Genomic DNA, 72089 nt, shown 5'->3' on the forward strand with positions numbered 1-72089 from the left:
ATCCCACTCCAACGGATATATTTGATTATCTATAAAAGGCCATGAAGACTTGAAAAAGAAAGAGAACAGATAGAAGCGAAGTGCGGAAAAGATCTATACGAGCAAAATTCTCTTTAAGTCCAAATATTCATTGAAATATCTAGAAAAGAGACTTAGTTTGAATAGTCTCAAAATTAGTTGGAGAGAGATACAATTACTCTTGTATTTGTAATTGTAAAAAGAGTATAGCTGTGTGAAAAATACTCTATTGAGTGTAGCTGTGTGCAAAACACTCGTAATTGCTAAGTGTAGCTGTGTGCAAAACACTTAGTTGGCGTTGAGTATAGCTGTGTGTGAAATACTCATAGTTGACTGTAGCTGTGTGCGAGACACACGGAGTTGGGTGTAGCTGTGTGCAAGACATCCGAAAGAAGTGCTTGTGTGGCTCTTATTCAGTATTGTAACTGTGTGTGGAAAATAGTGAATTACTCCTAGAAGTGAATGGAGTAAAGTGGACTAGGAAGATTACGCCACTTCCGAACCACTATAAATTGCCTCTCTCATTTACACACCGCACTTACATAATTCGATCTATTTATTATTTGACTAATTCGTTTACTATTCGCTGTGAATCTTAATCTTTCGGGTCTAGCGTGTTTTCACGTATGGGTTCACAACTATTCACGGCAAAATCTGCATGGTTCACAACTATCCCAAATCTCACAACTCTACAACTAGAACGGCACACAGGCCATAAAACAAAGGGAAGGAGCTATGCTATCGGGTACTAAACAACGCACTCGTCTAGACATCACCTGAAAGAACACAAATAAACATGGGACGACGCCTGGTCAGCAAATAATGCTGGTAACCCACCAATACCTGTTAAGTATCATACATAGATAGGATATATATACAAAATCATTTCGAAACGGAATACATATATATAAGTGTAAAACCAGGAATAAAACCCAACATAAGACTCAACACTCTCAACAAACAACACTGGAACACATCCCAAGACCACAAAGAACAACATGACTCACAAGAGGAGTCAAGGCATGATCTATGATCACACAATAGATCAAAACCCGACAAACACAACGCAAAGGAATAAGACTCACACAACGGCAACACTTGCCAAGGCAACACATGCGTTTGTGACTACACACGTCACAAGAGAAGAATTCACAACAACGGCTACGCAAGCCCTCGTGACATCACCCATCACGAGTTGATATGCCTTCCTTATGCCCGGTTCCAACCTTATGGCTACCCCTAACCTTGTTTCTTCTTTCCAACCATTACCTCCAGGACCCCTGTACTTCTTAGTCCAACCTTTTCCCTCCTGGGACCGTCGTCCCCCACCAACGACCACCAACGAGACCACCAATTTCATAGTACACAAGGTACCGTACACACACACGGCGACACACGCCTTCCCAAGAAATACGTGAACCTGACACACAGGTCACAACTCCAAAATCACGTCACGGCCACCACGAGGACCGCTGCAATACCTTGGTGACTAGTGTCCCATACCACTAATCGTGCAATCCAGGTAAAGCCACACACGCATCACACCACAACAAGAATCAATCAATGAATCACAACGAAGGTATGAAACATACTCAATCAAGGAATGAGTCACAGTCCAACAAAAACAACGATAAATAACACAAGTTATCATCAACCAATCGGAAGGTACAAACAACACACACACGCTAGCATTAAAACACCGAACTAGCATGCTTCTCAAACGGATAAACCAAAGGTAGTTCCGAGGAACACACAAGACTCATCACGGTTCAACGAAACACAATGTTGAACACTTAGCACGATTCAAGACACCAAAGTCCTACAAGGATACCTACTATATAGTTCTAGACATACGAAACATCAAGAAGACACTCAAATAGTTCCACAAAAGAACATCGAGAAGTCAAAAGACCAAATACCGAGTCAAAAGAATCACGGGGAACAAATCCCCACCATCACCACATCATGTACCCGCGGGTAGGCCCACGAGTAGGCCTCTACCCGCGGTTCTGCCCGCGGGTACAGGCTCCCCACCTTGTGTACCCCGCGGGTGGGCGACGGGTGGGCCTCCTACCCGCCGTTCCGCCCGCGGGTACAACTTGTACCACAATAACACACTTCACGAATTTTATCTCCAAACTCAAATTCAAGTCCAAAACATGTTAAATCTCACCCAATACAACAAAATGACTTGAATCATAGGAAATGTCAAGCAATGGCACAAAAGAACCCTAAACATAAGCTCTAGATATGCATTTTCACAAGACAAATGCATAAACACTCACATTTCATAGCAAAACACATGTAGAATCCAAGAAATCACTTATAGGTAAGCAAAATAGATTTTGTAGAACATGGGTTACCTCTTGCAGACTAAAGGACTTCACTTTACACCTTAACAAGCTCTCCTCAAGGCTCACCTTCCAAACTCACTTCAAGAACAAACCAAAAGATCATAAAGATCCTACCTTTAAGAAAATACACCTAAGATGAAACAAAAAACATAAGATGGACTTAGATCTTACCCTCCTTGATGCCCAAATAGGTGAAAGGTTGAATCTTGGAAGCAACTCTTGAAGTCTTGGCAAGGTGCCAACTTGGCTTGGAAGAAAAGCTACTCACCTTTTTAGAGAGAAGGTAGAGCTAGGTTTTTAGAAAGTGTAAGGGATAGAATGAAGACGGTCTACTAGGTTGGGTTACAATACTAACACCATGTGGAAGGTCAAGAATGCCCTTACTAACATTATGAAGTGTAAGGAACAAGGGAACTCCATTCACAGCTCAGTACAACTTTGACTTTGGTTGACTAGTCAATTACTAGTCCCCAAGTATTGAATTTTCAGGATTTTAAGAATTAATTCACCAGTTGAAATAGGATTAATTGCTCAATTAATCCGTTAATTGAATTTGGATTTTAGGGTGTCACATCCTCTTCCCCTTCAAAGAAGTTTCGTCCCCGAAGCTTGGGTACGACGAATTAGAAAACAAACGGTGAAAGAAACAACGTTGTGACAAGAGATTCAAGGACGAATTCTTTTGGTCAATCTGGTCCAACCTCTGGTTAACTGCGGCGAACGGCGTCTTCAAAAAGCGAAGCAACTAAACCGATTACCCAAACTACAAGCTAACAACCACGGCAAACAAAAGAGAACGACTAAACGCACAACCGAACAAACAACTGCCAAAGAAACTACTAACAAAACAAGCAAGGGATGCAACAAGGTTCCTCAACGAAAACGGTCGGCTTGCGAAACGGATGACAAAGCATAAGAGATGGGTTGCAAACGAGGTTTTAAACAACAAAGGTGTTCGCCACTAACCAAAGTTAGAGGAAACAAGGGTTCAAATTAAAGTGGTGAGATAGATAGGTTTGGTCACAACAAGGTTCAACACCAAAACTGTCAGTTAACAAAACGAGAGACAAAACTCAGAGATAGGTTAAGGGTTCACAAAGGTAAGACAAGGGAGAAAGATAAGGTGATAGATAAAAGATTAACCAGAAAGGAAACTAACTTCACACCGAGCCTAACTCTAGCTAAAAACTAGCCAACGATCAACTCAAAACGAGACGACGCAGCTAAGGAACAAGCCACAAACAGAAACTGACACCACAAGAGCCCTAAGCTAGATCACTCGGGATCACAGAACCAGGGTTGCATCTTCAACTGACCTCTGCTGACTTCTCCAACCAAAGGAAACACGGTACTCACCCTACACAACTTGAACTCGGCATCTGCTTGAACTCGATCCGTCACTACCGACAAAGGTTACAACTGCTAGATCCAAAACACGAGTTGGATGTCCTTCTCTCCAGCTTTTGGGCTAACTTCATGAAGGCTACCGACTTAACACTTGCATTAGCACACCACTCCCAACTCTCTACAAAGCAACGCTTGAAAACTTCAAAACTTCGGTCCGGATGGAAGGTTCAAACAAGAACGATAACAAAGGAGGAGGGTAACTCAGAGAACGAAGGCTCACAAGAAAAGATTCGGTTCAAAGGAAAAGATTAGCGTCAAGGGTTTAGGTTCAACAATTCGAGGACTAAGTTAGTTAAGAAGATGAAAATTGTAAACAAGGCTACAACTAAAGGAGTAAGGAATCAAAACAAGGTTTAAGGGAGTTGAGAAGGAGGAAGGGTTTAGATATTAAACTCAAGAACACGAAGGTTGGAAAGGAAAAGAGGATGAGAGTTTAGGTTCCAAACTTGAGGACGACGTTAATTAGGATTAAGATCAAAGTCATCAAAGTTGCAACTTAGGAAATAAGGTTGCCACCTTACACAGATTTGTTAGAAACGAGAAATACAAGAACGAGGTTTAAAAAGGATAGATAAGGATTTCGTAACAGAAGAATTCTAGGTTTAGGTTCAAGGATAGCATTGATTAGAAAGGAAATCAAGATTTTTCAAAGTCACAACTTAGGAAAGATGAGGTTGTAACCTTGAACAGAATCAAATCAAGAAGAGAACAAGATCGAGGTTCAAAGAGATAGGAAGGATTTTCCAATAAAAAGGCTTTTGGGTCCATCAAGGTAAAGAGACGAAAATGGCTCGAAGAGGGTTAGGGATTAGACAAGGGTAAGAGAAGAGGATCGGTTCCAAGAGGTGAAAGGGTTCACGACTTCCGGCGAAACTTCGGCTCAGACGCGGCTTAACTCTTAGACTTTGCCAGATTCCTTCATAAGCTGAAGTCACTGCCGCCTTGCACAAGATGGTTGGAGGGAGCACAAGAACAAGGTTCGAAAGAAAGGAATACTTGGCAAAAAGGGTAATAGGGTTTGTCTATGGGAAAGAAAAGATTAACAAGGGTCAAAGGTGACTCTCGAACATGCTAACGCCCGAAACTAACATGCAAAGAAGGGCACAAAGACCAAGGAAGGTGCAACGAAAGGTACAAGAACTTATTTCAACGGTTCCCACTTGCATCCGCCTCACTACTGACGATCTTGCCTTGCTGAGGTCCCGACTTCGTACATAGGTCCTGGTTGATGCTTCCACTAAGCTCATCGTTGCTTCCACTTCAACGCTTACTTCCCGACCGGGGCCCCCCACAAACAACTGGTTTTGAGTCCGCTGAAGTCTTCCTCTTACGGTTCTCCCGAATTCCTTTCTGAACTTGTTGTACTCAGTAAAGGTTAGCGACACAACAGTATGATTCCTTGGCTTGAGCAGGATAGAACCGCTCGCGTAACTTAACCTTCAGGTCTTCCCAACTGAACTCCGGATCTTGTCTACAAGCTGGCCCTTCAAACACCCACCACGAGTCCGCTTCTTGCCGAAGGTAGAACGTAGCCAACTTCACCTTGCGATCCTCCGGGCAAGCCACTACTTCGAAGATCTTGTCGAACATCCAGATCCACTCGTCCAGCACTGCGGGATATTCTTCACCGGCTAAGATTGGGGGACGGAGACTTGCGACTAGATGTACTATGTCACGATTCCCATTCTGAAGAGTGCGGTTGTTGAGGAGGGCCTTGCTCAGCGTCTGGGTGACCTGTGTCAGTTGATGAAGGCTTAGAGCTAACTCCTCGTTGGTGACTGCTTCTGAAGACCTTGCACGACGTCTCGATGGTGTCATTCTCGACTTCTACAGCAACAGCACGATAACGGGAGGAAACTTAGGACCCGCACCCTTACCTGGTGCCTTAACTAAAGAGAACCAAAGCTCAAAAGGAAACAAAGCACAAATAACACAACAGAAAACGACACAAGAACTCACAACCTCACCGCGCATCCTAAAGTTCTAAGCCTAATAGTGAGATTCTTAAGGTCACTTAAAGGTCTCAAACCACACTTAGCCACTTAGAAAGTCTAGACTTAACCCTTCCTAGGCTCAAACCTAGGCTCTGATACCAACTGTAACACCCCCTAAAACGCAAGCTATAAAAAGCCTTAACACATGCAGATAACACAACTAAACAACTAGCACAGCGGAAGATTAAAAGATAACTGGATAAACATAAATCCAAGTCTTGGGGTGTTACGCCACGTTCACCAACAAAGATGAACGCTACGGAAAAATTGGATGAACGCTACAGCAAAATTGGAGGTAAAGTTTTATACTTATTGAGATATTTAGAAGTGGTGCTTTATATTTTGGTAGAATATAATCATTTGGAAGTATTCTATATTTTGGTGGGAGTATATTTATATGGAAGTGGTGAGACTATGTAATCTTGGTGTCCTATATATGAGGAAATTGTTTGGCTTAGTAATTTTGTTAAGAACTTAATTTCTTATTGATTATGAGAAAAACATTTGGAGTTGGTGATCTAATTAGAGCTTAATTGTTTATTCTGGAGTTTTGTGTCTAGAGGAATATATTGAGTTTAATGATTGTACGGAAGGATTTGATTTCCTATTAATTATGAGGAAGATATTTAAAGTTGATGATATTAATATATTATTTGGTTATTATTATTATGAGATGAGATTCTATATTTGAAGAAAATATTTGGGTTTATCGGCTTATTTTGGATTTGATCATTTATTTATTGAAAATGAGAAGATTGTACATGGTGGTGTTATTAAAAATAGATCACTTATTATTTATTTGTTTTGAGAATTTAGGTTTTGAGAAAATAATTGGAATTTAGGGTTTGATTTTTTCTCAATTGGGGGAACTATATTTTGATAAAGTATTTGGAATTGGTTATGGAATTTTGGATATAAGAGCCTAAGTTATGGAATTTGGGAATATAGCTCATGGGGTTGACTAAGGAATTAAAATTCTGAAAATCAAGGTAATGATATTTGTTGTTGAATATTTGATAAGTTTCAATTGATAATATATGTTTTGAGGGGAATACTTGAACTTGGTATTTTATTTGGAATATTGAAAATTCTTAATGGTAAAAGTTGGATTATTGGAAAATTAATTTCCTTGATGATTTTATGGTTGAATTACTCAAGTATTGATGATTAAAATAGATGATTTTTGAAATTCTTCCTAAATAGCCTAAGCAAGGAACTTGCATGAATATAGTTAAGAGTCGTGCTTATTGTAGAATTTGGGACTTGATACGTTTTAACTATTGGGTTGGAAGTTTGACTCAAGTAACTGTCAAAAGGATAATCGTGTTTAAATTTCAGAGATTGAATGTGATGGATGATAACTTTCAGAAAGATAAATTATTAGTATCATAGTATTTAATTTGCTAAATGGTTTTAGTCAAATTTTGTGGGACCAATTAAATCTTTAAAATTTAACTATGGATGTTTGACTATTGTTGGGTAAACCTAATCCCTTTTAGAAGTTTTTAATATAAAGATTGGAATTGTGTGGATTCTGGTTAAGCTCCAAAGATTGATGAGTATCTATAATTGTAAATTAAGGAAATAGCTTTGAGTAAGTTATTTACAAAATGGTATTCAAGCATAAGGCCAAAGCCTTAGGATTTTAAGATTTCCCCAAGTGACAGGATAAACCAAATGATGAGACTTATGAAATTGTGGTGAGATATGGGTTCCATTATATCTGTTGTAATTTGTTGTAGTTACTTTGAGTAATATTGGCGTGTGGAAGCAAGTCATTCTTCTAGAATATGTTTCCTTGATGGGATAGTGTGTGAAAGTGCAAGTTTTAAACAAGTATGTTGCTTTGAAGATTTCTTGAGTATTTTTAAATGTGGCTATTGCACCTTGAGGGTGTACATCTTTCAAGTATGTGGTTGCATATTTCAATTGATTATTTCTTAAAAGTGATAAAATGTGAAGAACGCACTTTTTTTTCCTATTTGTGCTTTTTGATGTTCATAAGTTGTAGGGTAGGAGTACCCTTAAGATGTGTTGGTTACATGTTGGTTTTAAGTTACGAGGACGTAACATTCCTTTAAGGAGGGTAGGTTTTAACACCTTACCCTTAGGCGACGTAGCCTAAATTTGTTAAACTTAAGTCCAAGTTGGCTTTAATTCTTAAGTTTGGGAGTGCTTCGGGGACGAAGCATTCTTTAAGGAGGGTAGATTGTGATACCCCAAAAATTTTAAATTATTTAAGTAGAAAAAAAAAAGATTTAATCTTCATATTTAAGAAAAATAAAATTTGTTATAATGAATTTTAAACCCTACACCTTTCTTTTTCAATAGCAAGATTCTTACCATCAAACCATTACAACTTTCATGTTATTGTCCACATTTGATGATATGTTAGTGAAACTATTTTATGGTATGTTCCGTAGATTATGTATGTAACATATATATGTAATTTGGATGAAGTATATGCTAAACATTAAATAAGATTTTGTTATACATATAAGATTAGGAATGTGGTCGTGATTTGTGTCCAAGTTCATTTAGCATGTGGATAAATCGTGGTCAACTAATTAGCACTCATCACTCCCTAACCTACCTTAATTCTTGTTAATAATTTCTCCATCACCTTTATTTTTCATTATTAAAAATTATCGTTTCCTTTTTATTCATGTTGACCAAGACAAAGATATTTCTCCTTCATTTTTTTTCTTTTTATTGGCCGTAACTTTCCCCTGGGTTTTCCTCTCATTATTGGCCGAGAAATTTCATCTCACTTTTGTCTCTCCTTGGCCAAAATTTTCATCTGTAAACATAATATTGTTCCTTCTTCTTCAACCATCAAGAGTTGATCAAGTCTTCTTCCATTTCTTTTTCTTTCCAAGAGATCAAGAGTAGGCTTTGAAGCTTTGTTTTGAGGAATTGACTACCCGGTAAGTGGTTTTCTTCATTTTACTTTGCCCATCTTTGTTTTAAAAATGGATTTTTGATTGGTTGAAAGTTATGAAAGAAATGAATTATTTTATGAAATGATCAAGTGTGATTTGGAAATGTTGGTATGATATTGGCATGATGTTGATATGATGTATTAGTCGAAAATGTACTAGTATGAGATTTTGGTTGTTGATTTTGTGATATGAATTATATCTAAATATATTACCGTAAATGTTTTCTACAGGAAAAGTTATTATTTTATTTTTATGTTACACCGTATGATTCTACAAAAAAAAGGTATAATACACATAATAATAATAATCTTAATATAGTTATTTTTGCAATGAATATATATATATATATATATATATATATATATATATATATACACACACATACTTTAATGTAATGTATAAATAAAGTATAATAATAAAAATCTAATTTATATACATATGTAATCGTATATGTATGTATAGTAATATAATAAGGAAAAAAAAAAAAAAAGAATTGCCGTATGTATACATATACCCATTTATTTTGGCTATGGGATTTGATGCCCATTTATATTGACTATGGGATTTGATACCCATTTATATTGGCTATGGGATTAGATACCCATTTATATTGGCTATGGGATTTGATACCCATTTATTTTGGCTATGAGATTTGATGCCCATTTATTTTGGCTATGGGATTTGATACCCATTTATTTTGGCTATGGGATTTGATGCTCATTTATATTGGCTATGGGATTTGATGCCTATTTATTTTGGCTATGGGATTTGATGCCCATTTATTTTGGCTATGGGATTTGATACCCATTTATTTTGGCTATGGGATTTGATGTCCATTTATATTGACTATGGGATTTGATACCCATTTATATTTGCTATGGGATTTGATGCCCATTTATATTGGCTATGGGATTTGATGCCCATTTATATTGGCTATGGGATTTGATGCCCATTTATATTGGCTATGGGATCTCATGCCCATTTATATTGGCTATGGGATCTTGTGCCCATTTATATTGGTTATGGGATCTTATGCCTATTTATGTTACCGGGTATGCGATTTCGTGCACATTTATGTGATTGGTGATTTTTCGTAAAAACTTTTATTTACTTGAATAGAGAAATCAAATAATTTAAAAGCACATATCGATTTTTAAGTAAGCCTTGTGGCTAATTATTATTGTGGTGATGTTCTTCCAAACTGATTATTTGTATGTTGAAAATGAATTAAATATTTAAGGGTACATTTTGATGTGGCTATTGGTTGTTGATGAAATGAAGAAGAATTTGTAAGTGATTTTGAAAGAAATTTTATTTTTGAAAGTAATGTACCTTATTTTATTTAAAATTTTGTTTCCGGGCAAAGTAACCCTTACTTAGCATGTTTTCCTAATCTCCACTGTTTATTATGTGTTTGTTGAAAACAAAATGCGAACAGGGATTTTTGAAGCTTGAAGTGAAAGAGCGCGTTAGAAGAAGAAGAAAATAAATGTAATAGATGTAATTGAAGTATTTGCCGGTTTTGTGTTTAGCCTTGCATCTAGTCTTGATAGGTTAGATGTGGCGGTAGCACCCTATAAGTGTTAGAATTTGAATTACGAATTATTTGAGACTTGAATTGAAGTACAATTTATAAGAAAATTTAGTTTTAGTAATTCTATTTATACTGTGTTTTGAATTGTAATGTCATTTAATGAAAGTTTTTAAGTCAAATTTTGGAGTGTTACAAATCTCACAAGTCTACAACTAGATCGGCACACAGGCCATAAAACAAAGGGAAGGAGCTATGCTATCGGGCACTAGACAGCGCACTCATCTAGACATCACCTGAAAGAACACAAATAAACATGGGACGACGCCGGTCAGCGAATAATGCTGGTAACCCACCAATACATGTTAAGTATCATACATAGATAGGATATATATACAAAATCATTTCGAAACGGAATACATATATATAAGTGTAAAACCAGGAGTAAAAGCCAACATAAGACTCAACACTCTCAACAAACAACACGGGAACACATCCCAAGACCACAAAGAACAACATGACTCACAAAAGGAGTCAAGGCATGATCTATCATCACACAATAGATAAAAACCTGACAAGCACAACGCAAAGGAATAAGACTCACACAACGGCAACACTTGCCAAGGCAACACATGCCTTTGTGACTACACACGTCACAAGAGAAGAATTCACAACAACGGCTACACAAGCCCTCGTGACATCACCCATCACGAGTTGATATGCCTTCCTTATGCCCGGTTCCAACCTTATGGCTACCCCTAACCTTGTTTCTTCTTTCCAACCATTACCTCCAGGACCCCTGTACTTCTTAGTCCAACCTTTTCCCTCCTGGAACCGTCGTCCCCCACCAACGACCACCAACGAGACCACCAATTTCATAGTACACAAGGTACCGTACACACATACGGGGACACACGCCTTCCCAAGAAATACGTGAACCTAACACACAGGTCACAACTCCATAATCACGTCACGGCCACCACGAGGACCGCTGCAATACCTTGGTGACTAGTGTCCCATACCACTAATCGTGCAATCCAGGTAAAGCCACACACGCATCACACCTCAACAAGAATCAATCAATGGATCACAACGAATGTATGAAACATAATCAAGGAATGGGTCACAGCCCAACAACAACAACGATGAATAACACAAGTTATCATCAACCAATCGGAAGGTACAAACAACACATACGCTAGCATTAAAACACCGAACTAGCATGCTTCTCAAACGGATAAACCAAAGGTAGTTCTAAGGAACACACAAGACTCATCACGGTTCAGCGAAACACAATGTTGAACACTTAGCACGATTCAAGACACCAAATTCCTACATGGATACCTACCATATAGTTCTAGACATACGAAACATCAAGAAGACACTCAAATAGTTCCAGAACATTGGGAAATCAAAAGACCAAATACCGAGTCAAAAGAATCACGAGGAACAAATCCCCACCATCACCACATCATGTACCCGCGGGTAGGCCCACGGGTAGGCTTCTACCCGCGGTTCCGCCCGCGGGTATAGTCTCCCCACCTTGTGTACCCTGCGGGTGGGCGGCGGGTGGGCCTCCTTCCCGCGGGTTCAACCTGTACCACAACAACACACTTCGCGAATTTTATCTCCAAACTCAAATTCAAGTCCAAAACATGTCACATCTCACCCAATACAACAAAATGACTTGAATCAAAGGAAATGCCAAGCAATGACACAAAAGAACCCTAAACATAAACTCTAGATATGCATTTTCACAAGACAAATGCATAAACACTCACATTTCATAGAAAAACACATGTAGAATCCAAGAAATCACATATTGGTAAGAAAAATAGATTTTGTAGAGCATGAGTTACCTCTTGTAGACTAAAGGACTTCACTTTACACCTTAACAAGCTCTCCTCAAAGCTCACCTTCCAAACCCACTTCAAGAACAAACCAAAAGATCATAAAGATCCTACCTTTAAGAAAAGACACCTAAGATGAAACCAAAAACACAAGATGGACTTAGATCTTAAACTCCTAGATGCCCAAATAGGTGAATGGTTGAATCTTGGAAGCAACTCTTGAAGTCTTGGCAAGGTCCCAACTTGGCTTGGAAGAAAAGCTACTCACCTTTTTAGAGAGAAGGTAGAGCTAGGTTTTTAGAAAGTGTAAGGGATAGAATGAAGATGATCTACTAGGTTAGGTTACAATACTAACACCATGTGAAAGGTCAAGAATGCCCTTACTAACATTATGAAGTGTAAGGAACAAGGGAACTTCATTCAAAGCTCAAGGTACAACTTTGACTTTGGGGTTGACAGTCAAATACTAGTCCCCAAGTACTGAATTTTTAGGATTTTAAGAATTAATTCAGCAATTGAAATAGGATTAATTACTCAATTAATCCATTAATGGAATTTGGATTTTAGGGTATCACAGCCAATCCGCAAAAGAAATTTGGGAAACGCTCATTCAAATCGGTGAAGGAGACGAGCAAGAAAAGGATAATAAACTCACCATAGTATTAAAGAAATTTGAGGATTTCAAAATGCTAAGTGGCGAGAATATTATCGACATGGAAACAAGATTTGCCAAAATCTTAGGAGAAATTAATGATCTTGGAAAAGACATTAATCAAAAGGAAATCTCACTCAAAATCCTACGTGGTCTACTATCTACTTGGGATATGAAGGTCACGGCCATGAGAGATCAGAGAGATCTAAAAACCCTATCAACCGATAAGCTTTTTAGTGATCTAAAAGCTTATGAATTTGAGATGAAATCAAGAATAGAGGAAGATCATGAAGAAAAGAATAACGCACTCGTAGCTGAGCAACCGTCAACTTCAAGGTCAGTACAAAATATTGAATTATTGCCCAATGATCAATTTGCTCTCTTTGTCAAGAAATTTAGAAAATTCATGAAGAGGAGCAACTACAAGAAAAATCCACAAGGAAAAACATGGAATGCAACGAAAAATTCAAAGAAAGAAATAATTGAGGAAGATTCAAATTTGTGCTACAATTATAGAAAGCCTGGACACTTTGCAGCAAGTTGTCCACACCCCAAGGTAAGTAAAAGTCAATATATAAATATTTCTAACCCTCAACATGAAGAATTCAAGACAAAAGACAAAAAATTTGCAAAGGAGAGACGAAAAGCACGTATTAGTGACCCACTAGAAACAAGTGAGTCAGAGGAGTCTTCAAGTGATAAAAGTGACACCTCAAAAGATGACAATGCAATGTTATGCGTGAGTATCTTCAACAATTCATCCTATGAAGACACGTGTCTTCTGGCAAACGAAAATGAAGAAGATGAGGTAACATCTAAATCTTATGACTCTGTAAATTCTTCATTCTCTTGAGAGTCCTTCTTTCACTTAATGAAAGATTGTCAAACCGTAATGGACACTCACTCTCAACTCAAAGAGCGCAATAATTTTTTAATTCTTGAAAAAGATGAATTAAATGAAAAATTTCAAAATGCGCTACTTGAAGTAAAAGACTTGAAGGATAAAATTATATGTCTTCAAGAAGAGTGTAAATCAATGGAAGTGAGAGAACACAACCTTAGAGAGGTTATAGAAACATTTACACATTCATCCAAAATAATGGACAAAATGGTAAATATGCAAAAAACCTCAAGTGATAAAACCGGACTTGGTTATAATCCTTCGTGTTCTCAAACCTCTGAAAAATTGACCAATTTTACTACAACTTTAAACAATAAAGTCCAAGTGGTAAAATTTGTAAAAGGTCAAGAAAGTACAATGAGACAAGGAATTGGTTACCAAACTAATGCTAAATTTAATTCTGCAAGGCCGAAACCTCAAAGAAATAATATTTCGCCAAAGCAGTTTGTAAAAAGGCAAAAGTTTGTTCCTAAATGGAAACATACCAACGAGTCAAGTGCACAAAGTCATAGAAAAATGGAAAGAAATCCAAGAATTGGGGCAGGGAGATTTTATCTCTCTAAACAAGATTGGTTTGATAATATTAAACCATGGACTAAGTCCAGATTTAATTCCTATCATAGGCTCAAACAATCTTCTTCCCAAGTGCCAAAAAATCGAGTCAATTTCCAAAAACCGGCACAAAAAATGTTTTCAAAAATTAGTTATGATTATAATGTGTTTAATGGTTACCAATCGCCTAAACTTAGATCAGTGAGTACAAGGTTGATTTAGGTACCAAAAACGACTAACACCCAAGGACCCAAATCATGTTGGGTACCTAAAAATGTGTAATTTATTTGAAGGAAATTTGGAACTTCGATAGTGGATGTTCTAGACACATGACTGGAAATAAATCTAGTCTTGTGGACTTTAAAAATATCGAAGGACCAAAAGTTGTATTCGATGGAAAAGAACGATACGACATAACCAAAGGAATTGGTACAATATCTCGCAATGGTTTAAAAATTGAAGATGTATCTTTTGTTGAAGGTCTAAAATTGAACTTGTTAAGTACAAGTCAATTTTGTGCCAAAGGATATCTAGTAGAATTCTTCAAAGACAAATGTCAAGTGAAGAATGATTCCTCGGGAGAAGTTGTGCTCGAAGGAATAAGGAAGAAGAATATGTATGAGGTTGATTGGAACACAACAAAAGAATCAGTATGTCTACTAGCAAACAACTCACAAGCAACAATTTGGGAATGACACAGAAAATTGAACCATCTAAACTTCAAGACCATCAACAAGCTCGCAAGAAACAAACTCGTTGTAGGTCTACCCAAAATTGTTTACAAGAAAGATCAAATATGTGATGCTTGCCAAAGAGGAAAACAAATCAAGTCATCATTCAAATCCAAGGCTCAAGAATCTACAACAGGATCGCTAAGTCTACTACACATGGATCTATTCGGTCCAGTAGACCCAGTAAGTATAAGTGGTAAGAAATATACGCTAGTTGTTGTTGATGATTTTTCCAGGTACACATGGACGGCATTTCTCAAAAAGAAAAATGAAGTTGAGCAAAAGCTGTCGGAACTGCTAAAGCTACTACAAAACGAGAAAGACCTGAAAATTGCAAAAATCCAAACTGATCGTGGAACCGAGTTCTTAAATCAAGTAATACATGCCTACTGAAATTCTCAAGGAATTCTACATCAATTATCTGTCGCACGTACACCACAACAAAATGGTGTAGCCGAAAGAAGAAATAGAACGCTAAAGGAAGCCGCACATGTGATGACTAAGTCAGCCGAGCTACCTAAAAGATATTGGGTTGAACCAATCAACACCGCATGCTATACGCAAAATCGAAGCTTGATACACAAGTCTTACAATAAGACTCCATACGAGTTATGGAAAGGGAGAAAACCTAAACTCAACTATTTTCATACTTTTGGTATCAAATGCTTTATTCTTAATAATGGTAAAACATATATAAAGACTTTTGATGAGCGTGCAGATGAAGGAATATTTTTGGGTTATTCATCTACCAGTAAAGCCTTCAGGGTATTGATCAAAAGATCAATGGTGGTAGAAGAATCAATTCATGTTACATTTGATGAAGCTCATAAGAAGAAAATCCAGAGCAACAAAAAATAATTAGGAAAGTTGTCAAGTTGAAAAATCATTTAATGATACAGACATATCTTTTAAAGATCATGTTGTACAAGGAATAGAGCAATTGGATATTGATTGCAATAGTGAAGGACACGTTGAAATAAATAAAGAACCACACGTGGAAACTCTAAATTCTCAAGTAGAAGTACAAAGTGGAGAACAATCTGAGGAGCAAATTTAGTCTACATCCAACTTACCTACGGAGCAAAGAAACATGGAAAATCCATGCAATCTACAACCTGACTTGAGATGGCTCAAAAATCACCCTCCAGAGCTAGTTATTGGAGATCCACGAGAAGGAGTCAAAACAAGATCCTCAAATATAGATGCTTTATTTTCTTGCTTTCTTTCTCAGGTAGAACCCACAAGTATTGAAGAAGCCCTAAATGATCCGGACTAGATTAATGCAATGCAAGAAGAGCTGGATCAATTCAAAAGAATTGATGTGTGGGAATTTTTCCAAGACCCGAAAATTACAATGTAATTGGAACAAAATGGGTCTTCCGGAACAAAGCCAATGAAGAAGGAATTGTTGTTCGAAATAAAGCAAGATTAGCGGCAAATGGATATTCACAAGAAGAAGGAATAGACTTTGACAAAACATTTGCACCCGTTGCAAGACTTGAAGCTATCAGAATATTTCTAGCTTATGCCACGTACAAAAATTTCACGGTATACCAAATGGACATGAAAAGTGCATTCTTAAATGGCTTACTTGAAGAAGAAGTCTATGTCGAACAACCACCCGGTTTTGAGGTAAAATGTGATATCAATAAGGTCTACAAATTAAAGAAGGCATTATATGTGTTAAAACAAGCACCATGAGCTCGGTATGACACCCTATCAACGTTTTTAATTAACTGTGGTTTCACAAAAGGCCTTGTTGATAAAACCTTATTTAGAATTCAAGAAAATAATCACATTTTATTGGTACAAATTTACGTTGATGATATTATTTTTGGAAGTACTAATAAAACTTTATGTAAGAAATTTTCCAAGCTCATGCAGAATAAGTTTGAAATGAGCATGATGGGAGAGTTGAACTACTTTCTTGGCTTACAAGTAAAGCAACTCAACGATGGAATATTCATCAATCAGGCCAAATACACAAAAGATCTTATTAAGAAGTTTGGTCAAGATGGAAAATCCTCAATCAAGATCGAGGAATGATTGGATCATTACTATACCTCACTGCAAGCCGACCAGATATATTGTAACACCCCCGATTTCCATGCCAAATTAAAAATTAATCATGCAGATAATCTAACCATAAGAAGCATACACAGCGGAAATCTAACTGATAAATAGATGGAAAATGTAGAGTGTTATGCCACGTCCACACAACGGTGAACGCATAGGCGTAAACAACATCAGCATAATATGTCTATGAAGGAACAAGGTCAACAACAACAAGTCTAAAGTCTAACAAAGGGTACAAAGGCGAAAACATACTACAAAGACTGAGGGATCTATACTATCTGTCTCTAGACCGCGCTCGCCTCTACTCGGCACAGGAAAGAAACACATAAATATATGGGACGACACCCGGTCAGCGAATGATGCTGGTAACCCACCAATACATGTGAAATATCATCCATAGATAGGATATATATATATATATATATATATATATATATATATATATATATATATATATATATATATATATATATATATATATATATATACAAAATCAATTTCAAAACGGAATACTATTTATTTAGGTTCAAATCCAAGAGTAGAAGTCAAACACAAGACTCTATACATTCACAATAAAGATAAGGGAACACATCCCAAGACAACAAGAAGCAATAATGACTCATAAGAACGGCTCAAGGCATATTCTACCATCACTTAGTAGAATAACACCCGACATGCACTACACAAGAGAATAAGGACACACACATTGGCAACACATGCCTTTGTGACAACACATGTCACAAATTAGGAATTACACAACAATGGCAACACAAGCTTTCATGACATCACCCATCACGAATTGAGATGCCTTCCTTATACCCGGTTCCAACCTTATGGCTACCCCCAACCTTATATCTAGTTCCATCCTGTACCTCCAGGACCCCTGTACACCAAGTCCAACCTTATTCCTCCGAGGACCGTCGTCCCCTCTCCAATAATCTCCAACAATACCACCGATTTCATAATACACGAGGGTACCGATCACACATGGCAACACATGCCTCCCAAGAAAATTCGTGAACCCATCACTCGGGTCACATCCTCCATAATCACATCATGGCCACCACGAGGACCACTGTCGTACCTTGGTGACTAATGTCCCATACCATTAATCGTGCAATCCAGGTACAGCCACAAACACCAGACAACGATAGGAATCAATCAACGGATTACAACGAAGATATGAAACCATACTCAATCAAGGAATGGATCACAATCCGACAACAACGATGATTAACACAAGTCATCATCCACAATAAGAAAGGAAAAACAACACACACGCTCGCATTTAAACACCGAACTAGCATGCTTATCAAATGGGTAAACCGAAAATAGTTCCGAAGAACACACAAGACTCATCACGGTTCAACAAATCACAAGGTTGAACACTTAGCACGATTCAAAACACCAAAACCTACAAGGAATCCTACCATATAGTTCTAGACATACGAAACATCAAGAAGACACTCAAATAGTTCCACAAAAGAACATTGGGAAGTCAAAAGACCAAATACTGAGTCAAAAGAATCACGGGGAATAAATCCCCAACCAACCACATAACGTACCCCGCGGGTGGGGCCACGGGTCATGTTTCCACCCGCGGGAACCACTCCCACAAGATGTGTACCCCGCGGGTGGGGCGGCGGGTAGGCCACTGCCCGCCGTTCCGTCCACGGGTACATTGCCCTATACAAAATAATCCCTTCGGGGATTTTCAACTCCAAGCTCAAATTCAAGTCCAAAACATGCCAAGTCTCACCAAATACAACAAAATGGCTTGAATCAAAGGAATAGCCAAAAAATGGCATACATGAACCCTAATAACAAGCTCTAGATATGCATTTTCACAAGACAATGCATCAACACTCACATTTCATAGCAAAATCACATGTACAATCCAATAAATCATCATATAGGTAAGCAAAATAGATTTTGTGGAGCATGGGTTACATCTTGAAGACTCAACCTTCACTTAAAACACTTCACAAAGCTCCTAACAAGGTTCACTTTCCACACCCACTTCAAGAATACACCAAAAGATCATAAAGATTTCACCTTTAGAAAAAGATACTTTACAAAACACTAAAAACACAAAAGGAGCATAGATCTTACCCTCCTAGATGCTCAAGTGTAGGGAATGTGGAATCTTGGAGACAAACTTTGGAGATCTTGATAACCCTCAACTTAGCTTGGGGAGAAAGCTAGCTAGATTTTTAGAGAGAAGGAAGAGCTTATGATTTGAAAAGTGTTTGGGAAGAAATGAAATGTGTCTCCTATGTTAGCTTGGAATACCATTACAAGGAAAATGTCTTCTTTACCCTTACTAAGATGTAAAGTGTAAGGGGACAGGGGAACTATTCACAAAGATTTAGGTACAACACTTGACTTTGGGTTGACTAGTCAATTACTAGTCCCCGACTATTGAATTTTCAGGAATTTAAGGAATTAAATTACCAATTGGATTAGGATTAATTACTTAATTAATTCCTTAATTGAATTTGGATTACGGGGTGTCACATCCTCTCCCCCTTAAAAGAAGCTTCGTCCCAGAAGCTTGGGTACGACAAATTAAAACAAATGGTGAAATGAAACAACAATGTGACCAGAGTGTCAAGAACATCCCTTTTTTATCAAGACTCAAAGGATTCAAAAGGTATCAAAAACAAGCAAGAAGTTATATCATATAAAGGATTGAAAGGATTAGCCAATAGAGATATTGAGCATATCAAACTCTAAACCAAACACAACTACCAACTTATAACCAACACCAAAGATCTAAACAACTAGCTCCTGAAACAAACCACAAAGCTAACAACTCAACCAAACTAGCAAGCAAGAACAAACACACAAGGCAAACAACAAGCAACTAACGAACGGTGGCAACAACTAAAAAGAGAAACAAAAAGCTAAGGAAAGGTGAATGGGATTACCACAACACCGTGCTAAAACGACTCGCTCTCTGATTCATCGGTTAGAACTGGCATCAAGCTGGTCCAGCCTCTGGTTAACTACGACGAACGACGTCTTCATAAAAGCAAAGAAACTAAACCAACTACCCAAACTACAAGCTAACACCCACGGAAACAAGAGAGAACGACTAAACGCACAACTGAGCAAACAACTACCAACGAACCTACTAACAAAACAAGCAAGGGACGCAACAAGGTTCACAACGAAAACGGTCGGCTTGCAAAACGGATGACAAAGCTTAAGAGATGGGTTGCAAACGAGGTTTTAAGCAACAAAGGTGTTCGCCACTAACCAAAGTTAGAGAAAACAAGGGTTCTGTTTAAGGTGGTCAGATTGATAGGCTTGGACACAACGAAATGCAACATCAAAACCGTCGGTTAACAAAACGAGAGACAAGACTTGGAGATAGGTTGAGGGTTCACAAAGGTAAGACAACAAAGAAAGATAAGGTGATAGATAAAAGATTTACCGGAAAGGAAAGCTAACTTTACACTGAGCCTAACTCCTGCTCAAAACTAACCAACGATCTACTCAAAACGAGACGGCTTAGCTAAGGAACAAGCCACAAACAGAAACTGGCACCACAAGAACCCTAAGCTAGATCACTCAGGATCACAGAACCAGGGTTGCATCTTCCACTGATCTCCGCTGATTTCTTCAACCAAAGGAAGCAAGGTACTCACACTACACAACTTGAGCTCGACATCTGCCTGAACTCGATCCGTCACTTCCGACAAAGGCTACAGCTGCTAGATCCAAAACACGAGTTGGATGTCCTTCTCTCCGGCTTTTGGGCTAACTTGATGTAGGCTTCCGACTTAACACTTGCTCTAGCACACAACCCGCTACTCGCTGCAAGCAAACGCTTGAAAATTTCAAAGCTTCGGTTCGGAGGTAAGGTCCAAAACAGGAACAGTAACAAAGGAGAAAGGTAACTCAGGAAAAAGAGGCTCACAAGAAGAGGTTCAGTTCAACGGGAAAGATTAAAGTGAGGGGTTTTAAGGTTTGACAACTCAAGGACCAAGCTGGTTAAGAAGAGAAGAATTGTAAACAAGGCTACAACTTAAGGAGCAAGAAATCAAAACGAGGTTTTAGGAAGTTGAAAAGAATTTCCTCACGAAAGGTATCCGATTTGAGCTCAAGGATAGCTATGATTAAGAAGGGAATCAAGATTTTCAAAGTCACAACTTAGGAAAGATGAGGTTGTAACCTTGAACGGAATCAAATCAAGAAGATAACAAGAACGAGGTTTGAAAAGACGGGAAGGATTTCTCAAGAAGGGCAAGGGATTTGACGAGGGTTAGAGAGGAAGATCGGTTTCAAGAGGTGAAAGGGTTCACGACTTCCGGCGAAACTTTGGCTCAGACGCGGCTTAACTCTTAGACCTTGCTAGATTCCTTCATAAGCTGAAGTCCTCGCTGACTTGCACAAGGTGATAGGAAAGAAAACAAGAACAAGGTTTGGAAGAAAAGGGTTACTTGGCAAAAAGAGTGATTGGGTTTGTCTAGGGGAAAGAAACGATTAACGAGGGTCAAGGGTGACTTTTAAACAAGCTAACGCCTGAAGCTAACACACAGGAAAGGCACAAAAACGAAGGAAGGTGCGACAAAAGGGTACAAGAGCTTACTTCAATGGTTCTCACTTGCATCTGCCTCACGACTGAGGATCTTGCTCTGCCGAGGTCCCGACTTTGTACACAAGTCCTGGATGCTACTTCCACTTAGTTCATTGTCGCTTCCACTTCGAGGCTTACTTTCCGACCGGGGTCTCACACTGCTAACTGGTTTTGAGTCTGCCGAAGTCTTCTTCTTAGCCCTGCACTCAAATTACCGGTGACCTTTCTTGCCACAAGCAAAGCACTATATCGGTTTACCAAGAAAATCCGTGACGGGGTGGCCACTTCCACACTTCTTGCAAACGGAGCGCCTTCCCTTAGCCTTGTTGTTCCGGATAGGCTGGGGAGTCTTACCCCTCTTAGAGTCGTCTCTTTGCAGGCTTCTTGTTGATTCAGCACCAGTAGGCATCAAACTACTAACCATAGGTGAAACACTTTCTTAAAGCGTCTTCTTACAATTCTCCCGGATTCCTTTCTGAACTTGCTGTATTCGGTAAAGGTCAGCGGCACAACGATAGGCTTCCTCGGCTTGAGCAGGATAGAACCGCTCGCGTAAGTTAACCTTCAGGTCTTCCCAACTGAACTCCGGATCTTGTCTACAAGCTGGCCTTCCAAGCATCCACCACGAGTCCGCTTCTTGCCTAAGGTAGAACGTAGCCAACTCCACCTTGCGATCCTCCGGGAAAACCACAACTTCGAAGATCTTGTCAAACATCCGGATCCACTCGTCTAGCACTGCGGGATCTTCTTCACCGGCGAAGGTTGGAGGGCGGAGACTTGAGACTTGGCGTACTACGTCACGATTCACATTCTGAAGAGGGTGGTTGTTGAGGAGAGCGTTGCTTAGCGTCTGGGTGATCTGTGACAATTGATGAAAGCTTTGAGTTAACTGCTCATTGGTGACTGCTTCTGAAGACTTTGCACGACGTCTCGATGATGCCATCCTCAACTTCTACAGCAATAGCACGATAATGGGAGAAAACTTAGGACCCGCACCCTTACCTGGTGCCCTAACTAAAGAGAACCAAAGCTAAAAGGAGAACAAGCACAGAAAGCACAATAGAAAACGAGAAAATAACTCACAACCTCACCGCGCGTTCTATGAATCCTAAGCCTAAACACTTAGATTCATACAGTCACCTTAAGGTCTCAAACCATACTTAGCCACTTAAAGTCTAGACTCTATCATCCTAGGCTCTGATACCAACTGTAACACCCCCCCCCCCCCCCGAGTTCCATGCCAAATTAAAACTTAATCATGCAGATAATCTAACCATAAGAAGCATACACAGCGGAAGTCTAACAGATAAATAGATGGAAAACGTAGAGTGTTATGCCACGTCCACACAACGGTGAATGCACAGGCGTAAACAACATCAACATAATCTGTCTATGAAGGAACAAGGTCAACAACAACAAGTCTAAAGTCTAACAAAGGGAACACAGGCGAAAACATACTACAAGGACTGAGGGATCTATACTATCCGACTCTAGACCGCGCTCGCCTCTACTCGGCACCTGAAAGAAACACATAAATATACGGGACGACGCCCGGTCAGCGAATGATGCTGGTAACCAACTAATACATGTGAAATATCATACATAGATAGGATATATGTACAAAATCAGTTTCGAAATGCAATACTATATATTTAGGTTCAAATCCAAGAGTAGAAGTCAAACACAAGACTCTGTGCACTCATAATAAAGATAAGGGAACACATCCCAAGACAACAAGAAGCAATAACGACTCATAAGAACGGCTCAAGGCGTATTCTACCATCACTTAGTAGAATAACACCTGACAAGCACTACACAAGAGAATAAGGACACACACATTGGCAACACATGCCTTTGTGACAACACATGTCACAAATTAGGAATTACACAACAATGGCAACACATGCCTTCGTGACATCACCCATCACGAATTGCGATGCCTTCCTTATACCCGGTTCCAACCTTTTGGCTACCCCCAACCTTATATCTAGTTCCAACCTGTACCTCCAGGACCCCTGTACACCAAGTCCAACTTTATTCCTCCGAGGACCGTCGTCCCCTCTCGAACAATCTCCAACAATACCACCGATTTCATAGTACACGAGGGTACCGATCACACATGGCAACACATACCTCCCAAGAAAATTCGTGAACCCATCACTCGGGTCACATCCTCCATAATCACATCATGGCCACCACGAGGACCACAGTTGTACCTTGGTGACTAATGTCTCATACCATTAATCGTGCAATCCAGGTATAGCCACACACACCACACCATGATAGGAATCAATCAACGGATTACAACGAAGATATGAAACCATACTCAATCAAGGAATGGATCACAATCCGACAACAACGATGATTAACACAAGTCATCATCCACAATAAGAAAGGACAAACAACACACACGCTAGCATTTAAACACCGAACTAGCATGCTTATAAACGGGTAAATCGAAAGTACATCCGAAGAACACACAAGACTAATCACGATTCAACGAATCACAAGGTTGAACACTTAGCACGATTCAAGACACCAAAACCTACATGGAATCCTACCAAATAGTTCTAGACATACGAAACATCAAGAAGACACTCAAATAGTTCCACAAAAGAACATCGGGAAGTCAAAAGACCAAATACTGAGTCAAAAGAATCACGGGGAATAAATCCCCAACATAACACATAACGTACCCCGCGGGTGAAGCCACGGGTCATGGTTCCACCCGCGGGAACCACTCCCACGAGATGTGTACCCCGCGGGTGGGGCGGCGGGTAGGCCACTGCCTGCCGTTCCGCCCGCGGGTACATTGCCCTATACAAAATAATCCCTTCGGGAATTTTCAACTCCAAGCTCAAATTCAAGTCCAAAACATGCTAAGTCTCACCAAATACAACAAAATGACTTGAATCAAAGGAATATCCAAAAAAATGGCATACATGAACCCTAATAACAAGCTCTAGATATGCATTTTCACAAGACAATGCATCAACACTCACATTTCATAGCAAAATCACATGTACAATCCAATAAATCATCATATAGGTAAGCAAAATAGATTTTGTATAGCATGGGTTACCTCTTGAAGACTAAACCTTCACTTAAAACACTTCACAAAGCTCCTAACAAGGTTCCATTTCCACACCCAGTTCAAGAATACACCAAAAGATCATAAAGATTTCACCTTTAGAAAAAGATACTTTAGAAAACACTAAAAACACAATAGGAGCATAGATCTTACCCTCCTAGATGCTCAAGTGTTGGAAATGTGGAATCCTGGAGACAAACTTTGGAGATCTTGATAACCCTCAACTTAGCTTGGGGAGAAAGCTAGCTAGATTTTTAGAGAGAAGGAAGAGCTTATGATTTGGAAAGTGTTTGGGAAGAAATGAAATGTGTCTCCTATGTTAGCTTGGAATACCATTACAAGGAAAATGTCTTCTTTACCCTTACTAAGATGAAAAGTGTAAGGGGACAAAGGAACTATTCACAAAGCTTTAGGTACAACACTTGACTTTGGGTTGACTAGTCAATGACTAGTCCCCGACTATTGAATTTGTATGTGCTAGATTCGAATCAAGGCCAAAAGAAAGTCATTCTCTTGCCACCAAGAAAATCATTCGATACCTAAAAGGAACAATCAATGTGGGATTATAGTATCCCAAAGAAGGCAATTTTACACTAACTAGTTTCTCAGATGCAGATTTTGCAGGGTGTAAAATCGATCGGAAAAATACCTCGGGGACATGCCTGTTCTTAGGGGGGAAAATTGGTATCATGGTTCAACAAAAAGCAAAACTCCATAGCTACAATCATAGCCGAAGCTGAATATATATCTGCTGGAAGTTGTTGCGCACAAATTCTTTTGATGAAACAGCAACTGAAAGATTATGGTGTGAATTGCAAAAATGTCAACATATTTTGTGACAATACAAGTGTTATGGCAATAACACATCATCCCGTGCTACATTCAAGAACCAAACACATTGATGTGAAACATCATTTTATCCGAGATCATGTTAAAAAGAAGGAATTGACAATAGCATACATCCCGACGGAAAATCAAATAGCTGACATTCTCACAAAGCCGCTGTGTGAATCAAGATTTTCGAAATTGAGACACGAGATGGGCATGATTGAATTGAGCTAAGTTCCTAAAACCTACTTAAATTAAGAGCTCAATTTTTATCGGTAAATATTTTATTTTATCTAACTTAAGTGACTTATTTTCTTGCTTATGTGTCGTACATCCATCAATATGTCATTTCTTAGTATTTATATCTACCTATCTTAATTGCACATTGAAATAAAGTGTCTAGTGTGCATGCCTCTTCAAACGTGTATATGTGTATATATATATATATATATATATATATATATATATATATATATATATATATATATATATATATATATATATATATATACATATATATATATATACATATATATATATATACATATATATATATATATACATATATATATACATATATATATATATATATATGTATATATATATGTATATATATATATATATGTATATATATATATATGTATATATATATATATATATATATACAATAAAATTTTGTTAGGTCCACAAAATCTTTACCATTAAGGATTGACAAGATAGTGTGATGATTATTCTCTTTTCATAAATGAGAACATCACTTATGCACCAAAAAAAAAATGAGAACATCTTTTTATGGTGGTTGAACACATTTACTACAAAAAGTCTCTCTCTCTCTCTCTCTCTCTCTCTCTCTCTCTCTCTCTCTCTCTCTCTCTCTCTCTCTCTCGGTTACCGTTTTATTTATTGGAATAAATTTAGCACTACTTGTATCTTTTATTTCAGGAAAATTGGTATCAGTATATCCAATTTTGGCACCACAAAGCAGACAAACTGGATGGAGAATATAGAAGCCAAACTAACTATCAGTTAGGTCAAAGGTTGAAACTCTTGGTATTTTCAAAAATAACCCTTATTCTTTTATTATCCAAGAGAATAACTAAAGGATGTTTTTGTAAAAGACCCCTCTCCACCAATCGGCCAACAGTCACCATTCTCCACTCAAAACATCAAAACCTTTCATCTTCTCAACCATCTTCTTCCATAGCCGAAATCTCTCAAACCCTACTCTCATTCTCTATCAAAAATACTATGGCAACCATTGGAGATTCAAGCTCACAACCGAATGAGGAACAACCTACACAAATCAATCTCACCAAGTTAGCCATTGGAATCAAAGCAGGAGGAAGCTTTGCTCCCCACGGATTTCTCAAAACGGCCAAGAACTCGGAATTGGCTCAGAAAATCATTCATGCACTCCAAAGCAGCGAACTTATGAGGTTATATATGTTCCTATCCATGCTCTGGCTTCTATGATGAAGATGTAGTAGATTTTTATGTCAATGCCAAAGTTGTTGGTTGGACTATTGAGTCCACCGTAAATGGAACTCTCATCACCATTGATGAACAAGAGTTACACTCAACTTTTGGACTACCCGTGTCTAGTCCAGAACAACCACTGTTGGACTTAGACATACATGCATACGATCAAGCCGAAGTATGGCAGAAATTCGACATGAGAATGCATCTCTTGAGCCCAATCTTTCTGGCCAAAAATCTGACTTAAAATCAGAATATGAAATGCTAGTCAAAATTATCTACAGATGTATTTTGTGCAAATTAAATAGTATGGAGGACATATCACCTACAAGAATTGGTTATATGCATGCTTTGATGACTGGTGTTAAGGGAGACTGGAACAAGCTAATATTGAGCCGGATTGCTCGTTTTGTAAAAGGTGCAAAAATTAGGAATGGCAGATTTAACCGTGTTCTAGGCTTCGGGTTACTCATTGGAGAAATAATCAAGCAAAAGGGGTTGACTATGAGAGCTAGAACCCCCTTTGGGAATAATCGGATACTCTACAAAGATCATGAGATTTCAACCGAGTCCACTCCCAAAAGAAAAAGAAAACTGTGAGGTATTCCAGTTAGAAAAAGACCAGTGGCAGAAAAAGACCAGTGGCAGAAAAAGACCAGTTAGAAAAAGACCAGTGACAACCAGGTCCACCATAGACCATGGACCCTTATCCCTTATCCCTAAACCAAACCCTTAGTCCTATAAGAAATAGAATTAGTAAACCCATACCATTCAAACCCTAATTAGGACTCCTAGATATATAAATAGGGATATAGGAGGCACCTAGAATTCACACCACAATAGATTCCACCACACAAATATTCCCAAGAATTCCCCTATCACCAAACGTTGGAGAAATCAAGAAGAGAAGATCTTAGAGAAAGAACCTTAGTAGCCAAGGATTCAAATTAAGGCTAAGAGGTAACCCATGTCTCAACAAAACTTATTTTCATTGCTATAATCTTCTTCTTTGGCTTCCTTGATATGCAATTCTATGCTTGAGTCTTGATAAATCTTTTATGATGATTATGATATGATGTTGATGTTGATGAGATGATCTTATATGTTGATCTTGATAATCTTGATGATTATAAGAGGATCCTTGATAATTGTGATTTGAATATGATTAGAACCCTAGGTTGAATCATGGATTTCGTGTTGTGATATTCTTGGTATATTTGAGTGGGATTTTGAATGTTCGGGTGTTGTTTATGTTTAGAAGTCATGTTAGGATATGTTCAATATGATTCTTGGTTTTGATCCATTATTTGACTACGTGGTGTCGCCGTTTGTGTTTAAAAGGGTCTAAACATGGTTTCGGGTTCCACAAAAGATCCTGGGACCCAAGTATTGAAAATGAGTCAGTGGGGGGTAGGTGGGGGTAGGGGAACCCGCCACCTACCCGCTGCCCCTAAGGGCGTCGCTGGCAGCGGGCAGGCGACTGCCCGCCGGGCACCCGCTGCCTAGCACCTCGCCGCCGCCGGGTGGTCCTCCACCTGCTGGAAATTCCCAATGTGGGATGGTGGTCTTCCCCGTTTGATGTTTCCACGACCCCCCGAGGTGTCCCAACGGACCCCGCTATCGTGCCTGAGTCTAGTTTGATATTTCGGGTGCCATTCGTAGGATAAAAGTGTCTTGTGTATTGCATGCTAGCTGAATTGGTACCCCGTTGGCCTAAGTGAAAGAGGTATGAACCCCTTAGGATTATTCCTAGTATATGGATGACCATGCATAAGTTTCTTTATACGTTTTCTCCCCTTTCCCAATGTGCTAATGTGGGTTGCATGTGCTTGCTATGTGTTATGTGTGCATGATACCCCAATTTGGTTGCCATCAAATTGGCTATACGGGCAGTTGGATGGGTTGAGAACCATACCAACTGTTAACCAGGCCGATTGCGATCGGTCAGGTATATAAATATTATATAGGGCTACGGTCCACCGTTTGGTTGCAATCAAATGTTTTACATGAGCTGCGGTTCATAATCTGGTTGCGATCAGAAATACACTTTTGGGCTGCGGTCCACCGTTTGGTTGCGATCAAACGTTATGATGAGCTGCAGTTCATCGGTTAGTTGCGATCAACCCCTTTGTGTTGCGATACGAGGCAGGGTGCTGCGGGGCCGTGTTAGCGCTATATGCACTGACCCTCATGTATGGGCGTGCAATTGGTCATGTGGCGCCACCAGAGTGTGCTTATGTGTTGAAATAATGATTGAATAATGATATGAATGATGTGAAATAAGCTTGTGACCTTAGGATATATGCTAGTATCTTTATATGCTTGATTATAACTGTTGAATGTAGTTTGTCCCTACTTGTTGAGTCTATTCTCGGTTTTAAAGCTAGAGTCTCCTAAGTATATACCTTCCAACTTCAAAATGGTTTTCTTATATCTATATATACATATATATACCTATATTGTATTTTAACGCGTTGGAGTGGGTTACCAGCATCATTCGCTGAACAGATATATTTGGCTTTCAAGCACAAATGAGTAGCTCCGGAGCGCGATAGAGGACCGAGGCTTAGATAGATAGTTTTCCTTTCAGCCTGCGTGCCATGATGATGTATTGACGTTGCTTTGAGTATATTTAGTTATTATAGCCTGTGCATCTGAGTTCTCCAGCTCAGATGTGGCATAGCACCCCAAATTCTTATGTTTAGTATGGTCTGTTTCGGGATTTAATAATAGAAGTACCTTCCTATTATAAGTTTTAAAAATTTTAAATTTTAGGGGTGTTACAGTTGGTATCAGAGCCTAAGTTTGACCCTAGGATAAGACTCTTAAGAACAGACTTTAGGACATTAGGCTTAAACTCTAGGTATTTAGGAACATAGGATTCAGGAATCTTAGGACGCGCGGTGAGATTGTGAGCCTACCTATCGTCACATAACTTTCCCTCACTCTATCTTTCATTTAATTTAAAAAACTCTCCCATACGCTTATCGCATCAAGGTAAGGGTGCAACACACTAACTCATCATTACAATAAACATTGGCCCTATACACCATCAGCATAGCACCAAACAGAAGGCAATCAAGGACCCCCGAACCCACCCACCACTCACGATCCTCTGGCTTAGACTCTACAGCAACTAACTCAGGTCGCCCAGACTCTGAGCGACGTAGTTCTCCGTAACAACAAGTCAACAACCGACCACCACCACCGCCAAAAGGGAACTTGTATGTCACTCGGCAAGTCTCAAATCATCGGCCACCCATCTTCTCGGGGGAAGAGGACCCCGCAATCCTCGAAGAATGGATTCAAACCTTTGACAAAATCCTTGGGTTAGTGGAATGCCCAGAAGAGCGCTGCGTAGAAATAACCTCGTTCTACTTCGGACACGAGGCCGAACTTTGGTGGATCCACGAGGGGCCCACTTATAGACAAGAACCGGGATTCAACTGGGAAAGCCTAAAGACACGATTACGAAAACGGTTTTACCCTGCACACGTGAGAGCAACCATGTACGAGGAATTCCTCCACTTAAAACAAGGGATGGCCACTGTCATGGAATACCACAAACGGTTCCTCAAACTAGCCAGTTTCACACCTGAATTGGTCCCCACATAGACGACCAAGATAGAAAAGTCTGTGTCGGGCCTCAACTTCGAAGCCCAAAAAGCCCTAATCGTGAGCGGACCCCGAACCCTCAACGAAGCTTACTCCAGTGCCGCCAACCTCTATCGAATCCACTACTACAACGTGGAGTCCAGGAACAGATTCGTAAGAGGAACACGGGAGGTGGGGCACCACCTGTGAAAAGAACAAGAAACGACACTAACACAAGGCCAAGCAACCTAGCTAGCCAAGGGCCGCCCCTAAGAAACAACGAAACTAATACGAGACCCTTCCTTTGCCGGAGATGCAACAAAGACCGTAGAGGCAAGGACTGCATGGGAAACCCTTGGCGATGCTTCAACTGCGGGGGAGAAGGACACAAGTCCTTCCAATGCACTCAACTCCCAAACTCACGCCCTACAATCATGGGCCAACACGGGGGAGCAAACAATCAAGGGAATTACAATGCTCCCGGAAAAGTATTCGCCATGAGCCGCACTCAGGCCGATCTTGAAGACGAGGGCAACTTCAACGAAGAAAACGTGGCCCCAGTAGACGAGGACCCCGCAAATCACTCAGAAGAAAATTAGGGAGAAGAATTCTGCTTAGGGTGATTAGTGAACCCCTTGTAAACCACCCTCGTAGTAAAACCACTTGTTTAGTTTAGTTACTTAGAAATTATTATAAATAAGAGACAAGGTCAATTAAATTGGCATGAAAAGAGGGACTGAGACATCCCCCACGAACCCAAGAGTCGCAAAATCAACACACAATGAGGTCAAAAGTTCAACAAGGGGAGCCAGTCAAACCTCTTACCACTTTGGGTCAAAGGGGAGTACTAATGTAACCAATGGGAATTGAACCCTAGACCTCTTAGGTATAAAACTAAGTTCCTAACCACTAAGCTATAAGTGTTTCTTGAAACTTTAAGGGAACACTCCATTCTTAAACCCCGCCCCCCTAAGTCCCTAAAATCCACAAAACCCCCAAATCAAAAACCCTTCTTCTTCCTCTCACTCTCCCTCACTCACCCTCTCTCCATGCCGCCGGCACCACCCAAGCACGCCATAGCAGGCGCCATTCCAGTATTTCATTTAGATGCCAGGCTTTTACTTTATTTCTAGTTTTACCCCTTTAGCCTGTGCAATCACCACGGAGTGGTGGTGACACTCTCACTATTTATCTTTTAGTTTTCCGCTGCTTAGTGATGTTAATGATTGTTTAGAGTTGTAATTAAGAGTTAGAAAGGTGGGGTGTTACAACTGCCCCCATGCTGGATCCGCCCCTGTGAACATCACCAAGTATTCCAGCGTCTGCATTAGCTTTACATACTGTGTCGCAACTAAAATATGTTCTACTCTCAGTCGTATGCAACTCACTCATATACTCATTCACTGAGTTCACTACATTGATAGTAGGTGCTAGAATAGCACGCCCTTGAAGATAACTTGCATTAGAATTACCATTTGCAAACAAAGGAAATGTTCTTCCAATAATGGTTTCAATATGGTCACCATCGGACGGTAGTAACATAGTACTGGATCACCAAGCTTGAATGGCAACCTGGTATCAGACGGTGACATTGACATTCTGGGTATCAAGACTTTTGTTCTTTTGTTAGCACCATCAATTAACTCAGCTTTAATTACACGGTCTGCTATACGAAATGATTTCACGAACACATTATCGTTATCTAACATGTTTAATTGCTTATTTTTTCAAGTTCAAGTGCCTAATTGAAGTTTTTTGTAGTTAAGGTGGCTAATTGCACTTTCATCATTAGTTCAAGGGTCTATTTGAACCTTATCCCAAAAATAAATCATACAACTTATTTTGTTGGAGGCTTTATCATTAACGATAACTTTATCTTTCCATTTACACAGTAGCTCGTATACTTTGGGGAAGTATTTGATTTTGAATTGGTTGACCTTTCGTTTTACCAAAAAATTGAGTCATAGTGCTGGCAAACATAGGTTGGATCAGCGATTAGAGAGAATAATTGATCATTAACCAAACAATCGGATTACAAGTTATCTTAATAACTATCTTCTAACAACTCCTGACTAATAGTCTAGATACACTGTAGACCACATATTATATAACTATATAATAAAGCTATAACAATAATAATAATATGAATAATACTAACACACCCCCTCAAGCACAAGGTGTGGTAGACACAACATTGAGCTTGTCGCGTAATGCTGTAAATCTCGGTGTAGACAACGGTTTGGTGAAGATGTCGGCTAGCTGATCAGTGGTCAAAACATAATTCACAACAAACTCCCCAGAAGCAACCTTGTCACGTACAAAATGGTAGTCAATTTCCACATGCTTGGTCCTGGCGTGAAAAACGGGATTAGCACAGAGATAGGTGGCCCCAAGATTATCACAGCACAATGTTGCTGGAACCCCCAGAGTATAACCCAAGCTCGCGTAACAAAGAGACTACCCAAGTGACCTCGGCAGAGACGTCAGCCAGAGCTTTGTATTCTGCTTTAGTAGAAGACCGTGCAACAGTGCGTTGCTTCTTCGAGAGCCAAGAGATCAGATTAGTACCTAAAAACACTGCTTCTGAGGTAGCGGGGGGCTGAGCCACTGGAACAATAGCCCACGGTAGTGCCGGTGGTGTAGACACCTGTTGAGAGCACCCTGTATCAAAGGGAAAGATAGTTTCGTCAAAGCGAACATGACGGCAGATATAGACTTTTCCACTAGTCAAGTCTACACATCAATATCCCCTAAACGAAACCGGGTAACCTAGGAAGACACATGGGGTAGTCCTGTACTCAATCTTATGCCGATTATAAGGGCGCAGATGTGGGTAACAGCGACACCCGAATACTCGATGAAAAGTGTATGGGGGATTGACTTTGAACAATTTTGTGTATGGGCTTTCATATTTTAGGCAGGTGGCGGTTTCAAAAGCATAGTCCCAGTATTCATGGGGTACTTTGCCACCAGCGAGTAGAGCTAGGCCCGTTTCGACAACGTGTCTATTACGCCGCTCTACTCTACCGTTTTGTTCATGCGTATAAGCGCATGATTGATGATGATTAATACCCAGACTTTGGAGTGTATTGTGTAACTTACGGTACTCACCCCCTAGATCGGACTGTATGGATTTGATAGAGCGCGAAAATTGTCGCTCTACCAGAACACGAAACACATCGAATACTTTATATAAATCAGATTTTACCCGAAGCGGATAAAACCAGCAAAAACCAGAATAGTCATCTACAAATAAACAGAAGTAACGATAACCACAAACTGATACTACGGGTGAAGGACCCCAAATATCAGTATAGACTAAATCTAATACATTTTGACTAGCCCGTGGTACACTGTCTAATTTAAAGCGGGATGACTTTCCAAGGTGACAAGCAACGCATGACTCGATTGATACATTTTTATTGGACGACACCGGACAGCTTTATAAGGCTTTATTTAAAGCTTGCTTATGCGGATGACCAGGCCTTTGATGCCATATGTTGGGAGTGGCCCGGGAACTGACAAACGCGAAACTGGACCGAGACACCGGGAGCTTGTATAATCCGCCCGATGTGGAACCTCTAAGCAGAACCGCCCGGGTTGTGGAGTCCTTCACAACAAAAAAATTATTGTGAAATTCGAAAAAAACATTGTTATCTGAAGTAAATTTATGGACAGATAACAGCGGGACAGAAAGATTAGGAACATGTAATATATTGTTTAAATTTAAACATTTTGACTCGGATGGGATTGATGCTTGACCGATTCGTGTAATTTCCAAACCTGCGCCATTGCCCACCCGCAAAACATCTGAACCTGTATACTCATCCGACTGCCCCATCATAGCAGCGTCCGGAGTAGCGTGGGCCGTCGCACCGGTGTCGGGATACCAATTGTCCGCCGGATGGGGTTGCGGAACCTGCGGGGCTTCACCGGAGATTGCTACATGCGCCTGAGCCGGCGGTTGCGTATTGTAGCGCTTGTAGCAATATACGGCGGAGTGGCCGTGTGACCGGCAAATCTGGCAGCGCGGTCCACCACGGCCTCCACGTCCGCCGCGATGCTGTCGGTTCCCGCCGCGATTGCCGCGGCCATTTCCACCGACACGGTGCTGCTGGTTCGCGGACTGGCGCCCACCTCCGCCGTGCGAACCTCTGCCGGTTCCCGCATACAACGCCGTGTGAGAAGCCGCCCCGTCCACCGATGGGTAGTCATCCACAAGGATGAAATCATGGGTTTGGAGGAAATCGGATAGGGCAGACAAGGTCACCTGTGCACCGGTCGCCGTAAGGCTGGTGGCCAGCGACTTCAGCTCCGGTCAAAGCCCACAGATGACATACAACATCTGCTCCATGAGCGATAATGGCCGGCCGGCCTGGATGAGGGACTCGACGAGCACGCCGGCTCGTGCGATGTAATCGGCAATCGTGGCGTTCCCTTGCCGGAGGTGCTGGAACTGCCCGAGAAGGTTGATGCAACGGGCTTCGCTGGTAGATCCGAGCGCCGACGAGACGGAGGCCCAGATGTCGGCGGAGGTGTGCCGTCCGAGAGCGAGGTGCAACACCTCGTCCGACATCGCTGAGATGAGGAGGGAGACGATGGTTTGATCCTGCTTCACCCACGCGCGGAACGCGGGATTTGGAACCATCATGGCCGGCGTCGCAGCGGTGGTACCGGAAGACTGATCGGCAACGATCATTTCCGGCGGGCAGGGGTAACTCCCATCGACGAAACCGGTGAGCTCCTGACCTCGGAGGAATGGAAGGAGTTGCATCCGCCAAAAAAGGAAATTTTTGGACGTCAACTTCATCGTTATGTAGTGGTGGGCACCAGCGAGCACGTTACCGGCGGCCGGCGACAATCTTATTTTTTTATATGTAATATTTAAACTTACCATTGTTTGGATCGATGTTTATTTGTTGTGGTTCAACAATCTCATCAAAATCTGGAATTATATTTGGACAATGCCATATTGGTTGGACGTCAATTGTTGTTGTGTTTCATTGTGTAATGTCCATTGTAATACAACCTCTCCGTGCATCGCAATCTACTTTTACAAATGCAATAATATTAAAAATCAGTTATAACAATTTTATATATATATATATATATATATATATATAAAAGAAAATAATAATAATATATAGAATACTTTCGAAGTTGGGTTTGATCAACCCACTCAAATATATATTTATATATACTATCTATTTACATATAATATATATATGTCTACATTTATAAATAGGATTAAATCTCTAAATATCTACTATACTAATAAGAGCTCAAGAGAGTTAGGCCCATAATGGGTACAAAAAATGGCGGTCAAATTTTTTAAGCAAATGAATTGCTCAGATTTGATCAGATTTTAATTTTTTCTTGAGATTTACTAATTTATCCTTAATTATATGATTATCCGTTAACTTTTCCGTTAAATATTATCTTCTCCGTTAATTTCTGTTAGTTCACCGTTAACTTACTAATTGATTTCAATAAGAAAGGTCTTACGTTCGAACCTCATCCCAATCAAAATTGTCATAATTAGTACTCTATTTTACTCTTACTAAATTAAAAAAAATAATAATAATTTAGTAGTTACAACAAAAAATAATACATATGCATTTCTTTAATTTTGAATTATGTGTCTACAATGTCTTTATTCAAAAAAAATATTCATTATCAAAAATTAAATAAGAGAAATAATTTCATTAATTCTATTTTCTTTATTTTTCTCCAATATAAAAATTCTTTACATTCAAATTCATCAATTGATTATATTCGCTACATTGTCCATACAATGTCTTTATTAAAAATATTTATTCCTTATCAATAAATTAATTAAGAGAAATAATTTGATTAGTTATATTGTCTTTATATTTCTCCAATGTAAAAATTCTTTACATTCAAATTCATCAACTGATTATATTCACTACATTGTCTATTATCTTTTTTGTGCACTATTTTTTAATTAAATATCAAAGTTGAAATAAAAAATAATTTTATATATTTATTTACTAAGTACTTTATTAATACCATGAAAATATTTTAAAAATATAATTAATAAAGTTAATTATATTAACAATTTGAGGAATTTGTTGACAAAGATAGTATTCAAATCACACAACAAATTGAAGTGAGAACTACCTCGCAATGTCCTTGTTTGACAATCAACAGTTAGCGGATTTGAACAGCGAATTATATCAACGGTTGATAAAAAGATATTTGGAAAAATTAGCTGTTTAGATTAACATGTAAAATGACCTAAGGGTATACATATATTTAATAATAATAATAATAATAATAATAATAATAATAATAATAATAATAATAATAATAATAATAATAATAATAATTGTTTAAAAATAAAAAATATAATTAAGCCAATCATATTAACTACTTGGGAGATTTATTTACAAAAAAAAAAAAAAAAAAGAGTATCCAAATCACACAACAAATTGAAGTGAAAAACTATAGCGCAATGTCTTTATTTGGCAATCAGCAGTTAGCTCTTCAATATTAGTATATATTGAATATTTTATGCCCTACTTTTTATTTGCTCTCCCTTATGTCCCGTATTTGGTTTCAATAATACCTATACAATTATTGTATTGACAATTAGAATCAATCTTGACTATATTATCTTGCATTTGTAAACTTAAAATTACCTATTAAAATACACAAATTCAATATTCAATTATCAATGCATGAATAATTTCAATATAATATTGTCTTGATATAATTTAAAGTAGTTATTAAAAAATAACATTGGGCATTATCTCTCAAAAAACTAGTATATATATAATACAGAGTAATATTATACATCTCAGTGTTACTGAAATGAGATGGACGGCGTGCGTGGTTCTAGAAACCACGCTCCTCCATCCTTTCCGTTCTACATTTTCGTTTGCTTCTTCTCCGACACATTTATGGGATATCTACGAAAAGCTAAGTGTGGATTCTTCCATTTTGATTTGGGTTTTTACGATTTCCTACCGTTGTTGAGTTTAATTTCTAAGATTTCTACGAAAAGCTAATGTATTTTTGTATACTGTATGTGTAGTGAAGACCAATCCAGTGCATGTAAGATCTGAGTACATATCTGATTTTTTTTTCCCTACGAAGGTCACCTAAGAATACCTACGGATTGAAGTCTGCCAGAACTGCGAAAAGCTAAGTGTTGGTAGGGCTTTTTCATTTGATATAGGCCTTAATTTCTTCTATACTGTATGTACAGGGTGAGATGTGAGTACAAATCTGGGTTTTTGAACTGCTAAGTTCAACTAACAACGCATCCGAATGGCAGACATTGACTTTACGAAAAGTTAAGGGTGGATTTGTTCATTTTGATTTTTTTTTATTACCTACAATAATGAAAATACGTTAACATACTATCAAAACCTAGATAATGAAAATACCTAGACAATTTTTTACTCTGAATTTTTTCATTCGTATATTATAAATCTGCAATTTGATTTTATTTTTTTTTATGGCATGTTATTGTTATCTGTCTGCTTAAAAAAACAAGTTTACCTATTATACTGATTTATTCTGATAAGAGAATGATACATAAGCAAGCTATTATGGTGATTACAACAGTTGATATAAGTACTAAAATATTAGTTTGCAATTTACCTTTATATGTTGCATTTTGTTTTCTTTTGTTGCCTATAATGGTGGACTTTGTAAGTTTCTTTATAGTACTCCAATGTGAGAATGGATTTGAATTGCCCTACTCTAATAATTTTTAGAGAGTGTTTGTATTTGTTTGAGCAGAATAGAATGAGTTCCACTATGTGAAGGAATAAGCTTAATGCACTACTATAAATACTGACCTAGTTAGAGGTTTGACATTTTGTGTTTATGTTTTTCTGGTGCATGTTGGGATATCGCTAATTTTATCGCCGATTTGCTTAAGATGAGTTCTTTCATTTGTAATTTTGGCTATCTGTTTATATATTCATGAAATCTGGTATGAATAAACTTAATACCCTATTATTCACGGCGACCTAGTTAGAGATCTGTTCTAACAGTAAACTGTTTTTCAGGAGCATGTTTGGATAACTCAAATTCCTCACAGCTTGATTCATGCTAGAGACAAAACTATCTTGGTTACGGGTAAGTTATTGAAGTTTTTAGTCATACATAAGAGTTTTTATTGAAATGAACAATGCATGCTACTTTATTTTTCTTTTAATAATGATGTTCCCCCCAGATTTTGACTTTAAATTATTTTTCTGGTATTTCTGCAAAAGAAACTAACATGTTTTTCCCCTAGGGGATGGCAAATGATGAATAAGAAATTTTGATGCCCATGTTTTATACAAAAAGCATAAATTTCTCATGAGATCTTGAACACATTGTTTATTGCTTGATGGTCATACTGTACTTTGTTAGTATACAGTCTAAATATTTTCAACATGAAGGCAGATGATGAAAACAGAAACACACTGATGCCTTAGTTTATTATTCTTTTATAGTTATGCAAATTTGTGTCCATCTTGGTACTATAAATACCATTTAATTTTTTTTAATAGATCAGTGTGAATCATTTTTATTCAATTTTGTTGTCAAATTTGGGTTTGTAAGAGAACTTTGTATAGCTGTGTTTTGCAATAGTGTTTCATAGTGAAAACTTCCAACTCTTTTATTTATCAAAAAAACACTTGAAGGCAATTGATGGAAAACATAAACTTTCTGATGCCTTAGGTTATTATAGAGGTAGATTCATATAAGATCTACAGATTATACTATGTGAGCATGTTGGAACTTTAATAGGTTATATATGTAAGATACTTGTATAATTTGTTGCTTCATAATGTATGTGGGATGGTTGCAATTTCTGCAATGCTTGGCTATATGATAGTACAATAAGAAAACATGTTTGTTCACTTAACTATACTTATCAATTTACAAAGGGTTGTTAAATTACAATTGAAATACACATTCTATGATGCTAAAGCATAAGCTAATAAGTATTACAAAGACTATTTCGAAAGAAAGTCTACTGCTAGGCAGAGATAGACCTGGTCAGACCTTCTTTGTTGACTTTGCAGGTACTATACTTGTTATTGTTTTGTTACTTGATATTGTTTTGTCACTTTGATGAACTGCAACTCTACATGTGCTTTTAGTCTTTCATGTACTTGTGAAACTCTTATTTTCTATGAGTTTAGAGTTTAGGGTCTTTGGGTAACAACAAATTCTCAAATAAAAAATTTTACAATCAAAACTACAGTTCCATTATCTGTCTAAGTATATAATATCCTGCTACCCTAAAAATCTCTATCATTAGGATACTTAAAAATTGACCTTCCTATTCTGCTATCCTTAGTTACTCCATTGTCATTGTTAGTGATCCAAGCACCAAATCGTCTGATGTGTTTGACATTAGGAACTCCATTGTCATTCAATAAATGTGATCCATGCACCAGATACATGTGCTCCACTACCTGTAAAAAAAATAGAAAAGAGCACAGGAAAAACAGTTTATAGATAATAACCATGTGCATTGAATTGTTAGTGTTTTGCCACTTTTAGTGAATAAAAGCCTTCAATTGGTAATTTCAATTGTTTGTTTAAACTTGTGATTTTCTTAAGTAAAACAGTTTATAGATAATTTAGTATTTTGTCACTTTTAGTGAAATAAAAGCCTTCAATTGGTATTCCAACCTCTTTGTTAATCTGTTTTCTTTGCAGTAAATCATGCTTTTAATGTGTATGTGGTTGATAAATGAATGATGCTCGGATAAGTTATTTGTTTTTTATGTTTCTTAATTGTTTCTTTTGTGTTCTTACTTGACATCCATTGGAAGCTATAATTGATTCAGCTGATAATAAAAGTAGCAACCATGTGTTGTCGAGAGATTTTATTAGCAAATACCTATGATTAACCTTTCAATACTTAAATTTCTTAGACCTAGACCAGGTCCATCTAGAAATTTATGAAACTTTCGTGAATAAGCTCCTAGAATGCCATCTACCTCACCCTTCTTTCTCACCCAACTTTGGCAATCTGCAGTGTTTGAACTCAATTCCCCTCAATCCAGAACAATTGAAAAACCCTTGAACACTTCAAGTACCTTCTTTCCTATGTTATAAACTATTCCTTTGCAGTTTCATTTCAATAATCTCATCTTTTTGTGTACATTTGACACATTACCATAGTGGTATCTGATGGTGTTCATGATTTGAGCATGTGGCAGTTAATGTCCACCGTATGTTTTTTTTTATCAATTTTGTACTATAGAATTTCGATTTGCATTGTCATAGAAATTCCTATCAGAGCATTCACTTAGCAGCTTATCATCACAATCAAAATCCTTCCCCTTCTGCTTGTTCTTTATTTGGGGCATTAGGCTTATAGTTTTTGGAGCTTCTACATCTTGATTTCTTAAAACTGTTTTTTTCTTTTTCTTGTCACTTTAGATTGCAGTTGGACTGACATCTTATGGCTAGTATTGGGGGAGACAAAACCGAGAGGCTACACTAAGAACTGCCAGTTCACCTGGAGTTCCATACGGCTTTTCCGACTTTGAGGTTAAGGTGTTTGATGGATGTGCAAACCCATACCTGGGTGTGGCTTCCATAATTCCTGCTGGGATTGACGATCTGCGCAGACGCTTATCTCTCCCCAAACCATTCGGTAAGTTTGCACAATCCTCTAACAATGTCAGCTCTGTTAAAACTACTCCATGTAGACAACATAGTAGTTTGCTGCTTGTATTAGTTTGTCATTAGCTCCTGAATCAAAAACGAAAAAAAAAAAAAAAAAAACAAAAAAAAACAAAAACAAAAAACAAAAAATATATTTAAGATTAGTTTTGAAATATTTTGATAATTTATCCAACTTCAATCTACTGTTTTCACAAATACAAACTTTAAAATTCAAATATGCTTTCGGACTACTGTAGATTGTGTCTCTTTGGCTTTATCGGGTGATTATTCTGATGGTCAAAGACTATTGGTATGCTATATACTCACATAGGAAACTAAAATCAATACCTTATTTATATGATCTTACCTTCCTCTTGACTCATGTGCGTGTGGTTCCTTATAACTTCAACATGAATATCTAATATAAACATTTGAAATGTTATTTCGTCCATTTTGAAATCTGAAAATGTGAATGTAAAATTCCCAACAACAAAATAGTTAAGAAAGAATGGATAAAGAAAAAATACATATCAGTTCCCATTCTAAAAAAAATATTTGTCCACAAAGGAATTAGAAAAGAAAGGCATCTTGTAGTGTTGGTCCCAAAAGAGGTAGGGTGAAAGTCTAGAGGGGGGGGGGGGGTGTGAATAGACTTTCAAATTTTTTCGCACAGCACAACAATTGCTAAGACAGAGATAAATCAAAACTCTTAACTAGATTGTTAGAGTATGGTGCACAGCGGAAATAAATAAACATAAAGTGTGTGTGAGATTGTGTGAGCAGTATATCTTCGTGAGAGCGAATATGTAAAGAGCAGTATGTAAAGAAAGCAGTAAAGAACACAAGACAATTATAGTGGTTCGCGAGGTGGTGTAATCCTCCTACTCCACTTGCTCTTTTCTTCAAGAGCCAATTCACTATATCTACCACTCCTTGGTTCCAAGATACAATGAATTTCCGTGATCTAGTGCTTTGATCACAAAGCCCACACTAATCACGCCCAGTGACACCACACTGCTGCTTCGGGTTTTACGTCGCCGCGCTACTATCCCAGGATTTCACGACTCCGCGTTATTTTCCCCCCGTCTTTCACACTCCGGTAGAAACGTATCCCGTGATATGGTGCTTTGATCACCAAGCCCACACCAATCAGGCCCAGTGCCTCCGACACTGCTGCTTCGGATCTCACAGCTCCGTGTGACAATCCAGGATTTCACAGCTCCGTGCTACTTTCCTCCCTTCTCTTGTTTTGCTCCAAAACAAGTGTTGTCTTGCTTTCAACTTCTGAGACTCTGTAGATGATCTTCAATGATGCGCAGGTCTCTTTGATGAAGATAAACACTCTGGAATGATTTCTCTTGACAGCTCTGAGTGTTTTCTCCTTTTTAATGTATCAAGTAAAGCACTTGATATTTTGCTCTGCTTTGCTCTGTTTAAGAACTCTCAGAATATTTTTCTCTTGAAGCTCTCTGAGTTCTTTTTCTTTTCTCACTTCTAACTTGAAGATTTTTGGTATGCTCTTTACCAAATGAGATTTTTGCTCTATGCTCTTTCAAGCTTAATTGCTCTATTCGATCCCTTTGATGGATTCGAATTTTCTGCTCTCTTGTTCGTGAGTTCGTTATCTGCTAGTCTTCATATCTTCATCATTTTATAGCTGGTAATGAGAATCTGTCCGTTGGAAAGAGACGCTCTCATTTTTTGAAATCTTGTATCTTTTGTCAGAGATCTTATCTTATCTTCTGCAAAAATGTCAGAAGAAGATAAGCTAGCCGTTGATGGAGTTTCATCTCCATGTAAATGAGCTCCCAAACTTCATCTGATATTCTTCTGTTTTAACGTTGAGTGGAAATATCTGGGTCTCAGTTTTGGTGTAGAATGGCTTCTCTGATTAGCTCTGAAGTGGTCCTTGTATCTTTGGGATTCAAAAATAATCTTTATTTTAATCCCATACTAGTTAGACTAGTATTTTCCTTGTGAGAATATTTTTCACTGTAAGTTCTGCTTCATCTTCTTCATTCTCACGTCTGGGTGTTCTCAGACTTCAAACTGGCTTTGAACTTCCACCCAATTTGAATTTCTCCTTTGTAATTGACACTCAATTTCAATTGGCTTGTAATTGGCACCCAATTTGAATTTCTCCATTGTAATTGGCTCCCAATTGACTTTGAACTTCCACCCAATTTGAATTTCTCCTTTGTAATTGACACCCAATTTCAATTGGCTTGTAATTGGCACCCAATTTGAATTTCTCCATTGTAATTGGCTCCCAATTGACTTTGACTTGCAATTGGCTCCAAATTGACTTTGACTTGCAATTGGCTCCCAATTGACTTTGACTTGCAATTGGCTCCCAATTGACTTTGACTTGCAATTGGCTCCCAACTGCTCCTGGTGCTTTCAATTGCTTCCCAATTTGAATTGTTGACTTTGACTTTAAAATTGGCTCCCAGACTTCTCCTGGCATTGAATTTCATCTCAATTCAATTTGATCCCCATGTCTTCTTTGAATCGGTCCCCAACTTTGAAATTGCATCCAATTCAATTTGATCTCCATGTCTTCTTTGAATCGGTCCCCAACTTTGAAATTGCATCCCATGCATCCCATACTACAACCTCAATTGGCTCTTTGAAATTGCATCCCATACTACAACCTCAATTGGCTCTTTGAAATTGCATCCCATCCCATACTACAACCTCAATTGGCTCCCAATTTCAATTCTACATTGGCTAGTGAAATTGCTTCCCAATTTCCACTTGTAATTGGCGCCCAAAGCTTAAACTAGCGCCCAGATTAATTTAATTTGACTTCTTAAATTTTACCTTGTAAAATTGTTGATGGTGAGTTTCGAACTTGAGCCATTTCGGATAATATATCAAACATCATCCACTTCGTCCGTACAGCTTTTGATTAAATCTCCAATCACATTTGATGTACTTCTTTCTTTCCATAGATGCTTGATCTCCAAGTCAATTTCATGCATTCTTCCAATATTAATTTTCTTCACGAAAATTCTTCTGGGATATCTTCTTTGAGTAGTAGCGACGTGAATATTGTATCATTCATCTTCTTCTTCAATTTGTCATTTTCTCCAGACAAATTCTTGATTTTCGGCTTTATATCTTCTTCTTCTATTTTCATCCATTTTCCTCTGTTTTTCTCTTTTCATAATTAAACAATTTCCCGATCATGGTCTAAGACTCTACTAGACCTAGAAATAAAATTGGGGGATCTACAAATACAAATTTGGCATATCAAAACCATTACACTTTATTCCTAACATGTAGAATGTTTCCCAAAGTGGCTTAGCAAATTGGTTCAGGAGGCAAAAAAATTTAGTTTCTGTTTGACAACTTGCTGATTGACAACTTAATCTGTTATTGTACTGAGGTTTATTTACTAAATCATTTTGCTATTACTAATTTGTTAACCTGTTTATATACTAAATCATTTTAAATTGGTAATAATCTGCTTTCTGTTATTCGAATAATAATTTTATATTTATTTTTTATACTAAACTCTTTATCTGTTTATTTATCTACATGCTATGAAATCTTTAGCTGTAGTGAAGATTTTCTTAACCCTTAGAATTTAATTTTTAAATCATGTAATGTATATCTTATATAATCTGATTTATTTTTAATTTATTGCATGTGTATTTCTGTGTAGAAAAAAGTACTAAATCATATTGAATTGCCCTCTCGCACAAGCAATTTTCTACTGTTATCTCGAAAAAAAGATAAGTTGAAGGTTAATAAGTTACTAAATACATATTTTCTAGATTATGTAGTTAATTTTTACAGTATGAAACTTTTCTTGCACTATTTTGTGTTAAGCTATGTGTTAGTTATATTTTACCCTAATCCTAATCTAGGGAGAATATGAACTAATGAAATATTGAGATGTTAGTGGAATCTGGAAACATACCTTTATTTTGAGCATTTTGTTTCCTCTTTGCCTTTTATATTGAACTGTGTCCTTAATCTGTTTCCTTTAACTTTGTATTTGTGTTATTTATCACAATTCAGGTGCAAAAACCTTTTTAGGGTTATATTTTTTTGAGTGCCTCCGGACGCTGCATTGTTATTGCACTTCCATGCTTCTGGAGAATCAATTCTGAAATTTCATCATAGTAGTGAATTTTTCAATAATGTACATATTTTATGGAACTCATGTTGTTCTCCACTCATTTCCATTTCCCCCATGGAAGTGGAGATAACATTTGGTGTTGAAGAATTTCATTTCAATGAAAGTCCAGTCTCCGCGTGCTGGATTGATATAAGGGAATACTTTGGTTCTCATAATAGTGTCTTTTTTATTAATTATGTGATTGTTTTTTAATGTGTTCTATTGCTAACATGTTCCACATTGGTGTAGGGAATTTTACATGGCACTGGGAGCGTCCCCCTGCCACAAAGTCAAGGCATTCTCCCCTTCCTCCTGAACCAGTTCGTTTCTATAACAATGCCTCTATAATGGCTCTATTGATATTCCACTTGATAGCACACTGCGGTTCGTGAAACCTTTCATAACTGATGAATGCATACAACCATGTTCATCATTCTTGTATTGATTTGTTGTCTATCACTTTGACTCTCAAATTTAAGTCAACATTGAATACAGGATTTAGAAAAGAAAGAGAAGGAGTTGAAGGCTAAAGAGGCTGAACTGAGGAGGTGAGAACAGGCATTGGAAAATCTAACCTTTACATGTGATAATGCATTTGTGTCCTGCTACTTTTTTTAAACTGCTAGCAAGACTGCATTTGATAGACTCAGCTGTGTGCCCCCCTCATATTCTTAGATGGAGTGCAGTGCGTACAGTACATATAATGAACCTCAATAGTATGCCTCTTTTAGGAATTATGCTCCTTTGTTATTCCTTTTTTTTTATTTTTTTTTTTGCAGCCGTTACTATTCTTCTGGTTCAACAATTCATAGCAATGTATCTGGTTTAGGTTGTTTATTGCTTAGTTGTGTTAAATGCCTACCAAATAGCTTAGCTTATTCTGAGTTTTTTCTCCCTTGCAAATTGGTATGATTTTCAAATTTCTAGAACTCTATTCTTTATCCAAAAAAAAAAAAAAACAGATTCAGCCGGCTCTTCTGGATATGGAAGCTACGGCGGCCACACCTCATACAGACATTTTCCCGTGATAGGCTCTAATTTGATGTTGCTTCCTTTTCGGCTCTAATTCTTGTAGTGGTTATTGATGCATGATAGAATTTTCTAGATGAGCCTCTTGTGATATGTTGAGCCTTTTGGCCTTGCTTTGTTGCATTGTATAAGGTAGCTAGGTTGTCTTGGTTAAGGGTGGTCACTTTTGGACCACCCTAGTTTGGTTTATTTGTTGGCCGGATGGCCTTTTGAGGACTTTGGCCGGATGGCCTTTGAGGACTTAGGCCGAAATAGCCTTGTTGTTTTAGGCCAAGTATGGCCATTCTTGTTGGAGACCACTTTTGGGTCTCATGTAGAACTTATCTTTGGTTGAAATAAATTACATAGTTAAAAAAAAAAAAAAAAAAAAAAAAAAAAAAAAAAAAAAAAAAAAAAAAAAAAAACACCCTGTGATCCAAAAAAGCGATTGAAGAGTGCAAATAAAACCATTAAATATAGAGTATTAGTACAGCTTGTGCTTTTTGAAAAATAATGTATAACTTTTCTGCACTGCAATTGGCAACTGGCAACTAAGAATTTTAACATACCACAAAATTGCAACCTATACTAGTACACAATAGTTACATAGGAAAGAAATTTCACTCATATGCTAACATTGGATCATACATGAAAACTTACACATTCCAGATACATGCAGAACATAACCTTGCACTAATAAAATTTTGTTTGTTTGTCGACTATGCTATAAACGAAACGTCTTTATCATATTTAATGCCCTTAATTTAGCAACATATTTGAATTGGACAGAAAAATTCATATGTGAAAGGGGACAAACAAAAACTAAGAAATTTCTATATATATTTTTAAAAAGAAACTAAAAGATTTGGTTGAACTGAAACCATAGAGTTGAGATTGGTGTTGAATTCTCTGGCACCAAGAGTCATTGTGCCATCAAGTCTTTCATATGGTATGCTAGACTGGTTTAGTGACTGGTTTAGTGACCACTCAACATGCATGTCTACTCATCATAGCTTTTTTATCAGTGTTTTTATAGAACACATACAAACTTGTTGAGAGTGAAAGTGCATTCACCACGCTTAATCTTGAATAATTTAATTTAACGAAATTAAGGAAATTCTCAATCCTACAATTATTTTACATTCAGATTTAAGAACAAGTGGTGGAAAATAAATCAAAAGTGAAAGAATTGAGTTACAAGTAAATGTCAATTTTTTATACTTTGTCGATTTAGATTTAGGCTAGCAGAGATGAGAATACTTCATTGAAGAAATTAAAGAGACATTTGTAACACATCAGATCACTCCTTCACTCTGATATGACCCGACCCGAGTTGATGATGTTGCAGCGAGGTCACGGAAAGAACAAGGAGAAGATGGTGAGGAGCAAGCGGACAGTAGTCCTGATTGGGTTGGGGGTGGCAATGGTGATGGGCTTAGCTATCTACTTGCGTCTTTGGACAATCGAATACCGACGAGACCGAACTAATCAGGAAACAATTTGATCTTGCTAATAGAGAAGCAATGGATGAATCTGCATATTGGAGGAGTAGATTTGATGAGGAGGCAGGACAGGTTAGCAACTGCCAGAAGGAGCTACTTGAGTCTTCTGGGGTGGAGGGTACTGGCATCATTACGAAAGGAAAACATGGACTTGCTTGAAAAGATTGAATCTTTGAAACAAGAGATTGGATCAGTAAAGTTGAAATGCAGCATGAAACAACCCATGTGAGTTTTTGCTATTGAGGGAACACCTAAGTAAGCTGCTTAAGGAATTTACACTACTTTTATGCTTCCAGTAAAGGAATTGTAGAGGGCAAGAAATATTATATGATTCACTTACGTTGAGTTGTTCTGTTATAAAATAATAATAAAAAAATTAAAGAGACATTACAGAGGGAAAAAGAAGTTCATAATCTGCAACATATATTAGACAACTAACTATATGAAAAACTAAAACACCCTTCATCAATCTAACAATTATTGGGGCCAAAACCCACAAATCCGTTGGAGCTATCAATAGATATTTGGATCCCTTCCTGCTGAATGTTCCCTATGATGGATAGTCCAGTTGGGGATGGAGCAAATGCAAAGCAAAATGTGCCCATGTTATCAACTGGTATAAGAACGTTCTTAGTTGAAATGGTCCAGACCGGGCCACCAATAAGGAAAAACGATACAGTGGGTACCTGAACCGTACCGAGCCCGTACAGGTTGTAGCATGTATCGAATACGAAGACGCCGGGTGCCCGAGGAAGGGTGGCGGTTTGCATCATATATGTGTCACGCAATGCCGTGTATGCCACCTTGGGGAGTCTTGTCACCGTTGTTCCGGTGTCCATGATCACGCCCCCGTAGCCCTGCTCGGTTAAACGGAAGACGTCTTCGGATATTGGGAGCTTTATGCCGCCCACGTCCAGACCCGAGAGCCCAATATAGTAGGCAGAGGGTGCCCGTAGGCTTCCGAGCAAGGGTACCCACACAGCGCCCACGGGTATGGCTTCTTGCCCGAACTCCAGTGAGCCGGAGGAGTCGGTGCCCCAGGTCGCCAAGCAATAGCTGAAAACTCCTCCCGTTTGCGGGAAAAGTTGACCCATGAAGGTGGATTCCCTGGCGAGACCCAGCAACCCGGAGATTCCGGTGAAACTCCCCTGGTTCCAGAGATTCCGGTGAAACTCCCCTGGTTCCGGAGATTCCGGTGAAACTCCCCTGGTTCCGGAGATTCCGGTGAAACTCCCCTGGTTGGTCTGGCCGCACCCGATAGCCATATCCCGGACCATAGTTCCCCCAAACGTGATAGTCTCGAACACCATCGTCCCATTGGTGTATGACCCATCAATGTATTTGACCCAGTACATGCACCGATCCCTGTTGCACCCCAAATGGATCAGGTCGCAGATGGTGGAGCTACACGGCACGATGGCAAATGAAGCTGAGCGAGTCGGGTCGAACACGGGGTAATATTGACTGTAGCATTTGTTACAGGGTTGACACTGAACCCACATAATATTACTCCCCCGGTGTCAATCACCAGAAACTGATATTGGGGCGGAGTCCCCACCCCAATCCTCACTACGTATTCCATAATCCCGAGATTCCAAGCGGAAACAACCTCCGCCCCTAACTCCTCCGCCTCATACTCGGTGCCGCTAGTTCTCCGTATGAGGTCAGGGACTCTGTGTGAGTCCCTTTTCATTCGGGATTGAAATCTGCCGCCGAAGTCAGTAAAATTGGAAAATGGCAATTCATCTCTGTGGAGGAGGTTGAGCTTCCAAATGCTCTCATTGCGGCTTTCATCCTTAAATTGCTCCTGGGTTTTTGGCAAAGGATGAATTTTGGTAGCCTGAGAAATGGATTTTTTTACGTTCAAATTGTCGTGAGTGAGAAAGGGGGTCGCGTGGCCGGTAGAAATAGTTGTTTGGCTGGCACAAGTATTTGTGAAGAAAAATAGTGAGAGGAGTAGGAGAAGCATTGTGGTGAGAATTGAAGTTGATCGAGAGAAGAATTGAAGAAGAAGAAGAAGTGTGGTGAGAAGTTGATCGAGACACGAATTGAAGAAGAAGAAGAAGAAGATCAGAAGTGTTTAATTGAGAAGAAGTAGTGTTTGAGAAGAAGAAGGAGAAGAAGAAGAAGCAGTGTTTGAGAAAAGAAGAAGAAGATCAGAAGTGTTTGAGAAGAAGAAGAAGATCAGAAGTGAAGCAGAGATGGTGATGAGAATGTGGTCTCATCTGGTATATATATACACAAATTAAAGAGATGTTGGAAGAGTACGTTGCAGAGAGGATCAGTAAGCTTATATATTTGCATGCATGGCACTCCACCGCTATTTTTCTCTTTCAATCTGCTTGGCCTCCCTGAGAAATAATTAAATATAAAATCATTTTCAATAAATAAAAAAATACACCGTAATACACTTATGTAAATAAAAACAATACACTTCCAAATTTAAATGGTGGCTCAAATTTTAGAAGCATTAAATTTATCAAAATTAAGATTTCATACTTCCTATCCTAATAAATTTTAACTTAAAATAACATAATATACCCACACCCTTAAAGGCCATTTTATATTTAATAAGCTAATAGTAAACATCTAATTTACCAAACACTTTTTTTTTTATAACCAGCTAATACAATCACCTATTAACTATTAGCTAACTCGATCCGCTATCATCAATAATAATTTGTAAAATCAGTCCGTTAATTACATAATGTTGTTAATGTGATTCTTAAGTATCTCCTAAATTGATTATTTTGGTCCTCATGTCACAACAAGTATTACATTTATTTTAAATTTTACATATATTTTGAATTTTTATCTTTAATTTAAGATAGAATGATACATATACATGTAAAATTTAAATTTAAAATTGGACTAACGACTTCAATTCTATGATATGCTTATTCGAAATAATCATTTTATAGGATGATCAAGAATATAATAATGTGAATGAGAATGAGAATCTGTGAAAAAAATTGTGGAAAAATGAAGAAAGAGAAGTGTTGAAATTAGGTTAGGCAATGCAATGAGAAGGGTTATTTTTGTGTCAGACCCTAACACATTAAAATCAACTCACCATTTCACTTAAAATTGCTATAAATTTTAGTTATAATAAAATTTTACTCTTTAACTAGTAAAATGTGCATTCTTGGCTTTCTTTCTAATATAAGTAAAAAAATATAAGTGATAAGATGTAAATCTAAATTTATTACTTGAAAAGAAAATGTAAATCATCACAAAACGTTACCCAAAAAAAAAAAAATTACATCTTATTGACTTTTTTTTTTTAGAGTCACTGGCTCTATTACATTGTAGTATCTGATCTGTTCATATACTTTCTCAACCTACTGAAACACAAAGAACCAATAACGCCTCCACTGAGGCTCGAACTTACAATCTTACAATCTTACATGTTATTGACTTAGTCATTAAGAAATTTAAAGTACAGTGAAATACAAATATAATATCACTCAATTCATTCTCTTAATCATCTATCCCATATGTTATAATAATCTATCAAGTACTAATAATATTTATTATTATTAAATAATAGTCGCATGCTGCATGTTTCACTTCTTCACCGAATGTGTTGGGTCTTCACTCAGCTGCCTCCCACGTACTCACGTAGCATGTGTTACGTTGGATTATCTCCGCTTCATGCCATATTTCTATCACTTTTCTTTTAGTATAAATAGCAATTGCTTTTCCTTTAAAAAAAAAAAAAAAAAAACCAATTGCTCTTAGTATAAATAGCAATTGTTTTTGCTTTGTAATTCATCATCAGTACGTGCATATCTTCTTTATCTTCTTTCAATTCACGCATATATATATATATATATATATATATATATATATATATATATATATATATATATATATATATATATATATATATATATATATATATATATGTTCCTTGCAAGTGAGGTATGTGTAGTCTACTTGTGGTCTCTCTATATACCTAGCTATTTAATTTAAGTCTTTTCTCCATTTTCCCTTAAAAAAAAAAGTCATCTTAAAAATAATTGATGAAAATGTTAGGTTGAATACAATGGTAGGGATGTCAATATAATGGAAAACTAATGGGGTGCTTAAAAATATTTAAAAAATTAATGGGTTAAAGTTGAAAACTAGTTTGAAATTTAGTAATTCTCTTTGGTTATACCACTCGTTGTCCTGACCTTAACTGTAGGACGCATCTTTAAATTAATAGACATCTCTTACAAAGAGTCAAATTTAGAACTATGTGGTTACCAAATCAACTATCTAATTTACCTGGTTGAGTCTCCCCTTCATTATTGACATATCTATATCATACAAACAAATGTTAAATAATTGTCATTAATACACTATTTTAAATATTTAAAATCATTTTCAATAATATTGAAATAAATAAAAAATACACCGCAATACACTTATGTAAATAAAAATAATACACTTCTAAATTTCAATCGTGGCTCAAATTTTAGAAGCATTTATCAAAATTAAGATTTCATACTTCCTATCCTAATAAATTTAAACTTAAAATAACATAATATACACATACCTTTAAAGGCCATTTTACATATAATAAGCTAATAGTAAACATCTAATTTACCAAACATTTTTTTTATTTTATTTTTTTATAACCAGCTAATACAATCAGTTGGTCAAACTAGCTAATACAATCACCAATTAACTATTGGCTAACTCGATCAGCTATCATCAGTAATAATTTGTAAAATCAATCCATTAATTACATAGTGTTGGTAATGTCATTCTTAAGTATCTCCTAAAGTGATTATTTTAGTCCTCATGCCACAACAATTATTAAATTTATTTTAAATTTGACATATATTTTGAATTTTTATCTTTAATTTAAGATAGAATGATACATATTGAGAATCAAAATGCATGTAAAATTTAAATAGGACTAACGACTTCAATTCTATGATATGCTTATTCGAAATAATTATTTTATACGATGATCAAGAATAATGTAAATGGAAATGAGAATTTGTGAAAAAAAATTGAAGAAAGAAAAGTGTTGAAATTAGGTTAGGCAATACAATGAGAAGGGTTGTTTTTGTGCCAGACCCTAACAAATTAAAACCAACTCACCATTTCACTTGAAATTGCTATAAATTTTAGTTATAATAAAACTTTACTCTTTAACTAGTAAAAGGTGCACTAGGACTATGTGGTCTAATGGTACCCGGGTTGAACTTCCATTTGGAAGATTATGAATTCAAGCCTCAGTGGAGGCGTTATTGATTCTTTATGTTTCAGTAGGTTGAAAAAAACAGATACTACAATGTAATAGAGCCAGTAATAGTAAAAGGTGCATTCTTGGCTTTCTTTCTAATACAAGTAAAAATATATTAGTGATAAAGATGTAAATCTAAATTTATTACTTGAAAAAAATGTAAATCATCACAAAACTTTACCCAAAAAAACATTACATGTTATTGACTTAATCATTAAGCAATTTAAAATACAGTGAAATACAAATATAATATCACTCAATTCATTCTCTTAATCATCCATCATATGTTACAATAATCTATATATCAAGTACTAATAATAAAAGGGCAATCTTTTGGTACCCACATTCCCAACTAAACCATCAACCCTAACACTAAACCAAAAACCAAAAAATCAATAACCAATATTTCAACTGGCAAAAAAATAACCCACTCACTTTCTAGATTAGACTTGTGTTGCGGTCAAGTTTGGTTGTTTTGGTAAAAAGATAGATCGGCTAAACGTTAAAAAAAAAAAAAAAAAAAAAAAAAAAAAAAAAAAAAAAAAAGGTAAAAGGGAGACGCATTAGAAAAGAAAAAGAAAAAGAAAAAAGAGAAAAAAAGAGTAAAAGGGAGACGCATTAGAAAAGAAAAAGAAAAAGAAAAAGAAAAAAGAGTAAAAGGGAGACGCATTAGAAAAGAAAAAGAAAAAGAAAAAGAAAAAAAAGTAAAAGTAAAAAAAAAAAAAAAAAAAAAAAAAAAATCCAATTAGCAAGCTTGCTGTTGGCTGATTTTTTTTTTTTTTTTTTTTTTTGTAAACGTCAATTTTATTGTGTTTTTATTTTTGTTTTGTTATTTCTTTTATATATATATATATATATATATATATATATATATATATATATATATATATATATATATATATTAACTAATTTATTTTAATGTTTAATTATTATTTAATTTATTTTTAAATTATTGTATTGAAATTTGTTACATAATACATTTTTAAAAATTTAAATTATTATTTTTTTATTTTTAATTTGTTTTATAATCTATTTTTTTACTTAATAAAGTTTTTTAGTATAACTTGCATTTGGTTATATATATAGTACGAATAAATTTTTAAATCATTTTAAAAATTACGTTTTTTATTTGAGGTCATTTTTATTATTTTTAGTATTTAATGTAATTTATATATTGATATAAATTAATATATAAAGAAGAGAAAATAATATTTATTGAGAGAAAGATATTAATTTTTTAAAGTGATGTGAAATTGAGGTTCATTTTAGAAAATTAGTTGAAATTGTAAGGATGTAGTGTGAATAGTAAATGATTTGTAAATTTGTTGTTGTGGAGGGATTAGCCTAAAGCATGACAGAGTCCATTTGGAAAGTGATTCCAAGGACAGTTTGGCAAGTATTCTGTGCAATTGTCTTCCCCATAGGCCAGCCTACAATATTCTCACAGCATGTAAGTTTGGTCAATGGAATCTTTCTTGGCTCCCAAGAGAACAAAACAAACCAGCCGACGCCCTTGCTACTTTGGCCCGAATCAGCACCAGTAGATTATGTGTGCTTCAGATTCCAGCTTGGCGCCATGTTTATGACTCTTGTGTTGCCTGGGTTTCCCCCTCCATATTGAAAAATAAAAAATAAAAAAAATAAAAGTAAAAGTAAAACTCTTGTAGGCATTTTGCCTTGATTCTCTGGATGATATATATCGTAGTTGGACTAACAAAATTCACATAATAATTATTATTTTTAGGGATCGGGCTTAATAAGTTAACAAATATTGGGGCCAAAATTCACAAAATCATTTGAGCTGTCAAAAGAAATCTGGATGCCTTCTTGCTTATGATGGATAGTCCGGTTGGAGATGGAGCAAATGCAAAGCAAAACGTGCCCCTTTCATCAACTGGTATAAGAATGTTCGTAGCTGGAATGGTCAGGATCAGGTCACCCATAAAAAAAAACGATACGGTTGGTACCAAAACCGTAACGAACCCGTTTAAGCCGTAGCATATGTCGAATATTGAGACGCTGGGTGCCCGAGAAACGGATTATTTAACGTTGAAATGGTGGGAAAGGGGATGGCGTGGCCGGCTGAGGTATTGGTTTCGGTTGCGGAGGTTGTAAAGAAAAACAGTGAGAGGAGGATATGGATCGGACAAGCATTGTGAAGTAGATTAGTTTAGATTAGAGGTTTAAGCTAAGCAAATTAAAGGTGTGATAGATAGATGGTGCAGTGATGAGGTTGTTGGAAGAGTTGCAGAGAGGATCAGTAAGGGATGAGTGAGAATGAGAGCATTGGAAAGGGATGCAGACTATATATAGAAGGTGATAAAGAGAGATTAAAGAAAGGGACTATAACAACCTGCCTCAACTAATTACAAGAATGTCCTTGACAATCCTACCCTTCTACTTCATCTCATATGATCATATCCCATATTAACTATAGTAGTCTTTCCTAAGTTAGTTTTCAACTATAGTGATTCTATCCAATTTAGTTATCAATTACAGTGATTTTTATTGATCTAATCCTTGATTCTAAGAGCCGAGAACTCAATTGGATAAAACCATCAAAATTGAGGACTTAATTAAACAGAAAAAATTGTTTATGACTAAATTAAAAAAAAAAAAAAAAAAAAAAAAAAAAAAAAAAACTCATTATAATAGAAGACTAAATTATGTATTAACTTTTTTTTTCTTTAATCGCCTGACTTTCAATAGTATATATTTAAACTATTTAGAAGCACCTTAAAGGTATAATAGTTTTATTAAATATAAAAATTTCAATTAAAAAATGTTCATGAACGTGCTTGTTAACAAACATGTTCGTGAAGGTGTTCGTTAATGTTAGTGAACATGTTTAATTCGTGAACGTGTTCGCGAACGTTAATAAACACTAATGAACACTTAACAAACGAACACGAACATGATTTTTAAAAATCTTAACAATCGAACACTCAAAAAACCTTAACAAACGAACACGAACAACCTCTGTTCGTTTGTGTTCGGTTCATTAACAGCTCTAGTAGTTATAAGTAACTCTTTTCCACAATAATAGGCAAATTTTACTGTGGACCACGGTACATGTAGTAATATGGTCCATAAAGTAAGTATCATTCTACTTACATTTTAGTTTTATCTGACAATATTGCTTAGTTTTTCAATTTCATTTTCACACTCACTAGTTTCACTTTAGTATTTTTTTTATTTTTTATTTCTTTTATTAAATTATTATTATTGTTATTATTATTATTATTATTATTTAAAATAATAATAATAATAATAATAATAATTATTATTATTATTATTATTATTATTATTATTATTATTATTATTAAGCAATAAAGAAGCGGTTAAAAAACGTTGGGAGCAAGCAAAGGTAAAGCAAACCCTTACGTTGGGAGCAAGCAAAGGGAAAGTCTAATTTTAAATATATAAAATGATAAAGGTTGTAGTCTCACCTTGAATTTAAAATTTTAGTTAGGAATTAATATATTTTAATATATGAATCTTTCAATTATAGTTATCATTTTTTGTAACATACCATATATATCCACTAAAACAAGATTAATTTAAATTCAGTTTGATCATGTCGGTACAATATAATTAATTAAATCCTTACTTAGAGAAAATCTAATTTAAAACTTTTTAACAAAACACATCCACATAAGAGCTAAACATCAATTTAGGGTGTGTTTGGTTGATAGGTTTTACCCATAGGAATGAGTATGAAAGTGATTAGAGTTAATTACCAAAATGCTCCCTTGACTATAGTAAAATTACCAATTTGGTCCTTGACTATTTTTTTAACCAATTAAGTCCCTCAACTTTAAAAATTTTAACCAATTTGGTCCTCCGTTTGTTTGACCGTTAGTCAACCGTTAACTTGGGACCAAATTGGTAATTTTGCTATAGTCAAGGGATCATTTTGGTAATTAACTTTAGAGGTGGGCATTTGGGTTTAGTTTTCTCGAATCGAACCGTACCGAACCAATTGGTTCGATAATTTACCGAACAACTGAATGGTATTGGATACTTGTATACTGGACGGTTTGATAAAAAATCGATCCGATCCGATCCGAATTGTTCGGTAAAAAATTGAACTGAACCGAATACCGTTTGATTTTTTTTTTTGAAATATAATAATAATAATAATAATAATAATAATAATAATAATAATAATAATAATAATAATAATAATAATAATAATAATAATAATAATAATAATAATAATAAAAATAAATAAATAAATAAAAATTAAATCAAATTCCATTGCTGATTGCTCTGCCGTTCAACTCATATTCTCACGGGTATCTCTCGTGAATGTTTGATTTGATTTCTTTATGGTTTGTTATCAAAAGTTCTCAAGAATCTATTACCGTTCGGTTGTTCGGTATATTACCGAATCTAACTAGTTTGGTACAGTTTGGTTCGAGAAAACTAAATCGAATTACCCACCCTTAAAGTTATTTACCCAAAATGGTCCCTTGACTATAGCGAATTACCAATTTGGTCCCAAGTTAATGGTTGACTAACGGTCAAACAAACGGAGGACCAAATTGGTTAAGATTTTTTAAGTTGAGGGACTTAATTGGTCAAAAAAATAGTCAAGGACCAAATTAGTAATTTCGCTATAGTCAAGGGACCATTTCGGTAATTAACTCAAGTGATTATTATTGTTTGGTTGATAGGGTTTTAGAACACTACTATGTGTTTCAAATACCCCTATCAATTGAAAAACTCATACCCAAATAAAAGAAGGATTTCATTCCCTTATTCATTCTCAAGCACTATTATTAGTAACCATTCCCATTCCACCCTACTACCAAACATGTTAAATATTTTTACCAAAATCCATTACTATTACCAACTATTTAATACACATTCTGATTCTGATTCCCATGTGTGAACCAAACATAACCTTAGTAACTCGCTTACCAATTGCCCAAGCTATTGGGATGGGTTATATCCCATCCATATCTTATATATACATATTGGGTTGAATTTTGGGTATATGGCTAGATTTGGGGCAAATTATGTTGTGAAACCTGTTCACCTTGGAAGGTGGACACGGTTTCAAATATGTCATAATTGTGAATATAGAGTTCAAAAATTATGAATATAGAGTTCAAGAATTATGAACATAGAGTTCTATAATTATGAACATAGCTTTCAAAAAAAAAAATTATAATAATTATGAACATAGAGTTCTATAATTATGAACATAGAGTTCTGTAATTGTGAATATATAGAGTTCAATAATTGTGAATATGAAGTTCAAAAATTATGAATATAGAGTTTTATAATTATGAGCATAGAATTTAGTAATTATGAACATAGAACTCTGTAATTGTAAATATAGAGTTCAATAATTGTGAATATGAAGTTCAAAAATTATGAACATAAAATTCTATAATTATGAACCTAGAGTTCAGTAATTATGAACATAGAACAGTGTCCACCTTATTTAGGCAATGCACATAAAAGTCAAGTTACATTATTAAAATTTTCATTTACTAAATCAGTGATCTGGTAACATCTTTACTTTTCTGTTTTTATCCCGTAAATGTGCGAATATTGCAATGTATCCACGCATTTCACATAGAAGTGGTGATTAGGCTAATCTCAATGAATTTTCTAAAAAAAAAAAAAAAAAAAAAAAGGCTAGTCTCAATGAGTTGGCAAAAGAATTTTCCATATGTGAAAGTCGTGAGTCACACCACAACCTCAAAAAACATTAACAACAAACACTGCTCCCTTTACTTTTGTTAAAAAAAAATCACAATGAAACAATTAAAAGGAAAGGAATTAAAGAAGCAGTGAAAGAATATGTTAAGAGATTAGGTATTTGAACCTTTGATCTTATCTAGGTCCAGATATGTTTTTGTCAACTCATCTAACTTATTTTTTCTTTATCTTCATCAGTTTTCGAATATCTATATGCAAAACATGTACTGTATAATGCATACAAGAGTTATATATGGGCTGGGAGTAGGGTGAGTAGGGGCAGCTGCCCCCATGCTGAATCCGCCCCTACACGTTGGTTGAGGAGTGATTCGTTGCAATTTTGTAAGTTTTCAATGTTCAAAATTTTTAATTTGTAAAATATTTGTGTCTATATTTCCTCTTATTCGCAGATGGGTTGATGAGATGAGAGCAGATTAGGGTTCGTCTCTGGCTATTGAGGTTTTTTTTTTTTTTTTTTTGGATTAATTTTTTCGCACTTTGGAGAGAATAAGAGGTCAATAGTAGTTCGAGATTGCAAGGTCAATGAAAATATCTATTTTATCCCTACTTGAAATGTAGAATTTTTTTCTCCGATGAGAAATTGACAGAAAATCAGCCGGAAGGACCATTTTTGCAACAAAAACAATAGTTGTGGACTGAAATTGCAAAGTTTGAAAGTTGTGGATCAATCTTATGTAAGAAGTCCAACTATATTGTAGGTTATATTTTATATTTTATATTTTTATTTTTAATTTTTATTTAAATAAATGATAATACTTCTAACAGTCAACTAACATATTTTTTAGCAAAGGACTAAAAATTGTGTAAAATCATCTAAATCGAGGACTAAATTGAGCATAAAAAATCATTTAGGACTAATATATAGTTCAAATGGTGCACAATATAATGTTGTTTCTACGAATCGAAACTGATTTTTTTAAAAAAGTGAAACACATATTTTTAATAAAACGACGTCGTTTTTGCACCTGTATGCACCATGCATTGTGCATACGGATGCACAACATAATTTGCCAAATTAATGCATGTGACAATTAAATAATGGTTCTGATTATACCAAAAAATGATTAAAGATATATATATATATATATATATATATATATATATATATATATATATATATATATATATATATATATATATATATATATATATAGGTTATAGTAGGTGGATTCTGGGATAACCCGGTTTCGATTCCCACAAGTGACGATCTCCTTTAGGTTAGTTTCTGTGTCTCTTGGAGCGAACCGGGTGGACCTGGACCGTTAAACGGACAGAGAAAGACTCGGACCACAATGTGTGGTTGACACCAAAATATATATATATATAGGTGTGTGTGTGTGTGTGTGTGAACTTGTATAAATAGTAATGCATTTATTTTGCTTAGGCAGTTTGTTTCATTACTATACTGTCATTATAATCTTTGAACATACAATCGTTACAAATATACTTGTGCATGAAAAACTTATAATGGATATATTAAACTCAGGGCCGGCCCTAGACAAGTCTTTTCCGGGCCGACGCACAGGGTCCCCAAGTTTTGGGGGCCCCTTATTTAAAAAAAAAAAAAAATAGTATATATATAAATCGGCAAATCGCAGTTCTCGAACAAAGCTATCCTAAATCCCTTTCCCTAATCGGCTAATCTAGCGTTAGAGTGCAGACAGAGAGGTCAGACTACAGGCCTACAACAATTGATCTAGGTAATTGAAGAATTATAATATTTAATTTGATTATTCGAGTTGCGGCTGTAGAATGTAGTATGCTATTTTAAGTAAATTAAATTTGAATATTCTCAATTGTATTCTTTGTTGTTTGATTTTATATATTTTTTGTTGTAGTAATTTAATTATTTAAATATTTAATTTGGCTGTTTATTTGTATTCTTTGGCTATTTGTTGTTTGACGGCTCCTAGACAATGCAATTTAGTGAATTGATGCAAAAATGACAGACACAGTTTGTTTGCTACTGATTCTTTAATTCTTTTTTTATAATACAAATTCTCAAGTTCTTCAATTTTCTTGACAGGTAATTAAAATTATTTATTATTTCATTCCCAAAAAAAAATTATTTATTATTTCATAATTCTTGTTTATTGTTTTATTTACATGAATTAATAATCCTGATTTCAAAATAATATATTCAAGAATTCGTTTCTTGATTAATTAATTATTGATAGAGTTTCTAAATAAATTTTTATTTTTTCCTTATGATTTTATGTCTTCTAGAAAATATTCATCTGGGTTTGAGAAACGTAAAAAGAAAAGAAGAAGAATTGAGCAACTAACTCAATCTCAAAAGGGAACTCTTGAAAAATTCATTAAAAAAAATAAAAAAACAAAAAAAACTCAAATAGTTGAGCAAAAAGATGATGCCAAGGAAAAATTGTTAGACGCTAATCCTCATATAGAAGATCAAGATGATTATGAGAATGGAAAAAATTTAAATGATAGTGTGCACAACGATTATAGGTATCACTGTGACAATGAAAATAATAAGAATGTTGATAGTTGTTTAGATGATGTTGGTCACAGTGATAAACCAAATGATTCGCTTTTATTTGACATATATGATCCAAGAAATTAGGATGCCATTGATTCTAAATTAATAGATATCCTTGTGAAAAATGGTCCTAAAAGAGATTTATCAATAAATAAAGCTCCTAAAGATAAATTCTTTAGAATATTTTCGTCCCCATTTTACACAAAATATTTGCCAAATGGAGAGAAGCGTGACCGAGATTAAATGAAATTTTAGATGTAGTTTTTATACAATATTTATATTTTGAATTTTTGACACAATTTTTTGAACATATATTACTTATATATACAAATTACTTGAAAAAAAGTGGGTCAATTTAAGATATCGCACATGATCCCATTTTTATTGGAACGACCCTGATTAAACCTCGTATAAGATTTTAAGCCCATGCCAAGACTTGAGGCTGACGTGGACTCAAGACGAAGCATGCGGACTAAGGCCAGGTTAACCTTAGGTAGGCCAAGGTTTGTCGGGTCAGCTAGGCATGAGTTCGGATGATGTATGCATGCCAGGAGATGTGGGGTCAACCAAATGCTACTCAAAGAAGTAGAGGTCGTGTTTATTCACGTTGTGGGCTTGGCCACGACATAGGAAGCGAAAAACATAAAGATACTCGGTATTAAGAAATCATATAGGGGTGTTTGGTAAATAGTTGTTAGTTGATTGGGTTAGTGTGTTTGACTAGTTGATAACATTCCTGATTGTAAAAAGATGTTTGGTAAATTAAAAATTGATCGAGAAAACTGCTTTGAGCAGCTTTTTGATTTTTATAGTTTTGGAGCAATAAGTTGTTACAAAAAGCTAATTAATAAAACACGCATATATATTGATTGTTTATATATATATATATATATATATATATATATATATATATATATATATATATATATATATATATATAATAAAGCCATATGGTCTTGTGAAAATTAAATGGTGATCATCAACATTTAATTTTCACAAGACCATAATAATATTGTTAATTATAATAACAATAACAATAATAATAATAATAATAATAATAATAATAATAATAATAATAATTGCAATAATAATAATGATAATAATTTCCACTGACAGTTTCTTATATATATATATATATATATATATATATATATATATATATATATATATATATATATATTTATTTATTATATTTATTTATTATATTTATTTATATTTGAATTTCTACTGGCAAATTATTGTGTGAACGATGGTCCACATAATTGTAGGGATCATGAATATAAAATACATTTTTAATATATTAAAAATACATTATTTTTTATATTGAATGTACCATACATACATATATAATGTACCCTTAGTAATTTAAAATATACTTTTTATTTCATGCAACCCCAAAGTTCATAAGTTTGAAATTAATATATGGCATAGCTAGGCGGCCTAATATTTAAGATTCTTGATGTGCATATTGAGGACTACGGATCGGAGACAAAGATGCGTTATTCGTGGATTCATCGGATACTATCCAACAACACTCTCAAACTTAATTGACATGAAGTAGGCTTAGTAACATTAAGATTATATTCTTGAATTATTAGTTCTCATCTTTTATTGATTACACACTTAAATTTGATAGTATTTGGAATAAAAAACCAATGTTCGAACTAAGATTGTGATTTTGGTCTTTAAAGATCAATTGTACGTTACTACATCTAGAGTTAGAAATCTCAAAGGTCTAAAAATTTTGATCCGTGGTGACTCTAAAATTGTAATTCAATTACTATTGTAGTTTACTAAGTTCTTAAAAATTTGTAATATTAAATACTATGTACTAAATTTTTAATATAGTTTAAGATTTGTAGTAATCACCCACCTTAAATATTATTTTAAATGTAAATATATTTATGTTCATAATTTTATCATAAGAATTCACACATAATAATTATTAAATAACAAAAATTTTATATATGAATAAACCTCATATAGGGTATATTTTTATAACATATTTTTCGTGCATCGCACGGGACAAATACTAGTATATATATATAAAAGCAATAAAGAAGCGGTAAAAAAAATCATAATGAGATAGTTAAAAGGAAAGGGATTAAAGCAGCAATGAAAGAAACCCTTATGTTGGGAGAACACGGTTTGGAACCATAGACCTTTACTAGGTCCACGCATGCCTTTGCCAACTCATCTAACATATCTTTCATTTGGAATATCTATATGGAAAACATGTACTATATATACATATATACATACAAGGACCATATATGGGGTGGGGGTGGGGTGAGTGGGGGCAGCTGCCCCCACTACCCCCATGCTGAATGCGCCCCTGCACGTTGGTTGAGGAGTGATTTGTTGCAATATGGTAATTAGTTTTCAATGTTCAAAATTTTTAATTTGTAAAATATTTGTGTCTATATTTTCTCTTGTTCGCAGATGGATTGATGATATGAGAGCAGACTAGGGTTCGTCTGGCAATTGAGTTTTTTTTTCTTTTTTTGATTAATTTTTTCGCACTTTAGCTAGAATAAGAGACCAATAGTTGTCTGAGATTGCAAGGTCAATGAAAATATATATTTTATCCCTGCTTGAAATGTAGAATTTTTTCTCCGGTGAGAAATTGACAGAACCGCTATGATTCATGCTTTTGATCTTCAACAAAGGTTGTGCCAATACTTCATCAAGTGGAAAATTGTAACATTTTCCATTAATATTGTACAAATGAAGTTGTGCAAGTTTATTAGGCCAAATTTAGCCATTGCGGCAATAATTAGTTTTTGATAACTCATTATAATCAAGAATGAACATAAGGTTTATTCATTAAGTTTTATACCACATAATGTAGTTGGAGAAGAAGTTACATTGTAATCATAAATGGATACTACTCTACCTTAACAAACGAACACGAACAACCTCCGTTCATTTGTGTTCGGTTCATTAATAGCTCTAGTCTATATATATATATATATATATATATATATATATATATATATATAAAAGTAAAATCCTCCTAGCAAGTTTTACGCCCAAAACTTAGGGGCATTTCTGTAATAATAATAATAATAATAATAATAATAATAATAATAATATCTTAAATAAATAAATAAATTATTATACTTTCCTTTTGAATTAGTATTTTCTACTTATAAATACAAATTTATGATTCCTAGCCTTCCCATCATTTCCTTCTCCACATCGGTAAGGCTTCTCCACCCCGTATCTTCTCCATCACTTCATTGACTTTTGTTAATCATCCTGTGATCTTCTACAGTTGAGGCTGATACGTGATTTGCACGGGTGAGGTTTTCATTATCTTAGTTTTTTTTTTCTTTTTGGGTTTTGTTTTGTTTTGGATTTTCCGATATTTAAATAAGAAAAGTAGTTTGTAATAAAAATGTTGATATATTCATTTTTTTTTTTTTGTGGAGAAGATACAGATCTAGAAAGATTGATCGAGAAGCATAGAGTTCGTTGCTAGGGACGGATGAAGTGTAGGCAATAAAAATCTATATCTATATATAGTTAAAAGTAAATCCTTCTAGCCAAATTTGCCCCCCAAAACTTAGAGACATTTCTATAATATCATCCATTATATATATATATATATATATATATATATATATATATATATATATATATATATATATATATATATATATATATATATATATATATATATATATATATACGGGAAGAAGTACGTACTAGCACTTTTGTAATTTTACCAATATACAAATAAATATGTAGGCAATGAGATATTGAGATTGAAGTACGTACTAGGAATTGAATAAAAAATTTTTTTTTTGGATCAAGTGGAAGGGGGACACCCATGACTAACTCCTACACATCCTCTTGGCGCCAAACTGGCACCCCAAATAAAAAAATATTTTAATTTAGGTAATATATATTCTAATTATAAGTATGTAGTTTTGGATAATTTAAAAGGACTCAATTGAATAAAAAATATTAAGATTATTGAATAATTAATTATACTAATAGACATTGTAGAAGAATATGGTAGAATATAGACTAATTAATTAATTTTGAAAATTGATATACGCTAATATTACACGGAATTTTTTTATCCAATTCATAAATGAGTCAATTTAATAAAAAATATTTTTAATACGGTAATAGCTATTTTAATTATAAGTATGTAGCACCAGATAATTTTAAATGAGTCAGTTGAGTAAAAAATAATTACACTCTGAAATAATTAATTATGATAATACAAAATGGAGAAGAATAATGCACAATATATACTATTTAATTGTGGACATATTATCATGGTAATATTAAATGGAATTTTTGGAACCAATTCATTAATGAGTCAATTGAATAAAAAATATTTAAAATATGGTAATGAATATTCTAATTAAAGTATGTAATACTGGATAATTCTTAATGAGTCAAATGGTTTAAAAATATTTAGTCTATGGAATAATTAATTATGCTAATACATATTGTAGAAGAATATGCCAGAATATAGACTACTTAATTATGGACATAATATTATGCCAATATTACACGGTTTTTATTTTAAACAAATTCACAAATGAGTCAACTGAATAAAAAAATATTTTTAATATGGTAAAATATATACATATATACATATTATTTTTCTAATGTGAAATAATGTTATTGACTTACCATGTTTGCTTCAATATGCTAAGCCATTTAAAATATAATAAAATTTATAATTGTAATACTTTCGTAATAATATTGGATAAATATTAACCATATGTTTAGATTTAATAATATTGTATATTATATATTAAAAGAATTATATATTAATCTAATATAGTGATCGTTAATATGGGTAAATCATATATAAGCATAGTCTAATATAGAAAAATATTCATTATTACTCATATAATTTAGGGAATAAATAAACTTATTGAAACTTAATTATTTATAACTTCAACTTTAATCTAAATATATGGATTTAAATATATAGTTTTAATATCTGAAATTAATAAGGTTTCTTAATGTGGATTTATATATTTTTAATAATTTTAATTTAATAATATTATACCTTAATTATAAAAATTCTACCTAACAACTTTAGTATTACATGACATACAATAATTACCATAAATAATATTTTATAATTGACAATTTTTATTAGGCAATAAAAATTAATAATTAATAATTATGAACATGGTGTTGTGAACATAATTATGAACATATAGTTATGTAATTATGAATATAGAGATTCAATAATTGTGAATATGAAGTTAAAAATTATGCATATATATATATATATATATATATATATATATATATATATATATATATATATATATATATATATATATATATATTTATAATTATGAACATATAGTTGAATAACTATGAACATAGAGTTCTGCAATTATGAATATAGAGTTCAATACTTATGAATATGAAGTTCAAAAATTATGAATATATAGCTTTGTAATAATGAACATATAGTTCAGTAATAATAAACATAGAACTGTGTAAGGTGGACACGGTTCAAGAGCATAACTATTCGATTGACCCTGTTACATGTAAACTTTCCCAAACCTATTGAAGCCCAACGTGTCAAAAGGCTCTTATTTAATAAACCTTATCTTAATGGCTTCTTATTTTAGTTTTTTTTTTTTTTTTAAATTTATTAGGGGGTTTGAGAAAGATTAACCCAAAATATATATGAGTTGTTTTAGTTTTTAGTAGTTTGGAGCAAATTGCAAAGTTATTAAATAATATTTTTGGTGTTTTGATTAAATATAAAGTGTTAAACAGGCGAATTTCTTAAAATTTTGACGAATTTTCCAAATAATCAAATTACAATAACAACAACAACAACAACTACTACTACTACTACTACAATAATAATAATAATAATAATCCAAAAAAAACTATATACAAAATAAAATTAAAATTAACAAAAAAAAAGACAAAAAAAAAAAGAAAAAAGAAAAAAGAAAAAAAGACAAAGGCGAGCCACCGGCTCCCTTTGTAAATGACGTGGGATCAAAATTTGATACCACATTGAAAGTGTTTGAAAAGATAGAGCCCCTCTATATAAGAGGAACAATGATCCTCTTACAAACATAATTGTTTGCCATCAATGTGGACAAGTATTGAGAAGTCAAAAGGTTCTTATTTAAGAAGCTTTAACTTTGTCTTCTTATTTTAGTTTTTATTTATTTATTTATTATTAGTGGGGGTTGTGGAAAATTAACCCAAAATGTATGTGTTGTATTAATTTTTTTGCAGTTTGGAGCAAATTACTGAGTTATTATATAATATATTTTGGTATTTTGATTAAAGTTAAAATGTTAAAATGACGAATTTATTAAAATCTTGACGAATTGATCAATAATCAAATAATAATAATAATAATAATAATAATAATAATAATAATAATAATCATCATCATAATCATCGTCATCGTCATCGTCAGCATCATCATCATCATCATCATCATCATCATCATCATCTTCATCATCATCATCATCATCATCATCATCATCATCTTCATCATCATCATCATCATCGTCATCATCGTCATCATCGTCATCATCATCGTCGTCGTCATCGTCGTCATCGTCGTCGTCATCATCCTCATCATCATCATCATCATCATCATCATCATCATCATCAAAACAAAACGATATACAAAATAAAATTAAAATTAATAAGAAGAAGACAAAAGGGAGCCACGAGCTCCCTTTGTAAATGATGTTGGATCATTTTGATCCCACATTGAAAATGTTAGGAAAGATGAGCTCTTGAGCTCCTCTATATAATAGGAGCAATGCTCAAGGCTCCTATTTTATTTTTGAGTACTATTGACCCGGCAAATTATGCTGTGAAACTGTGTCTACCTTGCATGGTAGACACGGTTCCAAAATTGTTCATAATTATGAATTATGAATATATATATATATAGTTCTATAATTCTATAATTATGACCATAGTGTTGTGAACATAATTATGAACATATAGTTATGTAATTATGAATATAGAGATTCAATAATTGTGAATATGAAGTTCAAAAATTATGAATATATAGCTTTATAATTATTAACATATAATTCAGTAATTATGAACATATAGTTTTGTAATTGTGAATATAGAGTTAAATAATTATAAATATGAGGTTCAAAGATTATAAATATATAGCTTTATAATTATGAACATATAGTTCAGTAATTATTAACATAGAATTGTATCCACCTTGCAAGATGGACACAATTCCACAACATAACTATTCGATTGACCCTGTTACATATAATATCTGTTCATATAAACTTTCTCAACCTATTGAGCCCAACGAGTCAAAAGGCTCTTATTTAATGAACCTTATCTTAGTGGTTTTTTATTTTAGTTTTTTTTTTTTTTAAAATTGTTTTAATTTATTAGGGGGTTTGGGAAAGATTAACCAAAATGTATATGTATTGTTTTAGTTTTTAACAGTTTGGAGCAAATTGCTAAATTATTAAATAATATTTTTGGTGTTTTGATTAAATATAAAATGTTAAACATGCGAATTTGTTAAAATTTTATCGAATTTGCCAAATAATCAAATTACAACCACACGACAACAACAACAACAATAATAATAATAGTAATAATAATAATAATAATAATAATAATAATAATAATAATAATAATAATAATAATAATAATAATAATAATAATAATAATAATAATCCAAACAAAACTATATACAAAATAAAATTAAAATTAACAAAAAAAAAAAAAAAAAAAAAGAATAAGACAAAGGGGAGCCACATGCTCCCTTTGTAAATGATATGAGATTATTTTGATCCCACATTGAAAATGTTTGAAAAGATGTGCTCTTTTGCTCCTCTATATAAGAGGTACAAACATAATTGTTTGCCCATCAATGTTGCAAGTATAGGTTCTTATTTAAGAAACCTTAGCTTTGTCTTCTTATTTTAGTTTTTATTCACTACTACTATTTGCGCCCGTGCGATGCACGGAATAGATTTGTTGTAATATATTAAGAATATTTGGATCGATATATAATTATTTAAATTAGAACATCAAATATTATATAGTTCAATTGAATATACGGGTTGGATCATTTATGTGTTTTTATATTATCATTGTATGAATTTAAGCAAATAATTGCTCAAATTAATAGCTAATGTGTAGATGTATGCATGTAGTGTTATAACTTTGGAGATTTTTTTGCATCATTGTTTAGTATTTTTTTTTTTATAAATTATACAAATGTGTTCGTTTTCTAGCAACTCAATTATATGAATGAATTGTTATCTTAATTCATTTGTATGGAGGATATTTGTTTTGTCTATACATATAGCAATTTTGTCATTTAAAAAATATAATATCAACGATTTTATTTACACATTGTTGAAACCTCTTTGTAGACGACATTGGTAGTAGCAACACAATCTTGTCCATCATCGTCTAGAGCTAACACCTTCAATTGATCAGGATGGGTGACTCGGTGAAAATATATAATGGTATAATATTAGTCAATTAGCGATCCTTTTATATTTTAAATAAATTAGTAATATCATATTCATTTTCAGTCAATTATTCTTTTGTATTTTTAGTCCATTAGAATATTACATGGAGTGATATTTTTACCTAATTTGTGTTCCATTTTTAATTGAGAATGTATAATATTATCATTGAAATATTTCTGTTCCATTTGTAATTTACCTTTACTATTGTTTAAAATATGCATTTACTATTTATGATGTAGAATATTATTATTGAAATATTGGCGTTCAATTTTAGTTTCCCTTCCATTTTAATTAAAATGCAATGGTCTAACCATTTATTTTTTTCATATTAGTCAATTATGAATAATTTTTTATTTGCAGTCAATTATTAATATTCATTTCCTTTTAAATTTTCAATCCATTAGTAATATCATATTTATTTTCATCCAATTACTTCTCTTTTATTTTTAGTCAATTAATCAATTAGCGAACTACCAGGACTATGTGGTCTAATGGTACCCGGGTTGGACTTCCATTTGGAAGATTATGAGTTCGAGCCTCAGTGGAGGTGTTATTGGTTCTTTGTGTTTCAGTAGGTTGAGAAAGTATATGAACAGATACTACAATGTAATAGAGCCAGTAGCTTCGAAAAAAAAAAAATCAATTAGCGAACTAAAATATCAAATGCAATGATATTTTTATCAAATTTTCGTTTCATTTTTAATTGATGATTTAGAATATTATTATTGAAATATTTCCATTTCATTTTTAATTTTCGCTACATTTTTAATTTACCTTTACTATTGTTTAAAATATGTCTTTAGTATTGATGATGTAGAATATTATTATTGAAGTATTTCCTTTTTATTTTTAATTTACCTTTACTTGATAGTGTAGAATATTATTATTGAAATATTTCCATTCTATTGTTTAAAATTGTGTAAAATTTATGACATACTTATGATTTGATGTATTATACTGTGTAATATTATTGTGAAAAATTAAAATGTAATGATCTGACCATTTTTATTTTCTATTTTAGTCAATTATGAATCTTTTCTTATTTTCAAACAATTGTTAATATTCATTTCCTTTTTCAATTAATCTAATGTTTGTTACCAAGCACCTTGTGCTTAGATGGCATGTAGTGGCCTCTCTTATGTGGGAAGTCATGAGATCGAGCCTTAGTGAAGGTGTTGGTTGAGAAAATATGTTTGAACAAATATTTATTTATTTACCTAATTTTCATTCCATTTTTAATTGATAATATAGAATATTATTGTGAAATATTTTTGTTCTTTTTTTTTCATCATTTTTTTTTAATTTACCTTTACTATTAACTATTGTTTGGGCGATAAATCAAGTAAATAGAAATTTGTTTTTAATTATATTATAGATTTTTTTTCTTTTTCTATTGTTTGGGTGTGAAAGTAAGGAAGAAGGATTTTCTTTTTAATAATGGTATAGATTGAGAATCTTTTTATATTTACCTATTTAACTTATTATTATTAGTATTAATCAGTGACTTTCGTTTCTTTTTCTATTTTTAGTGAATTAAGGATCCTTTTATATTTTTCTATTTTAATGTTAACTTTTAATTTTACTGATTATTATTAGTATTATTATTCAGTGAATTCCATTTCATTTTCTATTTTTCGTAAATTATGAATCTTTTTTTTTCAATTTTTTTGTAGGATTGTTTTTACTGTTATTTTTATTATGACCCCCTTTTTAAAAAAAATCTTTCATTTTCATTGAATTAAGAATCCTTTTTTATTTTCAATTTTACTGGTTATTATTAGTATTAATCAGTAAATTTCGTTTATTTTTCCATTTTTAGTGAAGTAAGGATCTTTTTTTTCTTCATATTTTACTGCTTATTTTCTGACTGATTATTATTACTATTAATTAATCAGTGAATTTCATTTCCTTTTCTATTTCTCGTGAATTAAGAAACTTTTTTTATTATTCTAATTTTTGGTAGAATTTTCTTTTTTTACTGTTATCCTTATTATGACTTTTTTTTTTCACACCCTTACGTTTCTTTTTTCCATTTTCATTGAATTAAGACTCTTTTTTTTTTTTACCAATTATTATTAGTCATAATCAGTAAATTCCGTTTATATTTTCATTTTTAGTGAATTAAGGATCTTTTTTTACTGATTATTGTTAGTTTTAATTAATTAGTGAATCCCGTTTCCTATTCTATATTTTGTGAATTAAGGATCTTTTTTTCTATTTTACTACTAACTTTTTTACTAATTAT

The 72089-nt window shown here is 34.9% G+C and overlaps 2 long non-coding RNA genes and 1 pseudogene across 5 annotated transcripts; 1 reads left to right on the forward strand and 2 right to left on the reverse strand.

The window, feature by feature from the left end:
• Positions 1-37429: 37429 nt before the first annotated feature.
• On the forward strand, positions 37430-46745 carry LOC109149026. Of its 4 annotated transcripts, none has more exons than XR_002048904.1 (6): positions 37430-37759; positions 38625-38694; positions 41005-41221; positions 45611-45745; positions 45857-45909; positions 46324-46745. It is a non-coding gene; the product is annotated as an uncharacterized LOC109149026 (long non-coding RNA). The 4 variants fall into 4 exon arrangements; XR_002048905.1 differs by having other exon boundaries at positions 46330-46745; XR_002048906.1 differs by lacking the exon at positions 46324-46745 and adding an exon at positions 46141-46239.
• Positions 46746-48275: 1530 nt separating this feature from the next.
• On the reverse strand, positions 48276-49863 carry LOC109149025 (annotated as a pseudogene).
• Positions 49864-54818: 4955 nt separating this feature from the next.
• LOC109149027 lies at positions 54819-55398 on the reverse strand. Its single transcript, XR_002048907.1, has 2 exons — positions 55097-55398; positions 54819-55007 (listed from the first exon to the last, which is right to left on the reverse strand). It is a non-coding gene; the product is annotated as an uncharacterized LOC109149027 (long non-coding RNA).
• Between the last annotated feature and the right edge of the window lie 16691 nt (positions 55399-72089).

This window comes from Ipomoea nil, unplaced genomic scaffold (assembly GCF_001879475.1).
Source record: "Ipomoea nil cultivar Tokyo-kokei standard unplaced genomic scaffold, Asagao_1.1 scaffold2149, whole genome shotgun sequence".
Taxonomy (NCBI): domain Eukaryota; kingdom Viridiplantae; phylum Streptophyta; class Magnoliopsida; order Solanales; family Convolvulaceae; genus Ipomoea; species Ipomoea nil.